The sequence below is a fragment of the Choristoneura fumiferana genome, chromosome 15, assembly GCF_025370935.1.
Source record: "Choristoneura fumiferana chromosome 15, NRCan_CFum_1, whole genome shotgun sequence".
In the NCBI taxonomy this organism is placed as follows: Eukaryota; Metazoa; Arthropoda; class Insecta; order Lepidoptera; family Tortricidae; genus Choristoneura; species Choristoneura fumiferana.
The window spans coordinates 637,667-709,755 of record NC_133486.1 but is presented as its reverse complement, the minus strand read 5'-3'; the positions used below and the strand labels follow the sequence as shown (position 1 = coordinate 709,755).

General features: G+C 38.0%; 3 protein-coding genes across 3 annotated transcripts; 1 reads left to right on the top strand and 2 right to left on the bottom strand.

Moving 5' to 3' along the window:
• Nucleotides 1-17,542: 17,542 nt before the first annotated feature.
• LOC141435631 (uncharacterized) lies at nt 17,543-19,910 on the bottom strand. Its single transcript, XM_074098369.1, has 2 exons — nt 19,272-19,910; nt 17,543-18,150 (listed from the first exon to the last, which is right to left on the bottom strand). Exon 1 carries the CDS (start codon nt 19,772-19,774, stop codon nt 19,313-19,315), a length of 462 nt encoding a protein of 153 aa, XP_073954470.1. The 5' UTR covers nt 19,775-19,910; the 3' UTR covers nt 17,543-18,150; nt 19,272-19,312.
• A 13,524-nt stretch (nt 19,911-33,434) lies between these two features.
• LOC141435521 (uncharacterized) lies at nt 33,435-35,645 on the top strand. Its single transcript, XM_074098219.1, has one exon. The coding sequence runs from the start codon at nt 33,841-33,843 to the stop codon at nt 35,617-35,619; it is 1,779 nt and encodes a 592-aa protein (XP_073954320.1). The 5' UTR covers nt 33,435-33,840; the 3' UTR covers nt 35,620-35,645.
• Nucleotides 35,646-62,804: 27,159 nt separating this feature from the next.
• Nucleotides 62,805-69,624, bottom strand: LOC141435520 (carboxypeptidase B-like). The gene is made up of 5 exons (XM_074098218.1): nt 69,543-69,624; nt 66,366-66,575; nt 65,273-65,378; nt 64,478-64,789; nt 62,805-63,432 (listed from the first exon to the last, which is right to left on the bottom strand). Exons 1-5 carry the CDS (start codon nt 69,605-69,607, stop codon nt 62,836-62,838), a joined length of 1,290 nt encoding a protein of 429 aa, XP_073954319.1. The 5' UTR covers nt 69,608-69,624; the 3' UTR covers nt 62,805-62,835.
• Between the last annotated feature and the right edge of the window lie 2,465 nt (nt 69,625-72,089).

Sequence of the window (72,089 nt, the reverse complement as noted above, 5' to 3'; positions counted from 1 at the left end):
TGCTGCTATATTCATTTCATAATTTATATTAAGACCTTCTGTTCTATCGAACTCACTTGGTGGTCCGTATGTCCGTGTGGCTCTTTTTACCCGACTGCCCGAATGAGGTTTGTTTTTCTAAAGACCCCACGAATACCTACCCCTAGAAGTACTAAAAGTATTAGATAAATATAACGTACCCAACTTAGAAAAGTTTCAAAATCCCCGACATTGTCAATTCAAAGTTCAAATATCTTAGAAATGATTGAAACGATTTTGATGAAACAGCTATGAACTACCCGCAAGGAAATTTTCTTTCGGCTAAAAAACTGCATTGAAATCAGTCCATTCGTTTGAGAGCTAGGATGCCATAAACATACAGACACTGGCTTTCGAACTTATAATAATATCGGAGGTTGAAAATGTACTACGAGTATAATATGTTTATTTTGAAATATTAGGGTTTTGTTAACATTATTATGGAACGCTGTATCGTTATGAGATTCTTCGTAAGCTTCCGGCATTTTGTAATTACATGCGTATTATTAATTAAAAAGTGACTAAAACATTTTTAATTTTCCCAATTGATGCTACGCTGTACAAAATACTTATATTATTACACACGCAAAAGACCGGTCAAGAGCGAGGCGGACTCACGTAATGGTAGTTCCGTAAAATATATAATACACTAGCGTTTACCCGCGGCTTCGCACGCGTAAATCATTAGATACAGCAGTTGAATGGAAATTCCGGTATTTTATTAAATTCTCGTGGGAATTCCCTAATTTTACATCGTGGTTTTCATTTATAACAACCATGCCAAATTTCATGACTCTAAACCCAGCGGTTGTTATTTCGAGATTTTATCCCCATCCCGTGGGACTATCAGGATAAAAAGTAGCCTATGTGTTATTCCAGATGTCCAGCTATATACGTACCAAATTTCATGACTCTAAGCCCAGCAGTTGTTATTTCGAGATTTTATCCCTATCCCGTGGGACTATCAGGATAAAAAGTAGCCTATGTGTTATTCCAGATGTCCAACTATATACGTACCAAATTTCATGACTCTAAGCCCAGCAGTTGTTATTTCGAGATTTTATCCCTATCCCGTGGTACTATCAGGATAAAAAGTAGCCTATGTGTTATTCCAGATGTCCAGCGCTCTACATACCAAATTTCAATAAAACGAAGCCCAGCGGTTGTTATTTCAAGATTTTATCCCTATCCCGTGGGAATATCGAGATAAAAAGTAGCTTATGTGTTATTCCAGATGTCCAGCGATCTACATACCAAATTTCATGACTCTAAACCAAGATTTTTATCTCTATCTTGTGGGAATATCGGGATAAAAAGTATCCAGGTTATAAAGTAACTTTTGCCAAATTTCATCCAAATCCGTCCAGCCGTGTCAGCGTGAAGAAGTAACAAACATACTCACTCACTGACAAACTCACTCACACACAAACTTTTCACATTTATAATATTACTTAGTAGGATTTGTGTTTCGTCATGACATGAAAAACAAGGTTAGTGTTTTTTCATGTTTTTTTTTAAATATGTTTATTAAACATTTGTTATTGTCATTTTTTTGTGAACTGACGCGTGTTAAACTCATATTCAACAGTTGTCTTAGTTTTTTGGTAACAAAGGGGGGCATTTAAAATCCTGCTAATATTTATAAACGCCAAAGTTTCAGAGGATGGATGGATAAATAGATGTATGTTTCTTACTCCTTCATGCTCAAACGTGTGGACGGATTTAAATGAAATTCGGTATGATAGCTATGCGTCTGGAATAACGCATAGGCTACTTTTTATCCCGATACTCTTGAAGGATCGGGATAAAATCTTGAAATTTCTACTGCGGTGCTTAGAGTCAAGAAACTTGACGCGGGTTTTTTGTATGCGCTACGTTAATGAAAACCACGATGAAAATTTTGGAAATTCCCAATTATTTTTTTAATTCTGAAATTTTAATTCTACTGCTACCTAGATCTACATCCTATGGTCACGAGGGGTGGTAATTGACTTGCGAGATTCGACCCACACATACTAATTCAGCAATCTTAATAAAAGCTTGTAAAATACCAGCATTTCCTCAGCGTAATTAGTCCAACAGTAAAACGTTTTGTTAATTAGGGAAGATATTAATTAAAGCGATGTAATAAATTAATTAGCAGCGACAGGCTGTCTGCTGCATGCTGCGACAAATGCAAGCTCGACTGTTGTCAAGGAAACGCCTGCCACATTGTTTAACGTTCGCAATCGCAATCGCATCCGCCATCTCTTTTTACGGCCATGTTCTTCCGTTTGACAGATATGGGTGATTGTTATTGCGACTATGGGCGCATTAGATAATTACAAGCTTTTATTTAGTTTCACCTGTCCCGTTGTCTGTCTGTAATCAAATCTTGCAAGTTAAATTAGACCAAATTTTACTAAGTAGTTGGATTGGCTTGAATTTCGGTATATTTATGTAAGTTGCGTGACAATACAACAATCTGGTAGTGAAATCCTGGTAGTCCGGCCAGGATCGTCTCTCGTTCGCGCGACTTCGTCTGCGTAGAATTCGTTTATCGCTATCCCGCTGGAACTATGCAATTTTCCGGGATAAAAACTATCCTATCTCCTTCTCAGGGACTCAAACTATCTGTATACCGAGTTTCATCTAAATCGGTGAAGCAGTTTAGACGTGATGAGGTAACAAACAAACTTACAGATTATCGCATGTACAGTCAATTGAATCATGACCCAGGGTGGTACCAGTCATGTTGACATCTTATACTTTAGTCTAGGAAATCATAGTGAAATTGATTATCAAAAGGTTCCACCCTGTGTCATGATTCAATTTGTTCTACTGTACAATATTAGTGGGAAGTGGGATTCATAATGACAGAGTGCACTAATTTGAAACTTAGCTACTTAAACTAAGGATACTGATCAGGCTGATCTGCTCTAATTAGCATATTTAAACACAACTAATCGTCCGTTAACTGGTGTTTACTGGTATTATAGTCAATTAAATTTAACTGAGCACCTGTTAACCTCGCTCGCTTGACGCGTCATTTATTATTACGCAATTAAGGGCGATCTATGGGTCAGATACCTACGAGTATTAATTTAATATCCGTTATTTTCAGAACTGTAATTAACTGTTAACTAACAACTAAACAGCTTAAATAACACTCACAACAACAACAACAACACAACACACGGTAACAACTTAAATTAATTAATATCTGTTATTTTCAGAACTTAAATTAATGGGTACCTATATGTATAATAAAGTATCTTTGCTGAGAATTTATAAAAATATATAAAATTCTAAGTTACTCATTATATAACCAACAATAAAAAACATTAAATTAAAAATAAATAAAAAACCGACTGCCTTAAAAACTAAAAGGAAGAAAGTAAGTCTAGTGGTCTAGAACTCTGTTAAGAAGCTCATTTAAGGTCAACAGTCGGGACCCATTACCAAGATTTTTGAGATGGTTACGATTTGAATTATTTTCTTCCTTTTGATATTTCTGTGATAACTGTGATAGCGAGAGGGACGGTACGATACGAACTTCGAGTTTCTAGTTTCGTAGTAGCTCTGCTGAATATGTTCCTATTATCGTCATGGTCATAGCATAATACGGTGTAGTGAGTAGAGACCTTAAGGATCCGTTTCTACCAGAAATGTGCTGTGCGAGTATAGGAAATTGAAGCGTTTCCATTGGATCATGAAAAACCGGCCAGGAGCGTGTCGGATACGCCCGAAATAGGGTTCCGTTGCCATTACGAAAAAAATAAGTATTATTTTTCTAATTCGTATTTTATACGGAATCTTCCATAGTTTAGGTATATTTTATACCTTAGGCTACTATTTACTCTTAAACTACTAATAATTCTCAAGCAAACTAGCCGTTATAGTTTTCCTTGAAAGTTTGATATACTTACTACAATCCTGATTTTTTTCCAATTTTTCCACCCACCGGTTTAGATTTTAGAGAGGGAAGGACGCCCGATTTTAATGAAAATTTGCACTTTAAATCACTGAATCGAAAAGTTTTAAAAGACCTATCCAACGATACCCAACACTATAGGGTTGGATGACGAAAAAAAAAATCACCCCCACTTTACGTCTATGGAGGTACTGTACTAACTCGTTTTGATTCGATTTGCACATAGTTGAATATTTGCATAACAATCACTGAATCGACAAGTTTAAAATACTTGTATCGAGCTGCCAACGTCTATGGATTGGAATACAAAAAAATCCTAAAGACGTCTTGTTAATTCAAAAACATTATTTTTAATTTTTCATTGTCCACTACAGTACCCTAAATAACATTTATTTTTAATTTTTGCGCAAAATTACAGCTTTCGAGCATTGGTAGTCCCTGAGCAAAGCCGCGGACGGACAGACAAACAGACAGACATGGCGAAACTATAAGGGTTCCGTTTTTGCCATTTTGGCTCCGGAACCCTAAAAGCGCATTCCTCGCAACACATCCTCACACATCTCTGGTGGAAACGCAGCCTAACCGTAAACCATCAAACGGGGCTTCCTAATTTTCCGTCCCCAATATTTTTACACATATAATAAGTAATAACCAGCTTAATTACATTTGATATATTACCGGGATAGCACTCGTTTAATAGTACGTGAGTAATAGCCCAGCCAAATGAACCGATTAGACCCCTGGGACGTACAGCTGAACGCTTCTTGATACTTGTTTTAGCTTAATAACAAGTCCCTGATTAATTCTGACTGACAGGCTGATATGCAAATACCCTGCAACTAGGAACTTCAAATTTTTCATCATCAGAGCAACATAACTATGCTCCCAGATGTGAGGCTAGCACGTGTGAACGGTTGTGTTGCTTTGATGATGAACTCTGATTGAGTTCGAAACGCGTTAGCGTGGTGCAGTGGTGATAATTGGGTTTGTGTGATGTGTGTGTGTGTGTGTGTGGTATCGTACTGTCCCTCTCGCTCTCGTATTAAATAGTAAGTGTCAGAGGGACCGCACGACACGAACTTCGAGTTCCGAGTTTCGTAGTAGCCCTGCTGAGACGCCCTGTATAGTTCACTCCCATTCAAGTATCAACTGCAGTCGCTCCTAGTATACGAAACAGCAACCTTGCAATGGGTCGCATTTGGTGTGACATGCTGCAGATGTATAATTAATATTGTTACATGACAGCCGTATTGCGTGCGACAAACTGGTGCGTCCAGAAGCTATGAATATCATGCAATATTATTGACACCAATTGACCTAGTCCCAAACTAAGCAAAGATTGTACTATGAATACAAGGCAATGGATAAACATACTTATACAGTGTGTGACCCAGAACCGGGGATAATATTAAAAACAGCTTATAGGTCACCGGTTATTGGATCAAAACTTAACTTTTTTTTTCCTAAATATTTGAGGAGGGCTCCCATACAACGAACTTGATTTTCCCCCGTTTTTTTTCTAATGTCTAATGTTGTATAGATATTGGTATACCTAGTGCCATCCACGAAGACGCATGATTTTGTCAAAATTAGACGTTAATGACAGTGTAATGTAATAAGAACCACGGCACGCGTCATCGTGAATGACTACCTATACGGAACCCTTCGTGCGCGAGTCTGTCTCGCAATTGGCCAGTTTTTAATTTTTATTCAATGTATTTAAAGGCAGTGGTATTTTTGATTTGTTTTATACTTACCTGTACTTCAGCGTGAAAGATTCAAAACTACACGTACACCCACACACAAACTTTCATATATATACCGGGTGTGGCCTGTAATATGAGAAAATAATTAAAACATAGATCATACTTGTCAAACTGAACAACATTAGTTCAACGATTTTTAGAAATAGTTACTTTTTAATTGATATACACTTTTAAGTTTATTCGAAGAAGCAATGTAAAGCAAAATGCTTGATGTTTGTAGCGTGACAGGCGACGTCAGTTGTGTTCTAGGATGGCGTACATTGAGAGCGGTATTTAATTTGTATGAAAAAAGGAAGATTCAAAGACTCCTTTATTTTTAAAAGTCGCTGAACTAATGTTGTTCGGTTTGACGAGGAGGATCGTTGTTTAATTTTTTTGCTCGTATTACAGGCCACACCCGGTATATACTTGCCCGCAACTTCGTCTACAAAGAATTTGATAGTCGCCATTCTACTTATAGAAATTTTACATTTTCCTAGAACAAAAAGTATCCTACTTAATCCTATTATCCCACTAATGTTATAAATGCGAAAGTTTGTAAGTCTGTTTGTTTGTTAGTTTATCACGTCTAAACCGCTGAACTGATTTCGATGAAATTCGGTATACAGATACTTTGAGACCCGGGGAAGGACATAGGATAGTTTTTATCCCGGAAAGTTACATAGTTCCCGCGGTATAGCGATGAATTTATTCTACGCGGACGTACCGTAAACTGCTTCAACTTTGCCCTCTGGCCCCAACATTGCCTGATTCAATTTAGAGTCGATAACTAGCACCCTTCTAGGTTTTTAAACTTTTATCCTCCGTAATAATAATTCCCGTGTAGATAAAAGTTTAAAACCTATAAGAGTGCTAAGTTATCGACTCTAAATTGAATCAGGCAATGTTGGGGCCAGAGGGCAAAGTTGAAGCAGTTCACGGTAGTCGCGGGCTACAGCTAGTTTGTGATATTAGTAGGATTACTACGACTATTTTTCCCACCACTGTCGTTTAATACACAATGCCCGCTTATTGGATTAAAACAGTGCCATTAACACAGCATAAAGTGCTGTTAAAGCTTTAGTAATCGCTAATCCACCAGTGACATAATCACGCGTACGCCAAGCACGTGTTTAATCCGATAAATGACCAATTTAGGCAGTTTGGTGATTTTGTGCTCGGAACACAAAATGGCTGCTGTTGTGTCCATTAAGCGGGTACAGTTGGAGCTTGGACTTGGCACTGAGAGTACTGGGACTAAGCTGGACCAATCCCAGGCATGGATTAAACTACAAGCTGTAACGGGTTTAAATAAATTTAGTTTAAATCAATTTAAAAAAGAACACGTTTTTTTTTTTTTTATAAAAAACATGATTTACTTGAGTTTTTTCATTTTTGTTAGGTTTTGCGATCATTGCCCAAATTTTTTCTTGTATAAACTTTTTTATTTAGGCAGAATTGTTGTAAAGTGCTGGCAAAATTCGATGTTCTTTCAATATGTTCTCCTTCCCAATGTATTTTACCATGTGTATCGAATGGTGTAAATAAATTTCTCTCTCCCTCTCTTTTGCACAGACGTGAAGTCTTTGATTTTGTTAATTTGAAATTCCGATAGATGTCGCTGTAAATGCTGAATCGCGCTGGCGAGATGCTCCTGGACAGTATGAAAAGGCTGTCAAATTTGGTTCTAATTTGCCAAACAACAGTGCGAGTTACGTCTGATAGTGGCACTTCACTTGGCATATTCACCGAAATATTTGCGTGTGTAAAAGAGATGAACTATATCATTTGTAGCGTGAGCGATGGAGATGCCAATAGCGCAAGTCAAACACAACGCCATGAGAAAGCGGTTGAACATGAACAGCTATAACTTTATTGATTGTTCCTATTTTCTAAATTTGACATAGATATTGGAATTTTATTAAATTATAAGTATTGTTATTAAATTTGATTGTAATTTGACATTGTAAATAAAATTTTTGGCTGACTTTTTATTGTAACTTTACTACCTACTATTGCATAGTATTTATTTTCTATATACATTTGACGATCTTTTTGTGCATCTCTTATTTTTACCTGTCACGTGGTTAATTTTTTTTTCAGTAGGTAATATACCAAGTGGCGAGTTGTCGTTCATTGTGGCGTTCTATGGGGGAGGTCTTTGTTCAGCAGTGGACATCTTCCGGCTGATGGTGATGATGATGATGATGAATAAACCTAGTGCGGGAGAGGCCTATATCCCTAGTGAGGGATAACAGGAACACATTATCAGCATCATCTATGTCCAACAACAGTGGATGGCTGATATGATGATGATAATGATCTATATAGGTATTCCTCTATGTTTGAACTCAAGGGTTTTAGAATGACTGCCATTCCGCTTATAACTTGACACGTTTCCGTCCAAAGTGAATATAGCTAGTGAATGCTAAGCCAAGCCTCGGACGTTGACGCTAAGACCGCGGCGGCTTCTCCACTGAAATATTTAGATACAGTCCACCAAATAAGTGCTTTTACCATTTTTTATGACAACTTCATTTTCAAGCTTCAAGCGGTAGCAGCAACGGCATCTTGAAGACGTTATCAGTGCCCTCTTATGGCATATGGTGAAGAAGGCTACAGGTGTCACTATTTGATAGTTATCTTTGAAGCTTTTTAAAATTCTGAAATAAAATGAAATTGTGCAAGGTCCGCCCGGATTGCTACCACCATCTTGGTGGCTAATCCTGCCGTGAAGCAGCAGTGCTTGCACTGTTGAGTTTAGTATCCCATCTTAGGCCTCTAGGTTGGCAACGCATCTGCAATACCCCTGGTGTTGCAGATCTTTATGTGCGGTGGTGATCTCTTACCATCAGGTGACCCACTTGCTCGTTTGCCATCCAGTCGAATAAAAAAAAAGATTATTTGTATAATATAATACCTTTAAACGAGCAATTCTTGTGAGTGCATATATTGTTAAGATTGGTTTTTTGGAATCTTTTTGTATTTTTTATTTCAATTCCAAATTTTTACTTTTACGGTCATCCCGTAAAACCTCGCTGCTTAAGTGACTAAGTAAGAAACACAAGCTGAGATATGAGGTGCATAGGGAAATTCGTGTCGGTACCGTTGACCATCAGTGGTGTAGCGGTATAGCACGCGGTACGGATTACCGAGGACCTGGGTTCGATTCCCAGTGATGGTCTTATTTTTCTGTTTTTTCTGTGCATCTATATTTCAGTTTGTATTTTCAATTTTGCATATATTGTATATAATCAGAATCTCGGAAACTCTTAACTAAGAATAGTTCGAAAACCCCGACACAGACAAGACATTTCAAAGTTCAATATCTCAAAAAGCTAAAGTAAGTATCCCATCAAAGACGTGAATTAAATGTGAAATGAGAGGCAGGTTCAATATTATAAAATATAGGTAGAGTCATTGACGATGACGCGTGCCGTGATTCTTATTACAATGTCATTAATGGCTAATTTTGAGAAAATCACGCGTCTTCGTGGATAGCACTAGGTATTTTAATGACTGTAACTTGGTGAGAGCTTAGGTAAAGGGGTTCTACGTATATATGCCTTGATTATTGACTTCAAGGACAAAAGAAGGGTGAAGGGGGAAGGGGAATGGGTGCTAATTTCAATGATCAGTCCTGAAATCCATACTTCCATACTAATATACTAATAATATTATAAATATAAAAGTGTGTGTGTTTGTATGTTTGTGTGTATGTTTGTCCGTCTTTCACGTCGAAACGGAGCAACGGATCGACGTGATTTTTAGCATATAGATAGTTTATGGGCCAGAGAGTGACATAGGCTACTTTTTATCCCGGAAAAATGCACAGTTCCCGAGGGAGCAGCGCGCGATAACCGAATTCCACGCAAAAAGCAAAAGCAAAACGCGGGCAAAAGCTAGTTTATTTATAACAAAATGTAAAATACTTTATAACAACTTAAAATATCATAACTTAGGATAATATGGTTAAAGAACTTTATTTCTCAAAGAAATTTACATTTCACTTATTGAGAAAATGCTTAAACATACAGTTTCAGCGAGCACCGAAAAATACACCAAGTTAAACTAACATGCAACTTTTAAAACTTAAATTCTATCTAATATATTGAATAATCTAATATATTGAAGCCTAAGGTCGGACTGGGCTAGTTCTCATATACGAATTATTATTAAGTACCTACTCAAACAGTCATGGAAGAGCCCTATGTTAGAGGGCTAGTTCTACCACCAAGCCTAATTTTCGGAGGAATAAAGTAAGAACTTACAACTTTAGAATTTGCGAAGCTTTATTGGTCGCTTGTGACTCTTCTGTTGTTGCAGGTGTCCATGGGCGACGGTAATCGCTTACCATAAGGGGATCCGTTTGCTCGTTTGCCCCCTATTCTATAATAAAAACTACCAAAAATTAGGAATTGTGTGTGACAGCTTTAAGTCCAATTAATTAATGACCCATCTCATAAACATGCTGGTATATTTCACAAACCTTTTCGTTAGTAACTGTACCACATGTTTCCGACTCACACACACACACACACACGCACGCACGCACGCACGCACACACACAAACATCACGCCTGTATGCCCAAATGGGGTAGGCAGAGCACACGAAACGTTACCGCTTCGGAGCCACTTTTAGCAATTTTAAGTTTGACAAAAACGGTACAATAGTGACAGGTTGCTAGCCTGTCGCCTACGGTATACCTTAATCTATATCTTCAGTCGCCTCTTACGACATCCACGGAAGAAATAAACGACACTTAAAAGTTTCGAAGCCAATTAGCTGTGACAGACGGGGAGACAGACACGTGAGTGGTCCTTAATGTTTCCGTTTTTTAACTTTTGAAGCATCCATAAAAATAATTGGCAACCATCATAGTTAAAGCGATTATTTTTCAGTAAGAAATGTTTACCAAAATTTAATTATGGTTGGTTTTTAAATTACTGGCACTTGAGGTATCCCATCTGAGGCCTCTAGGTAGGCAACGCTTCTGCAATACCCCTGGTGTTGCAGGTGTTTACGCGCGGTGATGATCTCTTACCATCAGGAGACCCACTTGCTCGTTAACCATCCAGTTGAATAAAAAAAAACGTAACGGGGGCATTTTTCAATTTCAGTTTGTCTGAGGTGTTCAGTTATTTAATTAACACCGTGTAATACATCTCTTCATTTTGAAGTATCGGCACGCAAAAGCGAAAGTAACTCGGAGATCCTCTGAAATCCAAAGTATCCGGTAAACCCAAGTTAGTTGAACCCATCAAGGCATACCTTTGCTCCAATGACCAGTTTTGATCAAAGTCCCTTCACAATAGTAAATTCTAAAGCATCGGTCCGTGATATTGTAAACAGAAATTAAATAGGCTTAATAAAAATTCAATGGTCTTCGAATTTCGATGAGAGCCTACTGTTTAGAGTACTTGGAATCAGACCCTATACTGCGAAGTGCTAAATTCTAACTTCGTATCTTAATATTATTTAATACGAGAGGAATATTCGTAGTAGGCCCCCAGAATCTTTTTCTTTCGTGTAGGACGAGGGTGGAAAGAGATGGTAAACTTGAGCTAGACATTACGGCCTCTGGAATTCGAATTAAACTCCTTTACAAGAGGTTTGATTGACAATTTAGTACTATTGTTTCGAGTTTATAAAGTAGTTGTAGTGACAATAAACAATCAGCTAAAATAATAGGAAATCGTGAAGATACCCGTACACATTGAAGGGGGAAAGGACACCTTAACGCTGTTAGTTAAAATTTGTATGAAAGTTTTACGTTGTGACCCTAAAACTATATCTTTTCTTGTATTATAAATGCGAAAGTATGTCTATCTGTGTGCTGTTTCTTCACGCTTAAACCTCTGAAGATGTGAAAATAGCTTTAGACGCTGGGAAGGACCTTAGGATGGTTTTATACCGGAAAATTGCATTGTTCCCGCGATAGCGATAAACTAATTTTTACCTATATCCCGCGGGAACTACGCAATTTTCCGAGATTAAAGCTATTCTATATGTTTCCTTGGATCTCAAACTCTCAAACTACATTCGTACCAAATTTCATCGAAATGGTTCAGCAATTCAAAGACTTGACTTCAAACACTGCGGTAATTTAGACGAAAAGACACTGCGAAGCTTTCCGAACGCTGCCCAGCCGAGTCGCAGTGATGGCCGATGGGGTCAGAAGGTTCTCGATTGGCGTCCGCGGACCGGGAGACGAGCTGTCGGTAGGCCCCCAACAAGATGGAGCGACGACCTGGTTAAGATCGCGAGATCGCGTTGGATGCAGAAATCACAAGACCTGTCTGAGTGGAGAGCCTTGGGGGAGGCCTTTGTCCAGCAGTGGACGTCTTTCGGCTGACATGATGATGGATGATGATGGTTCAGCAATTTAAACGTAAAAAGGTAACCGTGAAATCGTAGCTCAGGTGGAAACAAAATAGTCTCTGCCAATCCCTTTTTTGAGAAAGAGGTATGATTGTATGTATGTAATATTACAATACCTACAATACACACCACAAATAAGCTTACACAAAGACAAAATGCAGGGTAGGCAGGCGGTCTCTTCTATGTAACCACTAGCTTTTGCCCGCGGCTTCGCTTCCCTCGGGAACTGTGCATTTTTCGGGATTTCGCAGGTGGTAGGACCTTCTGCAAGGTCCGCCCGGATTGCTACCACCATCTTGCTTGCTAATCCTGCCGTGAAGCAGCAGTGCTTGCACTGTTGTGTTTCGGCGTGGAGAGTAAGACAGCCGGTGAAATTACTGGCACTTGAGGTATCCCATCTTAGGCCTCTAGGTTGGCAACGCATCTGCAATCCCCCTGGTATTGCAGATGTTTATGGGTGGTGATGATCTTTTACCATCAGGAGACCCACTTGCTCGTTTGCCATCCAGTGGAATAAAAAAAAAAAAAATATTAAAGTAGGCTATGTCACTCCCTGACCCATAAACTATCCCCATGCCAACAAATCACGTCGATCTGTCTTTCCATTTCGACGTGACAGACGGCAAGCATACAAACACACACACTTTTGCATTTATTGTAGTAGTGTGGATTTAGTAATACATATTAGTAAATATTATACATAGTAAGAATTTTGTTTTAAGTCAAGACCAAACGTACTTAGCTCAAGATATAAGATCCTTCCCCTCAAATATGGAGGGTTATATTACCCTGAAATGTCGTTAGAACAAGTAATAAAGGTAATTTACACTCTGTTGCCGTTATGAGCTGACAGATATACAATAAATCTTTTAACCCACGCCTTAAATAATTATAACCGTGTCGGCGATATGCTAATGAGTGCTGTAGATGTAAGTAACGGTTTAGTTATATTGGGGACACAGCGATGTTAAGGATGGTTAACGCTAAAGACTGTGAAATTCGTTGATGCCGTGAAGATAGAGGTAGTAAGTGGTCTAAAAAGCAACTTCGTGCTAACCTGTTTGTGTTGGAAACTTGAAATACCTCATATGTTAAAATCGGTCCAGCCGTTTAGGCTGCAGCGTGGGCCAAAGAAATGGACATACATACCCACATACATACATACATACACACATACATACATACATACATACGCTCGAAAAACATAACCCTCCTTCGGGCAGTCGGGTAAAAAAAGGTTAGGTAGGTTAGTTACATAGGTTAGAATCGCATCATGACGCGAAACGCAGTTACGTGAAATAGGAGCGCGAAGCTCAATCGATTTTCGATCATGGAATTGGAATTGACGAACGGAGATCAGCAAAAAGATGACATCGCATCTGAAAGCAAACACAAGCGATACTATGAAGTTTCTGAATATTAACAATTATGAATCATAGAAAAAAATGCAATGCTTACTTGTTGCGTGCGACAGAGTAGTATGTATAGCATTTTTTTTTTCAATGTTGACATTAACAATAATCAGGAACTTCATAGTTGTGCAATGTGTCAGGATTGACTTCTTAGCGCCCGGGCACTATAGTCTGTGAATTCCACCGACCCATAGGCAATGACCGAGTCCATGTAGTTCTCTGTTTAGTTCATGTATCTAAAACTAGGTGGCGCTAGGTTCGCCACATACAATGTTCTTCAGTTTTGATATGAAGTAAATCCTGAGACATTGCAAAACTATGAAGTTTTATAATATTGTTACTTGTTGCGTTCGACAGAATAGTAAGTATAGCATTTTTTTTAAATGGTTGACATTAACAATAATCAGGAACTTCATAGTTGTGCAATGTGTCAGGATTGACTTCTTAGCGCCCGGGCACTATAGTCTGTGAATTCCACCGACCCGCAGGCAATGACCGAGTCCATGTAGTTCTCTGTTTAGTTCATGTATCTAAAACTAGGTGGCGCTAGGTTCGCCACATACAATGTTCTTCAGTTTTGATATGAAGTAAATCCTGAGACATTGCAAAACTATGAAGTTTCTTAATATTAACAATATGAATCATATACAAAAATGCAATGGTTACTTGTTGCGTGCGACAGAATAGTAAGTATAGCATTTTTTTTTCAATGGTTGACATTGACAATAATCAGGAACTTCATAGTTGTGCAATGTGTCAGGATTGACTTCTTAGCGCCCGGGCACTATAGTCTGTGAATTCCACCGACCCGCAGGCAATGACCGTTTAGTTCATGTATCTAAAACTAGGTGGCGCTAGGTTCGCCACACACAATGTTCTCCAGTTTTAGTACATCTCTGTGTCGCTGTTAATAGTATGTTGACTCGCGTTATCAGCGGCTCGCACGCAGTACAGTTATAACATGGCGCCCGTTATGAGCTTGTACTAGGATTTTTGAGCATCCTACTTAGGAAATAGGTTGTTGCTAGAGAATAGTTGGCGCTTTATAGGTAAAAAGCCTTAAGCAGATGACCTGTTGTATGTAGTAGTGCAGTTGATTTGGGACTTAAGTCATTTTTCGAATATGGAACGTCGACTCACTTATGACATCGTCGACATACTATCTATACTAGTTTGAGTTCTGAGTGTGAGAAAAATTTTGGCGAAAATATAAATGCGAAAGTTTGTAAGTCTGCCTGTTTGTTACACCATCACGTCTAAACTGATGAACCGATTTAGATGAAATTTGGTATACATACAGTTTATAACTTTTATCCCGGAATATTGCGTAGTTCCCGCGGGATAGCGATAAACGAATTCTACGCAGACGGAGTCGCGGGCAACAGGCTAGTACTTTATAAAGTTAGTAAATTGTATAGATAACATATTAGACTGAATCAATAAGGGTGATACCTTTCAGGTAAATTAAGTTCTCAGACAACATAGGCTATTAATTGAAAACTAAAGCCTCTACGATAATTATTTTGGTTAAGACCAAACAGGGGCTTAAGGCTGTGGCCAAATCGGAAGCGACTCGCTTAAAAATTACTTCGTGACTAGAAGGCAGCGTTTCTTTAAGCATGTCTCCAGCTATATTTTTTTTATTCAACTGGATGACAAACGAGCTAGTGGGTCTCCTGATGGTAAGAGATCACCACCGCCCATGAACATCTGCAACACCAGAGGTATTGCAAATGCGTTGCCAACCTAGAGGTCTAAGATGGGATACCTCAAGTGCCAGCAATTTCACCGGCTGTCTTACACTCCACGCCGAAACACAACAGTGCAAGCACTGCTGCTTCAAGGCAGGATTAGCGAGCAAGATGGTGGTAGCAATCCGGGCGGACCTTGTACAAGGTCCTACCACCTGCAAAAGTTATGGATGTTCTGCTAAATCTGAATATTTGCACAACGTGGGAAAACTACCTTTCAGGAAGCAAAGTTCACATTACATGTATTTGCAATGAGTTTTAGTCAGGAACCCATTTTACGAGTAGGTACCTTAGCCACCTTTCTGCTCTCTTAGGGGCTTTAACACATATAAAATACACATAAATTACATACAAAAAATAAAATAATGAGATGAATGAATGGAAATAAATAATTTAGGAAAAATATTTTCGGCATAATTCCAGGGTCATCTCTCTCAGATGTGAGCAAATATTATTTTAATAGGGCCCATAATTGACATAATTTTTAAGGCTAGCCAGTTTTATGTAACTTTTATCTTTAATCTATACATTTTTATTTACTTTACTATGCTAGCTTTTATATGGTAATTGTAATTACATATTTCGTTGTGAAAAAAAAAACTTTCTGACAACTTTCCTACGGTGCATTCTTCTTGGCAGCGGACGTTCTTTTCGAAAACGCTGGCAGTTAAAAAAGTGACCTGTAAGAAAGCCCTTTGCGGCCTTCTTACAAAATAAAAGTTTGAATGTAGATTTTGATTTTAAGTAAGCGCTTATAAAAACGCTAGTCGCTAAGCGCACCGCTTTCTGTGTGACCCTAGCTTAACAGTTTATTCTCAAAACTTCATTAACAACAAGAATTTTGTCGCTCCCTCAGGATTGGATTTTAAGAGCGTCTAATGTATTAAATAAATAACATAGCCTAGGCCTAACATTTTCAATTAAATCTAAATTATTATAACAAAGTTTAATTAATATCACGGATGGATGAATTCTTGGTCCCATGATGATTTATTAGGATATCTTATATTAAATAGTTGAATGATTATAATAGTAGGATAATTAAAATTGTGATTTAAGATATAAACATCGTGTTATTTTTGATTTCCGTCAACTTTAAGGGGACAATCTACAGGCCAAATGAAGTTAATTTAATTTCTCTAAGACACTAGTGGCCTAACTCTTACTGTTTGAAAGATAATCAAGAGTTAAGATAATTACTTATTAGCAGTAAAACAGCGTAATGGCGTCCTTAATTTAGGACGTTTTTTCAAAGTCCGTAACTAATCTGTTTTTAACTCACACATATTACCAAAATAATGTTAAATATGTGGATTTTTTTGATGCCTCTCTTATGTGTTACGTCAATGTCACTTGACAAGATTGTTTATTTTACAATTTAAGTATTAACAATGACTGTGTAGCTATTAGATGCATAAAAAAAGTTAATTACCGTTGGTTCATATCAATGAACTGAGCCGTCTGCCGAAGTTAACGGAAACAAAAAAAACACGGCGTTTATATCTTAGAATACTTCTTTTTGTTTTTATGTGTATATTTAATAAAATATTATTTTAAATACATAGTTAAGATAGGTATATTTCTATTATATTTTAGAGAATAGAGAATTTTAAGAAAATATTATATTTTAGTCCATCAGTTAGATTGACATAAAACACATAAAATATTGTAATTAGGCTGCCATGGCTTACACTACCATAATTTCAAAAATATTTGAACACTCAATCTTTTTGAGCGCCTAGACAGCTGTCTAGCCTTGTTTGTGACTGGGGGGCTACTACGAAATCCGAAAATTGAAGTCGTATCGCGTCCCTCTCACTCTCGTATTAAATAATATTAGCGTCAGCGGGACGGCAAGATACGAAGTTCGAATTTTGCTTTTCGAATTTTTTTGTTTTTCGAATTTGGCCTGTATAGCCAAACCATTCTAATAAAGTACGATCTGTTTAACCTTTCTGTATTTGCTGGGAGTCTCCGCTGCCCTATTTATTTATCGAAGCAGACCACTGTGACATTTATTGTAAAACAGTTCTAACGTAATTCGAGTCGTTTGGCTTTTATTATCGCACTTAGAAAACGTATCAACTCAAAATCAAAACTGTACGTATGTATGTAAACTCTATAATGTACAAAAATAAATAAACAAATACAATTGAAGGTTAACTTATCCCTTTAAAGGATCTCTAACATTCTATCTTTGAATAGATGAGAGGACCATTCAGAACTGTAATAAAAAACTTCGTAAGGTCTAAATTAAAATGATACATTATTTTGAGTTAATATGCTTTCCATTTAGGTGTAAGGTAGAGTAAGAAACAAAGTATGGTTTGATGTTTTTATTCAAGATATATTACTGACGATATACACCTGCGTTGATGACAGTTTAAATTGTCAATTGCTGATCTTAATTCAGATTGTTGTGACATGTATCATTGATCTTCCAATTGGCCGTATCCGTAGCTAGTATCTCGATGCCATTTGATTAATTACCTACAGTCCGGTCTTGGTCCGTCAACTCAAATATCAGGAATTGATATATTCCTCAGGGCACATTCCTAGGGCCCTCATTGTTCCTGTCTATTATTAAACGTGCAGGTTGAAAACTACACATTTCCAACAAGTATCGTCGACTTTCAAATAATTGTTCTTCATGAAAAAATTTACAGAGTAAATTATAAAAAGTCTCGTTTTCTTGTAAACATTTATTAATCCCAGTTTATATTTTCTTCAACAGCTTGGTACACAAATACCTACTTACGCTATCTATAACGTTGTAGGTAATTCGGTCTTGTTTCAGAAGCCTTTAATTTCCTTTTGTATCAAATGGAAACCATTTCGTTTCTTCCACGTTCTTGTTATTTCAAACTCCTTGTCAAGGGAATTTGGCTTTTAACGTCACACATTTGCTATCAGTTTGAAGCATAATACGCTAAAACATAAACATAAAATAGGTTGAAAGTTTAGATAATGAAGCTAAATATTTACTGTGATAAGTAATCAATATAGGTAAAAAGAGAAAATTATTGATAAAACAAAGTATATTGCGCTAGCTATAAGAATCTTTGCCTATAAATAATCAATGTTATGTGAAATAGAGACAATGTGAAATGTAATAAAGCACAATAAAAATACCTTTACTTATAAGGAGATTTTGTATAAAACAATGTTATAGGAAATAACCAACCGGCACACAATTATCTTTGGATACTTAATAAGTTATTATGAAATTATTATGAATGTAAAAAACGTAAAAATATACAAAACCTGCGCGTGAAAATTATTATAATTTACAAATAGTAGCTAAAAGATAATTTTTATTGTGTTTTATCGAACAAATATAATATTATAAGGTGAGATTAAGGTGGGTGTAAGATTCAAAATTCAAATTCAAAAAGTTATTTACTTTGAACTAAATAAACGGAGATAATTATTAATTGGACTATTCAGACACTAATTAAATAAATATAAATAGGTAGTTATAGATGTGATAAAATAAATATTAAATATAAAGAAGAGGTCTCAAAATAAATATTTCGACGGTTAAGAACCAATATCGTCTATCTACCATCTTTTAGCATGATAGTTAGGTGTTATTGATTCTTAACTGTCGATTTATAATCATCATTATGTAACGATTATCCTCAGCGGGAATCGAACCCACTACATTTGTTACAGTCAGCATCGTCAACAAGTTTCAACCTTGTCACTTTAATCATTAATAAGGCGCCTGTAAGAATGGACACCGGTATAAACGTGACAGGGTACTAAATTTGCTAATAGATGATCACTGTAAATAAGAATGTAGGAAAAAAGTCAAAAGTAGTAACACCCTTTTGTATAGTCATATTATGAAAGTGAATTTCATTTGATGTTACGCGGCTGTTTTCTGAAAAAAAAAAACAATATAACAACAACGACAAGCTGACCTAAATCTGCGTCAGGTATGTGTTTAAAGTGACAATATACAAAAGGGCTTAGTAACTTTTGCTGCTATGCGAATTGATGATTTAGATAAATAATGGAGCTAAAAAACTACAAGAATGTACATACTTTGCTTCAAACAGAATTGCATCGTGGGTCGTTCTCAACTATTACTCTTTCAATAACAAAGGCTTGGGTTCCTTTGTCCTTCTTATTATCATCTTTCCTGCAGCAGCATCCTTTTTCCTTCCTTCCACCCTTCCTTCCACATCCAGGGCTACCAGGTCTCTCCCACGGTCCTCTTCCATGGAAATGTCCGAACGGTCCCCGTCTGAATCCATCCTCCATTGGGCCATGTCTGCCAGGGCCATCTTCACATCCACGTCTGCAGTTACTTTCCTCCGCTGGGCCATGTCTGCGAGGTCCATCACAACGACGGCCGCCTTCCATGGACCAGGGTCCGAAACGCATGCCGAAATGGGGCCCGAAACCAGGGTGTCCCCACGGTCCGAATCCGTGGTGATGACCGAATTTGCCGTGGCCGTGTTTGTGGCCGTGGTGTCCATGGTGGCCGAACGGGCCGTGTCTGTGGTGTCCGTGACCGCCGAATGGGCCGTGTTCGTGGTGTCCATGCCCGTGTCGCATCGGGCCGAAGTATTCACATTCGAAGTGGCTCATCGTGATGTTTTTATCAACAACGATTCGTATATCTTTTAAATATATGTAGGTTTTGTATAGATGTGTTTGATAACACGTCTAAAGGTAGTATGCCGGTCTGTGCCGCACGCTTCCCTTTTATATGGGCGCTTACAATATTATGGCGCAATATTGGAAAATATGGTGAAATTTCTAACAATATAGTGAAATTGTCTCCTAAATTGTGAAATCATGGTGAAATAGCTCTTTTATGGAGAAACGGGTAATTTTATTTTTTTACTGTAAAATAAACAGAACAAAAATCGTAAATAAAGTGTCATTGAAGTACAGAATATCGTAATGATTGAAAAGGAAAACTATAGACACCTACTGTAGGTTCTATGATGTGCCAGGAATCCAATTGGTTTTTTTTTGGTTTTTGTTTGTATACATCGCATCTAAAAATAGTTTTGTACCGTTTACCTGAGAATGGCCTTGTAAAGTTCATTGTTAGGTCACGCGAGGTGGACTGAGCCTTACACATTGAATAGAACTAACTGCACATTAGATAGAACTAGCTGTTGCCCGTGACTCCGTTCGCGTAGAACTCGTTTATCGCTATTCAGCGAGAACTATGCAATTTTCCGGGATAAAAACTACAATACAATACAATACAATTACTCTTTATTGTACACCAGAAATATTAAGCGATACAGAAAACAGGTAGGTACACAGAGAAAATGTACTACCTATGTACCTACCATATTAAATATATTGACCCGGATAACTCACGTCGGAGCAACGCGACTCAGCGGCTGCTGCAACGCGCAGAAGACGAAGGGCTACGGATTAGTCCGAAACATGTCGAGCTAAACACAATTTAAGACGTGAGTTATCCGGGTCAATATATTTAATATGAGTGAGTCTCACGGTAGTTTAATGTTCAAAATATGAACCTACCCTATATAGTACTACCTACCCGTACCCCGGGACTAAAAGTATTTGTACAATGAATCGTCTAAATCGGTTCAGAACAAACAAACAAACAGATTTACAAACTTTCGCATTTATAATATTAGTAGAATTATAAGTTTAGCCAATGAATGGCATGGTATTTTACTTTCTACTAGCCGTTACCCGCGACTCCGTCTGCGCAGAATTCGTTTATCGCTATCCCGCGGGAACTATGCAATTTTCCGGTATAAAAACTATCCTATGTCCTTCTCTGGGACCTAAACTATCTGTATACCGAATTTCATCTGAATCGGCTCAGTGGTTTTGATGTGATGAAGTAACAAATAAACAAACAAACAAACAGTACAAACTTTCGCATTTATAATATAGTGGGATTGATTGACTCTCCAACTAGCACTAAATAGGCCCTGCCCTGTCGTTTTCCAATGAGCGATGGCATGGGATAGCAATGTACGGTCAAAGTTTATGCGGGATAGGTGCGGGATTAGACAACACTATCGTACCTATGGGATCTATTTATATGGGCTAGATATCACGAAATGTAGAGGTCCGCAAAGAGCACTTCTTCCGCGGCGCCGAACTTAGAAATGACAATTTCGATGATTTGTCAACTTTCCTAAGCTGTGTGGCATCTATTTACACTTCACCCTACTCATATTTTAATACTTAGCTTTACAAACTGAGCTAGCTAAACAAATAGAAGGCTTTTTTGCCTTTTAAACGACTCGTGCCTTATATCGCGCGACATTTTTCCTCTAGTTTTTGTTAGTTTTGTGAGAATAGACTTTACGAGAACTATTCCTAAGGTGAAAATACAATGATAAGAGTAAATAGGCACGTATTGCTCTTAATTAGTTTAGGTATATTGATTATATTAATCCCTGTATGAAGGTTCGCACGAAATGGCTTCTCATCAACTTTGCAATAGAATTTTATGTAGGTGTGTGAGTATTATTTACCAACTACGCAGCAATAAAACAGTTAAAGGTAAGTAATACTAGTGTTACCCACGGCTTCGCATGCGTCAGTCATTAGATCTAGCAGTTCAATTGAAATACCGATAATCTTACTAAATCCCCGTGGGAATTTCCAAAAAAAAACCTTTTTTTTTATCGACGTTGCATTTAACCACAAAAATGCAAAATTACATGACTATACCCAGCGGATGCTATTTCGAGATTTTATCTCGATCCCGTAAGAATATCGGGATGAAAAGTATCCGAAGTGTTATTCGAGATGTCCAGTTATCTTCATACCAAATTTCATCCAAATCCGCCCAACTCTTTTTGCGTGAAGAAGTAACAAACGTGCACACACACACACATACAAAGTTCTGCATGTAATATAGTAGGTTGATGATGTTTCTTTGTGCTAACAGCCACACGTATTCTTAAGTACAAACTTATGCATAAAGACTATAAGTACGACCTAAAAACCGGCCCAGAGCGTGTCGCCACGCCAAGATAGGGTTCCGTAGCCATTACGAAAAATCGAGTAGGATTTCGGATTGTGTACGGAATACAATACCATACAATACAAATATTCTTTATGCACACCACAAATCAGTACAAAGAATCTCAATCGTAATCCAAGCTTAGGTATTTTTTTTTTTTTTTTTTTTTTTAACTATAATTATACATTTATAGAAATAAACAAAGTAACAGTTTTAATTTTTAAGGGAAAATTTATTTAAGAATATAAACTTATAGAAAATACAATCATATACCTAAGAGCTAAATACTACTAAATAATAAATCTACTAGCTAACTTAGATAATATTTTTATATTATAAAAAAAGACCGCCTCGAATCGTTCCTGGCGCAAAGGTGCCCAACACGCTTGCCGCGTTCCCGCGTTGAACGGCGATAGATAGCCTTTGCATCAAGAACGACTCGGAGCGAGAGTCTAATCCCCGGTCCCGCAGCCGGCGTCCTACCTCTTTAAAAAACAACTTAGCCTCCGAGCACCAACAACCGGTCGTCTCCACCGCAAGCGCAACAAATATGTAATTGGCGAGGGCTGAATATTTCTCGCGCTTCCTAAGGGCCGCTGATTCCGCAGCAGCTCCCGCGGTCCTCGTAGTTCGACCCAGGTGCGAGGCTGCAAAAGTGCTGACGCAGGTAGCGTCCCAGAGAAGGCACTTTCCCTTTGCCATGGCACCAAGGTCATCCCATCAGGCCTTTTACCATCTGACCGACTAAGACCTGGTGGCTCCAGCACGCACGGGACGTTAGCTGAAACCAGGGCCCTTCTTATTATTTCATTGAGCGCGTGATGGCGCGGAAATCTTCCCACACAACGACAACAACTCAATGCATGATGACCGTTGCTCTCAACCATAGTGCCGCAGATGCATATATGAGGTTCGCAAACATCACAGCCCAGGCGAAGAGCAACAGCCACCCGCAAGGAGTCGTCGTCGAGGAGCGTTCCTATGTGAGGAGAAGGAAGTGCGTGTAACCAAGCCCCAGATTCCGGCCTGGATATGGCAACTAGCCTGGCTCTATCCACGCCTGCAGCCCTCTCCAATAGGCAATCGGAAATCCGCTTCACCCCCACCTCGTCCCACGAGCGCTGGAGGTGTACCGTTTCCGGCACTGATGAAGTAGGGTTGAGAGACGACCAAGCTGCTCGTGCATCGGAAGCATAAGGTATAGTGGCTTTATAATCGTTTGAGGGTAAAATTTGCGTTACAAGGTCGACAACGCCAGCCGACGACGCCAGGAAAGCCGGCAGACACACGTCTCTCACGCGCCTTATGCCTAGCCCCCCGTTCCGAATGGGGAGAGAAGCAAGGTCCCATTGATCGGCATTAAGTGAGACATTCAGCAAACACTCAACCGTCTCTTTCAGCACAGAGTCAAATGAATCAATGTGCATGATGCTAAGCCAAGTAGGAACCGTGCGCAAAAAATAGGTCAACTTTGGTACCGCAAAGCATACACGCAACAAAAGCAAAGCCACGTGCGCCGGAAGATTCTTTAGTCTTTCTCTGGCAGTCAGAAAAAGCTGCCTCCTCACCTCAAAGGCATCAGGGATAGCTGTTGGGAAAATAGGAGACCCCAATAGACTGAAATTTTGGTTTGTTAACTCTTTTAGGCCAGGAAGAAAACCATCAAATAAGTGAAAGGAAGCTCGAGATGCGGTACTGCAGGGGAAGAATTCACATTTACTTGTATTTATCTCTAGCCCTAGTTCTTGCAAACGTGGAAGGAGAGTGAGTAAGTCTTGTTGTACGGTCTCTGGCTTTCCCCCGAGAGTACCATCATCTAGGTACCAGATATTTAAAGGCGACTGAAGATCCGAAATAGTTTTATGTATGGCAAGACTAAATACTAAAGGGCCAAGAGGATCTCCTTGCTGCGCGCCAACCTGAGAAAGTATAGGGTATTCGTTAAAGAAAAGATTGGACGGGGACGAGTAAACTTGAAAAAGGAAAGGATAGAGTGATGGCACCGTCTCTTTGACTTCACGTAATAAAACGTCGCGTTCGATAGAATTAAATGCATTCTTAATATCTAGCTTAACGATAACGCAGTCCGCGTTCCTCTCGTCTAAAGAGAATGCTCGAGTCGCATGTATAGCAGCCTCACAGCCTTGACGCGTACCAAAACCTAGCTGGTAAGGTTGCAGGTAAGAGGCCACTTCCTCCCTCACAGCACGGCATCCAAGTTTAGCTGTTAAACGACGAAATGTGCTACCGACAGCGATAGGTCTCAAACCTCCATCCTTCTTCGACAGCGCACACAAAGAAGCACCGTACATATAGGGACATACCGCAACATTCAACTTGCCACTGAGCAGGAAGTTGCACAGTTTAGTCAGGCGTTCGAGCAGTCGTACACCATTATCACCAGCTGATCCAGAAGTAAGCTCCTTTAAATGCACAGGCCGTATACCATCCAATCCAGCAGCAGAACCGCTATTAAAAGAGCTTATTGCTTGTGCGACGTCCTCCACTCTTACTTCATAAGCCGAAACTGAATTGTCCGGCTCAGGCGGAAATACAAGAGGCCGAGAAGGGGGCGGGTGCTTCGACTTCAAGGCAGCAAGAGTTTCAGGGTTCGACGGTGCTACTCCATCACTTGACATAAGGACCCTGACGGCCCCCCTTAAGTCCCCTCGAAAACCTTGGCCTGTATTATCCTGAGAACTGAAGAAGACCCGTGATGTGCTACTTCAGTTTGTTCTTGGCCCAAAGAATCAAGTGGTGTCCCAGTTGCGTCAATATTGCGTTTTACCTTAGTCGTGAGGTTACCCGAACCTGACCCTTCTGGTGCCCTAAGAGCTGAATACGCAAAAGACAGCAAAGCGGTCCACTCAGCTGCACCATTGACATCAATACATCTATCGATGAGCTCTCCCAACTTGCACGCCGCAAGGCTTCGTGCTCCCTTAGGTATGTGGGGTAACACACGGACTGTTCGTTTCATAGTGGCCAGATCATCTAAATTCGATACACTTGATAACACCCGTTGTGATGCCGATCCAGAACCAGACTGTTTGGACCCTGAGGGACGCGTACGGGGCACATCTTTATGCATGCGCCCTATGTGCACAGTAAGTCCATGGGCAGAAAAGGTGCGCGATGAATTCGGGCAATGTTGACATGAGGACAAAAGCGAGGAGTCACTCATACTGAATTTTATAATAATTTTAATCAAAAATAAATTCAAAAATATTAAAATAATTTTGTTGACATGTTTTGACAGCTGACATCTTCTAAATACTTTCTTATAGAAATATATTAGGTATATTTTATTTACCTTAGGCTGCTATTTACTCTTAAACTATAATAATTCTCAAGCAATCTTAGCCGTTATAATTTTCCTTGTATTTACATCCTGAATTTTTTCAAATTTTTCCGCTCAACAGTTTAGATTTTAGAGTTTTTTAAATAACTAAAAACAAATATTTTCAGTTTGAATTATCACATCTGGGGAGTTCCCATTGTATACGCATCTGTGGTTAGAATGATTTCGCAATGATTTATGAGTCATTGACATCCTGTACCTACATACAGTCAATCAATACCTATGTCAGTAAGAATGTTCTATCCTATTTTATTTTCATCAACATTATCATCATGCCTATCCCAGACGACCGGATGGCCTAGTGGTTAGAGAACCTGACTATGAAGCTTGAGGTTCCCGGTTCGATTCCCGGCCGGGGCAGATATTTGTATGAATAATACGAATGTTTGTTCGCGGGTCTTGGATGTTCAATATGTATTTAAGTATGTATTTATCTATATAAGTATGTTTATCCATTCCCTAGTATCCATAGTACAAGCTTTGCTTAGTTTGGGACTAGGTCAATTGATGTGAAGTGTCCCATGATATTTATTTATTATTATTTATTTACGTCTACTGTTAGTCACAGCAGCTCCTCATAATGAGAGCACTTGGGCCGTAGTTCCCACGCGGGCTCAGTGCGGATTGGGAACTTCACACACACCCCACACACCATTAAATTGCTTCACACTTTGTGCAGGTTTCCTCACGATGTTTTCCTTCACCGCAAATTTCATAGGTCAAATCACTAGGCCACTGTAAATGCGAAAATTTGTGAGTATGTATTAATTATTCTTCCACGCTAAAGTACGAAGTTGAATAAAATTTGGTACGTGGATAGTTAATTAGGTGTCTGTAACATCACATTGGCTACTTTTTAAATAAATAAATTTGTTTATTTCAGGTAAAAACCCATAGCAAATTACAAAATTACAAGATAAATCAATTATAAAAAGTACATAAATTATGATATTGTTACAAACAGCATTCCATTGCCACAATTATATTTATATCTAAGTAATACTCCAAAAGCAGGCGTACCAGGGGCCACACATGATGGGTTTACATACATCGCATATCGCCCCAATAAAAGAGGGGTGAAGTTTGACCGCTATGTGTGTCTGTATGTCGGTGTGTTTTTCTGTCTGTCCGTGGCATCGTAGCTCTAAAACGGGTGAACCGATTTGAATGCGGATTTTTTATTTGAAAGCAGGGTTTCCAGCGATGGTTCTTAGTCATTTTTATTAAAATCAGTTCAGCCGTTTTTGAGATATTGAACCTTGAAGTGACAATGTCGGGGGTTTTCAAGTTTTTGTTGCTTAGGTCAGGTTATAAGCGAGATGGGTTACCAATTCTTATTACTCATATTGCATAATATTTCTTCCGTGATTACTAATAAATATGTGCCTATAACCATGAGAGTTATTTTACTTTCAAAAATTTAACCATTATTGCATGAATTGCATCAGATATTAAAGTCTGTTGATAAATAAATATTGTCGATAAGATTGCGCGTGTAGTACGGCTATTATAACATAACATGAATCACTGACGGATTTTAAAATTACAGCCTGTGTTCAGTAACAGTTGAATTGATCAAAGAATGGGTTAATATCAGTTCGTCTAAGTAGCAACTGCTCTAAGAAGCAACTGGTCTAAGAAGCAACTGGTCTAAGTAGCAAGTGGTCTAAAAAGCAACTGGTCCTAACCAGTTTTTGTAGAAAACTTGAAAAAACATAGTAGGTTAGGTTAGGTTAGAGTTGTGTCAAGGCACGAAGCGCCTCAGCCACGCGGAATAGGAGCTCCGCGTTAAGACTACTGGTAGTCTAGGACATTTCCCGCACAAAAAAAGTTAGGGACTAATGTAGTCTCTAGGACGCGTGACGGGTTAAATACAAAAGGGCCACAAATAAAAATATATATTTTTCTATTGTAATAATTGCACGGCGATGGAAAAAAACTTTTTTTTTAGATTAGTGGCCCTTTTGTACTTAAGCAACAATATAATAGACGCGCTTGCATTTTCAACGCACCCTCCACCTTCTGAACGCAGTGTAAGCAGGCAGCGATGCGGTTGTTGGTAACGCCGATAGCACGACTACCCCTGCTCCCGGGTATTGTTCACACTTACCGGATTATCCGGGATGAGGCAACCTGTAAGGTTGATTGTATACCGAGTTTAGGTTCACTTTACGCCAAGCCTGACTATGAAGCCGTGGTGGCCTAGTGGTTTGACCTATGGCCTCTCGAGCAGAGGATCCTGGGTTCGAATCCGGCCTCACAACAACGAGTTTTTCAACGTTCATTTATTTTCAACTAGCCGTTACCCGCGACTCCGTCTGCGTAGAATTTGATTTTCACTATCCCGCAGGAACAATGCAATTTTCCGGGATAAAAACTATCCTATGGCCTTCCCAGGGACTCTGTCTATCTGTATACCGAGTTTCATCTAAATACACACACACACACACAATTTGTTCAGAACCCTTAGTTGGTGATTCCGAATCGCACTTGGATTCACCATCGTTTGCCCGAATTTCAAATGCCGTAATTTATAGTTTTCCATAATTTTCATTTCCTCTTCTTCTTTGTCTTGAGAGTTATACTCTTGTCGGTGGAGTATCTTCCCCAAATCCCTCCTTTGAGCCATCCTTTTGACCTCTTGATACGACGCGACGCCGACTTTCTCCCTTATTATTCTTCTTTTTTTTATTTTCATTTATCATAAAGTATTTTATTTCTGAAACAGTATTTTTCTCAGAATCACTTTTAATATTAAACTAGCCTAATCTACTGCATTCCGTAAGATGACATTTCAAAAACTCCTGAAAACAGCGCGATTAAAAAAAATGGGACGCAAATTGTCAACTCGCCCACTTGATCGTTTTCGTTTCGTTTTTTCCATGAGAGAAAACAAAAAAAACAAACAATTGAAGCTCACCAGCTTTTTTATATTTTCAAGTGAATTCTCTTCTGTTACTGCTTCTAGCTGCCAGGACCTAAGCTGAAGAAGTTAAGAAGTTAGTGTGTAAGGTCCATTTTACTACCAGAAATAAAAACATAAACCTCAAAGTAATAAAACTGAGAATATATAATTTTCAACAGAAACTGACACCCGAAACGTGGGTCCTGCCAAATTAAAATGAGCCGTGTGTTGTTGACATAAGAGTTCTTTTGGTGTTTGCAAGGAGCGTCACGTAGTTACGTAGTTCGTTACTTCCGGATATAGTCTTTGGGAAGTCACAGGATACGGAATATAATGTAGGGTGACCAAAAAGCAAAAAAAAAAAAAATAGTCGCCATGGTTGAGGTGCTAACAAATTAGGTACCAAAATGTTTAAGAGCTGGTAGGTACTCGTATCTAGGAGTAGACTTAAGTAAAAAATATTCAAAAGTTTATGCTACTTTTTGAAGATAATTAGAGAACCAACTTTGCTGCGTAAAACACCTTGTTAATGAGATAATTAACAGTCACTAATTAAATCTTCTTTGATCATTTTGTCTGTCACGAGTACCTGGCCACTTTACTTAGATAAATAAATGTCAATGTCACATAATGCCTAGAAATAGTTTTCCCCCCAATCGTTAACGTTTATGACAAACGATGGATTCACCTGACAGGTAGTGTTAAATATTTTGTCAATCAAATGGCACAGGCTGATTGATTACGTTTGGGCGGAAGGACAATTAAATTTAACAAAATGAATAAATTCTATTCATTTAAATTTTATGCGTGTAGAGTGACAGGATGTTCAAAAAAAAATTGTTTTATTCTCTTCATATCCACTCTAAGAGCTATATGCCTTTATCGTACTGGAGATTTCTGGATGAGCCGAAACAGAGGCGAGCGCGTAACGAGTTACGTGCGTATAGCGCCGAAGACGCCTTATATTGTACGAGAGTGTACAATATGGCGTTTTAGGAATTTCTCTGCCACGCACATGAGTGTGAACTTAACATGTCCAAAGTATAAAACTTAGTGATAGGACAGTCCCGCGCAATCCCCTGTCCTTGGTCATCCTAGTTTCCGGTCAGCACTCTCGTCGCGCTGATGCGCAACGTGTGGACACCGCAACGACCCGCGTACAGTCGGTAGCTTCTATTTTACATTTCCTTTAAAAAATACTGACATTTGGGAATTTCACCTACGAGTACTTCAAAAAACCTGCGCGTTACGAAGTCCCGTAGTGGCATAGAGTTAAAATGGTTGTTGAAAGTCAGTAACAAAAAAAACAAAGATTTTATTTAGGAAAACTGTAGGTGCTTGTATGGATTAAGTGATTAAGGTATAATTGTGTAAGACAGTTTTTTGACGATTACTCCGAAATTATCTTCGGTTTTCATGGACGCAAGCAGGATTATAGGGGGGTGCATTGTATCTTGCAGCTGACAGACTGGTGCTCATCGGTTGAGGATTTGTAGCCTTCATGGCAACTTTCTTGGGAAAATAGTCTGGTAATTTCCCTTTCCACTAAGCCGCAGTGCTGGAGTTCGAGTTCGTATTTGGAAATAGAAAAGCTTGCTACCTACTCTCACATCTGATTCCTTAGTCGTCTTTTATGACACCCACGGAAAAATATAGGTCATCATCATCTCAGCCGTAGGACGTCCACTGTTGGACATACGCCTCCCCCCCAGACCTCCAGTTGCTTCAGTTGGAAGCGACCTGCGTCCACCGTAAACCTGCGTCTTTAACCAGGCATTGTACGAGGAAATTTTACATTTTATAGAACCTGAAAAAGAAGATTGACAATTTGATCCTGTATGCGTTTATTTTAAAACATTAAAGTCGTCTATCGACCCATGCTTCTTAGAAATTCTACTCAAGATAAAAATCCTTTTCTTTTATCGGCCGGTTGTAGCGTTCTGTCTTACCGTTATCTGAAGGTCAAAGACACCAATAGGCAACGTTATTACCGCAAATATGCAATTTCCTCATTGTTAAAAGGCAATTTATCCCAATTCCCGTAATAATAACGGTCTCCAGTTACAAGCGAACGGTTCCGAGTGGCCGGGAATCAATAATAATAATTTCAATCAACCCAGCGAGAGGATAGAATTATGCGATATCCTCTGATATTGGTCTCGGCTCAAGACTTAAGAAATTAACATCAGTGATTTTTTTTTGTGCTTGCACTAAGTAACTTTAACCTTAGCCAAAAGTCAAACCAGAGACCAATTCCCTTTGTTTTGACAACTGATTACCTATATTCACTACGTACAGTCAAGGTCATAAATATGTGGTTAGTGGCATAAAGGTGTATAGATATTTATGAGGTCGTCGTAACGTACATATATACGCTACGCACAACGCTACGTACTCTATGGCTGTACCTATAGATATTTAATTATTTATGCCCTAGACTGTACATCAGAATTGAATTAACATAGTGATTAAATTAGGTATTAGGTTAGTTAATTTAATGACTATTTAGGTTTTATACCTGAATATTCAATAACAGAAAATCTTAGACACCCCATAGCCTTTTTTTTCGTATGTATTGCTAAGTTACTTAGTAGCTCTAGTACTTAATTTCTAATTTACACTCGTAATAGCACATAACAGGTTGCGCATCGCCGATTTTAGAAGAAAATGAAACTAACAGAAAATCAATTATATAAATAGTATAAAACATCGCAAACTCATTTAATGTGTGTATGCTTTATTCGTAACTTTTAGACTGGGCATAGAAAAAAGGGATTAAAAAAACCAGACGTTTTAAAGTACAGCCGAGTTCACAGATACCTTAACACTTTAGCAACTTGTCACTGTATGACTTTTAACAATTTTATACTCGTACAATAAAAATCGAGAAAAATAGAGAGTATTATATATTTAAACTGACTAACCCTCTTCTAACTTAGACCGACCCTCGGAATTATTAAAGAATTTGAATGACTGCTTCCCTCAAATCAAATTCATCGGAAATCCCTCAAAATCCTTCAGGAATTGGTTCTCAAGTTATTGGGTGTTCAGGGGTAATGGATATTCGATGAACGCATTGTCGGTTTTGCTGGTTTGGCTGAGGATTGCCGCGGATTCCTTGGGGAGACGGATTTGTATATAATGTTTAAAGCTGGGCAGTTAAGTGATGTTGGCTGCTCAGCAGTTTATTATTTGGAAACAGAAGATAAACAGGCGCCAATGGTATTACGTTATCGCACAATGTTTTTGTTTGGTAGTCAGTCAATTAATGTTTCGTAAGCTGCTGACGCTACTGTAAGGAAGTTTGCTTGGTAAGTATTGTTTCGTGTTTAATATTCTGAAAAAAAAAAGTTTTCTGCAAAGATTTTGAGTTACTACAAGGCAATGCTAGTCTATTTGAAACGGCTCATCTTGAACTTGTTACCTCCCACTGCAGATCATATATAGGCATCCTCTCAGAATAAGAGGTATTCCCATGCGGACCCAGTTCGGATTGGGAACTTCACACGCACCATTGAATTTCTTTGCAGGTATGTGCAGTATATTCCTCGCGTTGATTTCTGATCACCGAGCTCATGGTAAATTTCACACGTAATTCGGCAAATAAATTCCAAAAACTCACATTAAATTACAAATTATCTATCAGTGTTTTTGTCATTGGTCATTTTGAATATATCCAAAACATTTACAGCTCGGCGTTTTATACGCCAACGTGTATTCACTATTTTTATTCAGTTAGTGTAGCCAGCGTGACAGACAGACAGACAGATCGCAGCGGTTCGCAATAAAACTGTCAACCGTTCCCACAATCGGGAAATTAAAACCGTGAAAGCGTGAGTAATGTGTTAAATATGCGACGATATAGGGATTTTAATGTTAATGTAGTACAGTCACCAGCATTAATATCTGCCACAGCGGAGCGTGCAAAAATATCTGACACGTCCTTCCGGCCCTAGAAATAGAGTCGTATCAGATATTTATGCACGCTTGTTGCGTCAGATATTGGTGCTGGTGACTGTACCGTCGAACCTAGCCAACACTTTGCGCTATGTATGTCATCATCATCCAGCTGGAAGGCTTTACTGCTGAACAAAGGCCTCCCCCTTAGAACATCACAATGAATGACAACTCGCCACTTGTTTGTATAGTCAACGTCATAAATATCATTTCTGTACCTTGCCGCTTTCAGTCGTTACACAATTTCGTATGGCTTTTCAAACATGACCTTAAAGTGACAAGGTACAAAAGTGATCACTTATTTATGACGTTGACTGTATACTGTTTAACCGCAACGCTCACGATACCATCAGTCCATATAGGCCTGCCAACGCTTCGTCATCCGGTTCGTGGTCGCCACTACAGGACTTTACTCCCACAACTGTTATCTGTTCTTCGAGCAGTGGCCCACCCATTGCCACTTCAACTTGCGAGCTATGTCGATGACTTTAGTTCTCCGGCGAATTTCCGTATTCCAGATTAGATCGAGCAAAGAAACTCCGACCATGGCTCTTTCCATAGCTCGTTGCGTGACTCTGAGCTTCTCAAAATTCTTGTACAGTCCCCATACTTACCCATACCATAATAATCCATACTTACCGCCGTTACAGGGGGGTACCCTTTCTCTGCAGCTGACTGTACATAATCATCTCACATTACCAGCACTGCACTGATAGGGACCAAATTATTTCCTAAGTTAATTAGGTGGCGCTTTGCTGGTCGCTGCGCTGCTGCGGCATGCTCGCTTCGCTTGCTCCGCTCGCGCGTTGTAGTCGCAATGAGGGCTATCGCGTGTAAATTCACCGCTATAGGCGCTAGTGTAGCGTGAGGTCACCGAAATGTCAAATCTCATAGATTTTGGCTGAGCTACGCGGGATTTTTTATAATTAGAATAATTTTGTGAATATTTTGCATTACCTGAAATTAACTATGGCAATTGTGCGTTACGGGGCAATGAATGTAGGATGAGTGGAAAGGAGTGTAATCATGACGTATGAAGAGTGTAAGAGATAGCATGAGATGTGAGTGTATGTGAGTGACAGAGGAAGAATGAATAAGCAGCAGGTGTATTTTGAGTTTAAATGTAGAACGGGGGGAATTGCTAAGCGACGAAAAGACGAAAGACGTGATTTGATTTAGTTATTTTGAAAATTTATAATTATATTTTATTTTACTATAAAAAGTGCCTTTTCTTCAATTTTTACGATCCTACAATTTTGGGGGCTCGTCCGGGATCGATCAAAAAATAATTGAAGAAAATAATCGGCAAATTTTATACGACGGAAGAACGAACTGAGACATACGACGTGACTAAGAACTAAGAAGACGTGAAGACGAATTTATTTTCAATTTAAAGACGACAATTTTAACCATGTCATCATCGGGACGGCAACGGGATTGTGAAGACAATTTCGAGGAATGTTACAATGGCGGCGGTTCGAATTTGCATTTGACAGAAGGTCTGATAAAGAAATTTACGGGGCAAGATGAGACCTACAGCGCGGAAAGATGGGCAGAAGAAATTGACGACAACGCTGAAATATTCGGTTGGACCCCAGTGCAACAGCTTCTGATGGCGAGACGTTCTTTGGCAGGTACGGCATTACTGTGGTTCCGATCGGAACGTACCTTCAAAACATGGGCGGAATTAAAGGTCGCTATTATCAAAGAATTTCCCGACAAGATTGACCAAAAGACGATCCACGAAATCATGAGTACCAGACACCGGAAAAGCAATGAGTCATGTCTCGATTATCTTTTGATCATGAAGGAACTTGGTAAGAGAGGCAAGATGGCAGATTATGTCGCTATAAAATATATTGTGGAAGGCATAAAAGACGACGAACTTAATAAAATCATGCTGTATGGCGTTACGACGTATTCTGACCTAAAAGAAAAGTTGAAAATTTACGAACAGTTGAAGCAAAATACATTACGGGTGAATAAAGAAATCAGATCGAAACGTGAAGACAGCACAAATCAGCGTGTTTCAAGATGTTACAGCTGTGGAGAGATGGATCATGCATCAGCCGAATGTCCGCATAAGGAAAAGGGCTTAAAGTGTTTTAAGTGCAACGACTTCGGCCATATCGCACCGAATTGCAAGATGTCATTGAAGGAGACAGCCGGAACTTCAGGCGGTAACAGCATCGCAAAGACAGCGACAAAAGGCGGTGTTGGCAGTATTGAGAAAAATTGGCACAACACTAGCGGCGCACCGAAAAAATCTTTTTACGGTTGCACTAATTGCAGTCACTGCCCTAGTAAGATGACAGATTGTTGTTTGACAACGGATGTCACAACAAAACCGGCGGATATTATGAATGTGAGTAGTAATCGAAGTTTTTCAGTTAAAAAACCGACAAAAGAAATAAAAGTATTCTATGCGACTGTGCAGGCTTTAATAGATTCGGGAAGCGACTTAAATTTGATATCCGAAGACTGTTATCACACGTTAGGCACGCCCCAATTGTACAAAAGTGAAATAATTCTGACGGGGTTTGGTGCCAACGAAGTGAAATGTTATGGGCAACTAAAATTTGGATTGGAGATCGACGGACAATGGTACGATGATGTTCTATTTCATGTTGTTCCGAAAGATGCTATGCCTTACTCTATGATTCTGGGTCAGGAATTTTTACAACACTGTGTCGTGTTGATGAAAAACAATGATGTAACGCTAAAGCCAATCTGCAACGTCAAACGATTGACCCCAAGGAAGGAGATTGAGAAGGAGACCTACATAACCAAAATTGAGGCATTGGAAGAAGAAAAGAGAATTTTACAGGAAGAGATTAAGAAATTAAAAGAGGAACAACAAGCGTTTACTTCAGCTAAGAAAAGTGCAAAGAATGAATTAAAAGAAGATCATGAAATTTACGAGTTATTAGACCAGAAAATTAAAGAAAGTAACATGTTGAACCGAGAAGATTACAGAAAGACTACCAAGAAAGATAACAGAAAGCATTGCCATAGAAGAAAAGAGAGCACTACATACAACGAGAATGACTTGGTGGAGGTCACACGTACTCAGTCTCAAGCAGGCATAAATCGTAAGTCCGAATACTTAGATCCATACCAGATGCCAAAACCAAAAAAGAAGTTGATGACTATAGGTACTCAGAACATCTCAATTTCACATAGTACCTGACATGATTGATATGACTAGGAGGTAGAATTTACTTTACTGCAGATTTTATTGTTTAATTTAGTGTTTTATTGTTCTCTGTTGTAGTCAGATGTTTTAAGTTGTTTTGTTTTACAGTTGAATTTTAAGTTATTTTGTTGATGTAGAGGGAAGATAATAGAGTTAATTAAGTTAGTTTCAGAGCTTTATGTTGTGTAGTCTGAGGGCAGACTAAATGCAGGAGGGCCGACTGTAGGATGAGTGGAAAGGAGTGTAATCATGACGTATGAAGAGTGTAAGAGATAGCATGAGATGTGAGTGTATGTGAGTGACAGAGGAAGAATGAATAAGCAGCAGGTGTATTTTGAGTTTAAATGTAGAACGGGGGGAATTGCTAAGCGACGAAAAGACGAAAGACGTGATTTGATTTAGTTATTTTGAAAATTTATAATTATATTTTATTTTACTATAAAAAGTGCCTTTTCTTCATTTTTTACGATCCTACATGAATGTCTGTGTTTTGAGACAGTTTTTTCTTTCGGGAACTTTTGTCCTCCCTTTTTTTCCGAAAAAAACGGGACTACGCAACACTGTGGTTGCTCGATATTTTTATGGTACGGTTTTAAGGTGTATTAAATATGAATTTTAATCTACACTTTGTTTTCACACCCGGAATAACAGACGTTGAAAGCCAACTTAAAAACCTCACGCAACAGTGGCGCCATCTAGAAAGACAAAAAACGAAAGCCCTCATTGAACCTAACAGTCCTTTTGGCTTCGCTCGTCGTCGTACTTAATTTTCCGAAGCATAAATTGATAGAAGAAATGACCGATTATACCTATTACTGATACCTTTTTAAAGTAGAAAATATTTGACAAAGTATAAGTTATTACAAAGTCTTTGCATTGCTGTTGAAAAATCATTAGATTCTGACCATCCCATTGCCATGTTGTGAATATATTCATCCTTAATCTCATCCAGTGACAGGCAGTTAGCATCGAGGGTTAACTGACGAGGGTAACCACGCGTAAGCAGTTCTTAGGGTTGCCACAAGTCTTCGTAGCCTTAGGGTTTTTTTTTACAGTGGGATCATTTTACTCTTTCACTTAACGTAGATACAAATTTACTTAAATTTTATCATAATCTGTAATAAGTCATAAGGGACTCCACATTCCTGTAAAATTAAACGTGCAACTCTTGTAGTTTTGTTTACATGCTTTTATTTAGCTTGCCCTGTTTGTTGTTATGTATTATTTTTTGTTTGGGTCAAACCTTAAAAGGTCATTTTGATCTACTTCCTGTGGTGGGATCGATAAAATGTAGTATACTCGTACATATGAAGGTACTGATACTAAGCTCGTACAGTCAAGGGCATAAATATATATACGTTACCAAGATGTCAAAAATATTTATACACCTTTGTGCCACTGACCATAAGTTCGATATATCATATATTTGACGCTATGGCTGTATAAATATTTATGCCTTCGACTGTACATTAACAAAAAGAACTTGTACTTATTAAAAGTTTAATTATTAACATTATACTTATTTATGATTACTATCTTTCTGCTTTTACTTTACTTCAAGTTATGTTATGTTTCATGCGGCACATTCTTCTGGGCAGATGGCCTTTTTGACAGCGCTGACAGTTTTAAAAAGAAGCTATCTAGATTGAAAAGGCGTCAACTCAAAGTAATACAGCAAGTGTGTAGGTCTAAATTAAAATGGTGCATTATCTTGATCTGATACCACTTTAGATGTTGGTATGCGATATGTAAAAGTGCCCTTTGCATCCTGCTTACAAAATAAACGTATTGATTTTGATTGTTTCAATGTAATGCCATTTGTACACTTTTTCTTGCAGATCTATTTCTTGCTTCAGTCCATTGTAAAGGTTGCCCGAAAGAGATCGCTCTGAAGCAAGAAGGCCGTCTATTGTTTACCTTTCAAAATCTCTATGTACCTGTGTTTTCTGTACTGCTTACTAGGTGTTGGTGTTCAATAAAGAGTCATTGAATTGTACTTCGGCGTTTGTACCAGATTTAAATTGCCTATTTTAAATACCATTATGGTGCCAGCCCTAACAATGTGAGATCCTGGCGTACGCAGCCAACTTGTGTACTGGATCGGGGTTATGTTGTTAAAACGATTACTGCCCCATCTACCGCGGGAAATGTGCAGCTGATCAAAAAACAAACACAGGCAACTCAGGCTGTGTACAGTCAGCACCAAAGATATGAATACAGCCAAAGTGTAAAAAATTGTATACACGACACGACCTTAATGTTCAGGCAATAAAGTCCTGTATGACATATTTTTGGCACTTCAAACGTATACATTTTTGTTGCTGACTGTACAGAGTGTGTATAGTAGTCGATTTCGGTGTCGTTTTTACCCGACTCCCCGAAGGAGGGTTATGTTTTTTACAACAAACATTTCTAAAGACTATTTTCACATAGGGTAAACTAATCAGTTATTGGCATCCAAAAAAAAAAAATGTTATTAGGTACCAATAAATATTTAAGTAGGTACTACTGTTTTTTACGAGTTAATAAGGTATGTTAGCAGATTTTATTTAGAACTTACATAAAGTAGGAAAAGTAAAGTGTAGTTAACAAAAGAACTATCATGCAAAAACTATTGTGATTGGTCACGGGTTCCAGTAATTGCTCAATGCGCGGCACCAAAACCGCTAAAACTAAATACAACCATTAAAAACCCAATAAAACACACGTATAATTTTATTTATTTATTTATTTGTCAATTCAAAATTACAGCATTACAGTAAAATCAATGCGCTGTAAAATTCAAAATTATACAAAAGAACACAAAAAAGACACAAAATACATAACGAAAAAAAGTTATTTAGAAATCCTAAAGCGACGGAAAACCACGCCTTCCGGCCAGAATTCGGAGTGCAAGAACATCTGCTGGTGTTTAGCCGGCACTTCCACATCCACACAATACAACACACATACACACACACACACACACATCACATCCATGAAATGATAATAGAATATTAAATTAAATCGTTGAAAACAAGCAGTTACATAAGTCCTTAAAAAACTTGCTGAAACTAGTTTGGAATTTTAATACTTACTTAAAACACTTGTTTGAATCGTACTATGCCCAAATAAACATTTAATCGTAATGACAACCTTGAATAGGGAAGTTCTTAAAAAATGCAAGAAGCTATTATTCCCGTTTGCAAACCAAAGCCAAACAGAAACAACCTCTCATCCTAAACGCATATACCTTCTTCGTTCTGTCGTAGGCAAAAAATCTCAAAGACCAAACCTCAGCGTCTCAAAGAAAGCGTCGCCCGACGTAGATTTATGACGTCATCTGGGACGAGTTTAAACAGCGTCTCAGGACCCGTTCGGATTCACTTCCTGCGAGCCCGTTATAAATGTGGCACGCCGTACGTGCCGAGAATGGAGGCTAAACTACTCCCTACCTTAAAATAGTCGACTGCAACCACAGAATTAAAAATACGGGGAATACAATGAGGGCTATCGTTTTTTATCTCGCTAGATGGCGCACTGTTGCGTGAGGTTTTTAAGTATGGCTTTCAAAGTCTGTTATTACAGGCGTGAAAACAAAGTTTAGATTAAAATCATATTTAATACACCTTAAAACCGTACCATAAAAATATCGAGCATGCCACAGTGTTGCATATAGTCCCCGTTCTGTTCGGAAAAAAGGGAGGACAAAGGTTTCCGAAAGACAAAACTGTCTCAAAACACAGACATTTATTGCCCCGGAACGCATATTTGCCATAATTAATTTCAGATATTGCAAATTATTCTAATTATAAATAAACCCGCGTAGCGCACCCAAAAACAATGAGATTTGACATTTCGGAGACCTCACGCTACACTAGCGCCTCTAGTGGCGAATTCATACGCGATAGCCCTCATTGCGTACGGACAATATGCCCACTCAAATGGCCCTGAAGAAAAATTTGGATTATTTTGCTCGAGTGTGGAGCATGATTCGTGAATTAAGTCATCGCAAGTATCGCACTCCAGCAAGATGGACGGACGATTTTGTGCGAGTGGCTGGGAAGGACTGGATGCGGAAAACTCACGACCGCACAGAATGGTCTAAAATGGAAGAGACCTTTACTCAGCATTGGGTAGATCAAGGTTGAAGAAGAAGAAGAAGAAGAAGTATCGCACTGGACCCATTTGGTAATCAAATCAGTATGACTAGTGCCATGACGACAGCATTTACATAATAATATCCTCGATTCTCCGACTAATTCCACATTTTCGGCAACGTTTTGGATATCAAGATCTTTTGAGTGCCGGCCTAAAAATTGACTGTATGCGGGTCGTTTTTTCTTGCTCCATTTTTCTTCATCCTGATTATTGGTGACGGTTTTTGTAAGCCTTTTATTAGGAATTTTGTTTATGACTTCATGTGTTATTGCTTTGGTGTCTGAAATCAATTTTCGAATCAATTGCGAATCCAAAATAGTTTTCCGCTGAAGCATTACTTGTTCTCTTATTCTTTAGCAAATTGCTCCAAAGCGGTAAAAACGGCATATATTTTATGACAAACATGTTGAACATATTTGGATCGTAATTTGGGTCTATGATAGGTATTATTTGACTTCGTTTTCTCCAATAGGCTGATGTATTTTCCATTTTTTCCAACATCTTAATAACTTCTTTTCACCTTTATGGCAAAACTTAATATTTTTTTTCAACGCCAAAAATGTGATATTGCCCTTATTTATTATATGTAAGGCGTGGTTAACCGTAAAGCTGTCGATGTATAGTTTGGCCATTTATTCATTACAGTTCCATACAGTCCATTCTTGTTACATGATAACCCCTGTCAACAAGTTTATAGTACGTCACGTCATTCACCAAACTGTTAGGAAAAACATCAATCCCCGTGTGGCTGTCGCAGTCTGAGATTGCGGATTCTTGGGGCGCTTCTGAGTTGAGAACATCTTGCACTTGACAATATGCGCACTCAAATGGCCCTGAATAAAAATTTGGATTATCTTGCTCGAGTGTTGAGCATGATTCGTGAATGAAGTCGTCGCAAATACTTGCGATACCGCACTGGACCCATTTGGTAATCAAATCAGTATAACTAGTGCCATGACTACAGTATTTACATGTCGTCGATTCTCCGACTCTCCGATTCTTCTCCGATTCTCCGCATTTTCAGCTACGTTTTGGACATCAAGATCTTTTAAGTGCCGGCCTAAAAATTGACTGTATACTGGTCGGTTTGTCGCGATACGGAGCGACAGTTGATGAAGAAAGTCGTAGTAAAAGAAGTCGTAGTAGAAGATGATCATCAAAGATGTTTATTTAAGGTAAGATAGAAGGCACCTGTAACAATGCATACAAAAACGAACTTAATATAAAAAGTAATAAATTTGGAAGTTGTAAAATAAGCTAAAAGAGTTATGAATGTTGTAAGACTTACAATTGTGCCTTCAAGGTCCCTTATATGGTTGAGTAAAACTGATTGTAAATGTGAGATAAAACTGGTTATAAAAACAATGTAATTCACTGCACTGTGAGAACTGTTACCATTAGTGATCGAATAGGTATTAATGTCAAAATAATAAGATATTTTAGCGTCTTTATACGAGTAGTACGGCTGCTGAGCTGAGAATGAATTTTGACATAAAAACAAACTGCTGAATATGATAGTACAGTGGATATTCGAAAATTGAAATTTTGAATTGAATTTTTAAAACGAACCGGAGCATGAAATGAGTAAGAGGTAAAAAATCAACAAGGCTTGATCAGCCTTGTTACAGGTTTTTCTTGCTCCATGTTTCTTCATCCTGATTATTGGTGACGGTTTTCGTAAGCCTTTTATTAGGAATTTTGTTTATGACTTCATGTGTTATTGCAAAAAAAATCCTTCTTACCCTAAAAAAAATTCTTTTAAAACAAATTGAAAGAAATTGTTGGAACCATTATCCCACGGTTTTTTCGTTGTCCTGATATTATCTCTGGTATTATCACGTATAATCCTAACTCATATAGTCCCGTATGTCCTGTATCTCATATAGTAGATTATTCCGAGAAGAAAGTCCGCGGCCAGGGGCGTGAAATGTGAAATGCGTTACGTCAGACGCGAGATGCAACTGCAGTATCACCGGACATTATTTAACGCGCGATAGCTCTGGACACACGGTTACTACAGACAGACAACCTTACCACAAAACCTTTAGATGATTGATTGGTTCAGGTGTTACTCTAGACTGTCTGTTAACCGCCAACGGTCTTAGTAGCAGTCAGAAAATACGTTTTTGAGTGACATCTACTACCAAAAAAATAATTGTATGATTTAAATTCGGGTTTTATTCCGCGTACCTTGATTTTGGAGAAGCTCGATATTTCGGCACAGTGCATGCGCCACGATCACGAGACGACTGAAGAATTGCGGGTATGCTGGTATAACTGTCGCCAGCATACCCGCAATTCTCCAGTACGCAAGGTACTTGGAACAAAACCCGAACTTAAGTCATAAAATTAGTAATGACCGCGACAGTCTAAAAAAATAATAATTAAAGAAACCAAAAACGCGACAGCCTTAAAAAATAACAAACACACACACACAAACATAACGCCTGTATTCCCAAATGGGGTAGGCAGAGCACACGAAACGTTACCGCTTCGGAGCCACTTTTAGCAATTTTAGGTTTTAAATTAAAAAAAAAGAAAAAAAAACAATTCTAATAATCTAGACTAGAACTCTAACAATAATAATAATCAGAATCTGTTTATTTCTTAGAACATGGTACAAAAGATGGTCAAAGTACAATAAGTAAGTGCATCATACCGTCGTCATATTTTGCTTCTATTGGGGTATAAATGTTAGAATTTAAGTAACTTATTCCAAATCGTACCCAGCTCGCATTTAGAATGGGCTAATTATTATCCTACATTTGATACGCATATTATTGCTAAATAAAATATAAACCCTCCCCTGCAAATTTTGTTTTGCGGACGCCATTTTGAATACTATACCCTATGCTACTCCGATAGTTATGACAAATCTAATGATACCTTTGGGCTACAAAAAGAGCCAGCTGGGCTACTACGAAACTCGAAGTTCGTGTCGTGCGGTCCCTTTGACACTTATACTATTTAATACGAGAGCGAGAGGGAAACGACGGTCTGAAAACCAGACTAATTTTGGATTTACTGTAAAATTAGATTTTTTGTTGCTTTAAAACAAATAAATAGTTAGTTGATTGAGTTGGCGAACAAATAGCGACTTATACTTAATTATAATATTTATTAATTAATCAATTTACATTATTTTGTACAATTAAGTGTCGCTATTGCCATTGCAACTCTATTCTATTCTCTAATTGTGTTTGGACAGCTCATAAAAAGTACGTCAGTTGATTGGCGGTGTCAAACATCCCTATTGTATGTTATTCTACGAATTCTGTTCGGACGAAGTCGCGGCTGAATCTAACCTACTACAATTACCTACTTGTAACATGTACAACATACTATCGAACCGTGTTGTAAAGTCAAATTACACGCCATGTAATCTCATGTACAAGCCAGTAATTTAATGTGATGCCGTCGGAAGCGCCTGTAGGGACTTCGCTGTGCTGTTCAAATCAGCGAACGCAGCTGCATAATCAAGTTTGACATATTAAATAATATTGTAACGGATAAGTCACGTCTTAAATCGGGTTTAGCTCGACGTTTCGGGCTAATTCGTAGCCCTTCTTCCTAGGAGCAACGTGACTCGGCGGCTGCCGCAACACGCGCACTGCGCGCCACCGCTCTGCTCGCGCGACTTCCCGACGAAACCGACACCGGCGCACAACTACCCGGATTTTTACCGTCATTTTTATTCCGACTGGCAAATGTAGGGTAGCACACAACACTAACAACATCACTCTGTAAAGGCACGCTCATACCAACCGATGACGAAGCACGAGTAACTCGGGGGTATAGACCAACCATAATTTTTTTTGACGGCTTTTGAAGTCCTATAATTCTGATATTACACATTTATATGAAAATCTGAAAAACCACAGGCATAGATAATTACGTCTAGTCCATACTTGCAAAATGTCATCTATTTCTGTTTCCTAGTTTTCAAATGAGACCGGGACTACGTTTGTATGGAGAATGGAATGAAGAGACTTCTCTTAATCGGCATAATTTCTATATCCCTCAATTCAAGGACCACAGATTTCATGCGTTAACTGAATATTAGCGAACGCAATTGTACTACTGAACCCAAAGCTAGTAATACCGAGTTCTGTTTAAATAAGATTCACATTACCATACTAATTAGGAATCCGTCGTTTAATATGCAAAGTGTGAGATACGTATACGCAGCGTTGTTGTAGAAATTAAACTTTCTTGTTACTTATGTAAATTTCTTTGAAAAACACTAACGCGATCTCAAATGGGATTGTTCACGGTAGTTCCTTTGGCTGTTCCTTTCAAAAGAACTTTGCGGTTTTTTCGCACTAGTTCCTTCACAAGAGATGAAAGAAGAACTGCGTTTATTTTTTCGCCTTTGCACCTTTTGCAGTAGCACCTTCAGTTCCTGCAAAGGAACAAGGGCGAAAAAATGAACGCAGTTCTTCCTTCATCTCTGGTGTAGGAACTAATGCGAAAAAAAAACGCAACACTTCCTTCGAAGGAATAGCCAAAGGAACTACCGCGAATACTTAATCCCAAATTAGTTCTCCTTTATATAAGAAAATAAATGTAAGAGTATACTTACACCGTGTTATCATGATTTCCGATTACTTCGATATAGGCGGCTCAGTTCATTGATAGAGAAACGTGGTAATTAACTTTTTGGCTAAATCTAAAAATAGTTCATTACTGCAGAGGCCATGAAGTAAGGGATTGATGGACGAGTTTGGGTTAGACATTTTGGGATAAAACAAGTCCAGCAATCACCGTTCTGGCCGAGGATTGTATAGTGCTTTTCTCAAACAATGTAAGGAAATATTAATTTTAAAATAAGTACTAGGAAATCAGGTAAATAAAAGTTAATTTTCTGCCTTTAATATTTTTCAAACTGCCATTTGAACAAGCTATTCGAGCACTATGGTTAAACGCACAGAAATATAGTACCATGGACTTTTTCTTATTTTAATGTCGTAACTATGCTAACAGAGTCTATTAGTGGTAGGCTGTTTGGCATTTTTCCTTTTTCAGTTTAATCTTAGTAAGCATTTACAAAGTTATAGCAGCGCACAATAATGGATTTTTATACATTCCCTATTGGCCTTGAGTCAAGAAGTAATGTAGGGAACAATAAATGATAAACTTCATGTCTTCATTTCGTGACATTAACTCATACACATTTTCTCGGGCATGTTTTTTATACATAATATAGGTAGCTTCACAGTCATTGTAAAGGTAAATTTGTATAAATATGAGTGACATTAAAAGAACTGACTTCTTAAACCTTTTTTGCTAAATAAATTAAAAACACTTTGGTTACGGACTTTAAAACAATGACATAATAAATTCAGAGCAATAACACTGTTTCTCTGCGCATAATTAATTATCTTAATTCTTGATTACCTATCTGTTTAAAAGTACGCCCACTACTCACTAGTGCCTTGGAAAAATTACCTTCATTTGCCCTGTTATTGTTCCCATACAATTAACGGTAATAAAAAAAATAACACGTTGCATACGGTCGCCGTTGCCAACAGGCACTCTTCGTACAATAAAGCGTTTAAACGTGCCAGGGAACTCAGTGCTCTTGTCGTATGAGAGCTGTAGGAATGACTTTAGCATTTTCACATTAGATACCTCAGTCGCCTCCTACGACACCCACGGGAACAGACGGGTCCGTGCTATTCTGAGCAACAAAATGGTACGAAAAACACATACCTAGTTCTACAATCTACATAAAGTACAAAAGGAGCTGAAAGGGTTTCGGAATGACATATCTACTCCGTCTACTCGTACCTACATGAATAACTTTTGTTCCTATAATCTCACGATATCAGGGTGGTATATGAAACGCTAAGCCAAGTCATTTACCACGATGTAAATTTTAGTAAGCATCAATATTGTTTTTTACAGCTATTGCGGAATGCAGCGTCGATACAAACTGTGACACCGTGATGCGGTTTAACGACCATAAATAAGTTAGTAAATAATAATAAAAATTCCGGAATATTAATTCATCAGAAAGAATGGTTAACAAAATGTACGATAATTATAAAACTTGCACCAGTCTATGTGTGATTTCATTCATTATTCATTTTACTATTGGTAGTCATAACCGGATACTGAAAATCAGGTTGTACAGTGAAAAATAACCTTAAATTTGTCGGAAGATTGAAATCCGATTCGACAAGGCGGATCGGTCCGCCCCGGGCATTGGCAAAGTTACAAATTATATGCCAAGCGTGAAATTTATTAGCTGTAAGTATGAAATGAGATTAGAATTGCCTCGGGCCTATTCTTGAGTCCATTCTTTAAATCAAAGGGGCTTTTGTGTTTTTAAACAGTGACTTTGAAGCTACGAAGATACCTACTTAGGTGAAATTTAGACAGATAATTTAACTTCATTATACAAACTTTTTATTGCAATGTATGTTCGCGTCAAATCTTGCAAATTAATTTTGACCCACTTCCAGTAGCCGGATTGACTTGAAATTTGGCATACCTATTTAATATGATATAGGTACTTTGGTTGGCTATTACTTAGAATATATATAACACATCAAAAACCCGAGCTTAAACTTTCTTTTTTTCACACAAATATCAGCCCCGACCGGGGATCAAACCTAGGACCTCAAGCTATAATCAGATTGCCTAACCACTACTAACCAGTCGTCCGGAAACAAAACTCAAACGTACAAACGTCAAAGGCCTTTGAAACCGTGTCGCTACTTAGTTACTTGACGAGAACAAGTCGAGTACGACTAGGTAGCACTTGACCGATTTTTGCCAGGCGAGGCAAGTAACAAAGTGAGGCATTGCCAACTCATTAGAGCTCGACTGCATGCCAACTGGGAGCTAAGGTAGACGAATCCCAGTCATTTCGGCCTCTCAAGTAGATCGTGGGTTCAAATCCGGACTCGCATCTCTGACTTTTTCGAAATTTATGAGCGGTCATTTGAAATTTATAAAGAGCTTTACGGTGCGTTTCCAGCAATGATGTGCGAGGATCTGATGCAAAGAATATGTTTTTCATGAACCAATAGAAACGCTTCATTTATCTACTCGTATCCTCGCACAGCACATCTCTGGTGGAAACAGCTGATCAGAGCGAGGCGAGGTAAATGATGCATTTCTATTGGTTCATGAAAAACATATTCCCCGCATAACTGGCATTGATCACTTTTTTACAATGTGGTCTAATTCTAAAACCATTTCGAGGAATACGTTTATTGAATCATTTTATAACATTTTTGTAAAAAAATACTAATTGATCGTATATAACTAAACCGCGCCTGAGTCGCGCGAGCAGAGCGGCGGCGCGCAGTGCGCGTGTTGCAGCAGCCGCTGAGTCGCGTTGCTCCGAAGACGGAAGGGCTACGGATTAGCCCGAAACATGTCGAGCTAAACTCGATTTAAGACGTGAGTTATCCGGGTTATTATATGTAATATAACTAAACCGCCTAATTCTAACACTGCCGGGTGACAGAAGACACTACATTTTTTTAAATAATTGTGATGGGCAACGAAAAACGTAGTTTTTAACGCCGTGGCAACTATGGTTAGTTATAATTCCGGTAACTTCTAAATAGGGTAAAAAATAAATAAAACGCCACTTAAACCAAAATCCTTCAAATAATTGTCTTAAATTCGCCTATTTTATGAAAAAAAAATATGACTTAACTAGATAATGACCTACTCAGAAAATGACTTTTCTAGAACATGACCGACCAAGAAAATGATTTGCCTAGAACATGACCTACTCCGAAAATGACTTACCTAGAACATGGCCTACCAAGAAAATGACTTACCTAGAACATGACCTACCAAGAAAATGACTTACCTAGAACATGACCTACTTATAAAAGGACTAATCTAGAACATGACCTACTCATAAAAGGGCTAACCTAGAACATGACCTACTCATAAAAGGACTAACCTAGAACATGACCTACTCATAAAATGACTAACCTAGAACATGACCTACGTCAGCCAAAGGAAATTAACATTGTTTTTTGAGACCAATGCCAATTCTGGTGGAAACAGAGCCCTACGATGAAGGAAAACACCGTGAGCACAAACCTACGAAGCGATTCAATGGGATGTGTGAAGTACCCTATCTGAACTGAACCCGCGTGGAGATTACGGCCAAAGCTTCATTCTGGGCAAAAGGCTTGCGCCAAGCAGTGGCGTGTATTATACTCGTAGGCTGGGATGATGATTTCGGAAAACGGTGATAGTTCAAAATAAAATCAATTTTAAATACGTCCTAATTTCAAAGCCAGCAATAAACTTCTGGCAATACAAAACAATACAATACAATGACTCTATTGTACACCAGAAATAGTAAGCGATACAGAAAACAGGTACACAGAGAGAAAACTATTAGAAAACAAAAGCTGAATATAAGCTAAACGATACCCTAACCTAACCAACAAATAGTTGGAAAAGTTGGACATTGTCACTGCAAAGTTCGATATCTCAAAAACGGCTGAACCGATTTTGATAAAACATGTCCGAGAACTATCGCTAGAAAACCTGCTTTTAAATAATAAAAACCGCATTTAAATCGGTTCACCCGTTTAAAAGCTACGGTGCCACAGACAGACACACAGACACACATAGCGGTCAAACTTATAACACCCCTCTTTTTGCGTCGGGGGTTAAAAACTACAAAGTAATAACCTAACCAACATCATCATCATCCCAGCCTATATACGTCGTCTGCTGGGCACAGGCCTCCTCTCAGAACAAGAGGGCTTGGGCTATAGTTCCCACGCGGGCCCAGTGCGGATTGGGAACTTCACACGCACCATTGAATTGCTTCGCAGGTTTGTGCAGGTTTCCTCACGATGTTTTCCTTCACCGCAAAGCTCGTGCTAAACCTAACCAACACAAATTTGAAAACCCCCGACATTGTCACTTCAAAGTTCAATATCTCAAAAACGGCTGAACCGATTTTTGACCATATATGTCTAAAACCTATTGCTAGAGAACCAGCTTTTAAAAAAAAAAACTGCATTCAAATCGGTCTACCTGTTTAAGAGCTACGGTGCCACAGACAGACACACCATAGCGGCCAAACTAATAACACCCCTCTTTTTACGTCGGGGATAAATGTCGTCCAGGTTTTCTGCTACAGGCATTGACTCTAAAACACTGGCCGCATTACCTCTCTAAACTATTTATTCTTAATCTTTGCGAGACGTAAGTGCCAGCCAGCCCTGGAGTCGCCTAAAACAATAAACTATCCTTGTAAAATAATAATGGACAATATAACTCTGACTCCAGCTCTACGGTGTGGAAGGAAATCACTACAATTATCCAAGAAGGACATCACGCAGTTTCACTACCTATCCTCAACCAACTGTCGCGAACACTATATCAAGAGTGTAGCTTCTTAAAAGAAACTGAATAACCAATATCTCAGGAAATAATTTATCTCTTGAGAATAGCCAGATCCTTCGAGTTATTGAAAAACTCCAAACTAATATAACTGAATGTTTGAGAACTTGAAATCCAATTTTTCGATACGAAACGACCCGCTTTGGGTTTTATAATAAGTCCTATTCCGAACTGGACCGAGTTATGAGAGAAAACTAAAAAAGTTAATAACAATCGTAGATGAGATCTTTTGGCTCAGGTTGTTGGATGAATTAGGAGAGGATAAAACGACTTCGATATTTTTAATTAAAATAAATTAATACCTATAAATATCATGGGACACTTGACACCAATTGACCTAGTCCCAAACTAAGCAAAGCTTTTACTATGGATACTAGGCAACGGAGAAACAACGTGCAGCATGGAACATGCTTCTTTAGATAAATACATACCTACTTAAATACATATTATATCGTATTATATAGTAATATCTGACCTAGAACCTCAAGCTTCAGGTTCTCTAACCACTTGGCCATCCGGTCGTCAAAATTGACTAAATATATAGACTTGACTTTACTCATAGCTTTGTACGCATAAACCATTGGAATGAAAAAAAAAGAAAGCAGTTATTCGTGACAACAACGTGGGACAAAAATGAAACAAAAAAAATGCGCGTGTCACAAAATGGTTCCGAATCAGCCAACTGCCAGTCTTGCGAACGGCGCTGATCATCCTTTGGGACCATTAGGTCATCATACAGTGAACAACATCATGTCATCATCAGTGATCATGGAACAAATTTGGTGTAAATCCCCCCTACCTGACCAAGCCCCAAACAACGCAAAGCTTGTAACATGGTTGCTAGACAACGGACATACCTTTATAGATAAGAAAAAAAGATCATTAGATCAGACAGTTTAATTTAAATTCCGGGATTTATCTAAATTCCCACGGGCGGTTGAAATTACGAGATTTTATCCATCATCATCATCATCTCAGCCGTAGGACGTCCACTGTTGGATATAGGCCTCCCCCCATAGACCTCCAGTTGCTTCGGTTGAAAAAAAAAGGCTTGCATCCACCGTGAACCCGCGGCTTTTTTAACCAGGTACGAGATTTTATGCCGATCCTATAAAATTCATTCATTCATTCATTCATCCCAGCCTATATACGTCCCACTGCTGGGCACAGGCCTCCTCTCAGAACAAGAGGGCTTGGGCCATAGTTCCCACGCGGGCCCAGTGCGGATTGGGAACTTCGCACGCACCATTGAATCGCTTCGCAGGTTTGTGCAGGTTTCCTACGATGTTTTCCTTCGCCGCAAAGCTCGTGGTAAATTTCAAATGTAATTCCGCACATGAATTTCGAAAAACTCAGAAAATCCTATAAAATATCAAGATTAAAAGTAATTATGGGACCAAAAATTCCCAAACTACAGTCACAACTCAAAAAATTACGTTTCGTTTGGCCTCACCCTTAAAGCTTCCTTTTGTGTAAGAACAAGAATTTACGACGTGATCCTATAGGTACAGATTTTATCAAAACAGAACTACAACCTATTGTAGTCATTTAAATTAGGTGCATTTTAATTCTGTTTGAAAAAGATTCAGACGGTATTAACCACTCTCTATCACATCCCGAGTACCAGATGTCATATTTACATTAAAAGTTATAAAATTTCTTTTTTTTTTTATGAACAGCCGCTGCCGAGAATATTTTACCTTCTCATAATCAAGCCGACTAGCGAGTTGAGAAAAAGTCGATTATTGGACCGATTTTAATAAAACTTTCGCCGGACTTCGGGGGCAGGGATAGAGACGGAAAAGTAATTTTCTCTCGTGTTTAAGAAACGATTAAAAATAAATGGGGTGTTCGCCATCATCATCATCATCAGCTAAGACGTCCACTGTTGAATAAAGGCCTCCCTTAGAACGCCACGATGATCTTTAGGTTGCCGGTTGAGGTTTTAGGTTCCCGGCAATTTGTATGGGAACACCTTTTTAATGACTAAGTATATTTTACGTCCGATCCCACGTCACCATTCCGTTCCGTTACGTCGTCTCCATTTCTTCCGTGAATGTCGTAAGATGCGACTGAGGATATAGGTTATGGTATACCGTAGGCGACAGGCTAGCTACCTGTCACTATTGTACCGTTTTTGTCAAACTTAAAACCTAAAATTGCTAAAAGTGGCTCCGAAGCGGTAACGTTTCGTGTGCTCTGCCTACCCCATTTGGGAATACAGGCGTGATGTTTTGTGTGTATATTTTAACGACATGTTTCACCACTCGTCGACTAACTTAAAGTGTCAGATAAAAGTAATGCCGTCTTTGTTTATTCGGACAAAACAAACAGAGACGGCATCACTGATATCCGTCACTTAAAGTTAGTCGATAATGAAACTGACCCTTAGTATTATAATACTTGGTCATATGTCATATGCCTATAGCAGTCATGGTCATATCAGATGATGACGTACGGAACCCTAAAAATACTAGAGCAAAGAAACTTCTGCAAGGAAGTAGGTATAAGGAGATAATAATTTGTAGGAGCTATTGGAAAACTTATTGGCAAGTATCGAAGTTATATTGGGAGCGTTTATTTCCGCCGTTCATTTTATCTAGTGAGGTTTAACAGGATAATATAGTTCCAAAGTTAGCTTATACATTAATAGTAAGCTGCTTCTTGCAACTTTCTTTTTACAATTTTTTTTCATTTATTGAATCAGGCGTAACTTTGCACTATAAAAACAATACTTTGCTCAAATGCGACGTTATGGTAGCTAGGTTCGTCTATTTAAAAAAATATTAATGTGCAACTATCACCATCATATTATACTGACATGTTTCGAACTCAACCAGAGTTCATCTTCAGAGCAACAACTGTTCAAACATGCTACCAGACGATAGATTTTTATTCACCTTTATTTACTTGCAATATTCGTTGGTAATTTAATTTGTCTTCAAACTTTTCGTTTCCTCTTGAACTTCGTGAAACTCAGAGCGAGCCTGGGTTTGAACCCACGCTTCTGCTTGAGAGGCAATAGTTCAAACCACTAAGGTCACCAGCTCATTTACCAAGATGGAATCTTTTAATAATCAATCCATCGTTTCCAAAATTCCTTTTCCTTGGCAAAAGAATTGGATGTCAAAACGACATTAGCACCAGAAAGTCCACAGGAGATAAGAACCCTAAAATTTACTGGTATCAAATTTGACTGCTCAGAAGGTCCAAAAGAGCATTCAGGCTAAAATATTTCACTGCAGCTAAATGAAAACGTGTGAAATTGCATTAATAAAGCTCGTAAGAATAAATGCATTTTTATGTAAACGGTCCCGACCCGAGCGAGAAATTTTAATGAAACCAACCCATCTCGGGTGTCAAAGAATTAAATTTACAAAAGGTGTGATAATATTGAAGAAACCTGTCTTCACTTGATCGTAGAATTTACCAACAAAGTCGAATTTCTCAAGATTAAGACAGCAATCATTATCATCATCATCATCATCCCAGCCTATATACGTCCCACTCCTGGGCACAGGCATCCTCACAGAACAACTCCCACGCGCGCCCAGTTCGGATTGGGAATTAACACACACCATTGAATTGCTTCGCAGGTTCGCGCAGGTTTTCTAACGATGTTTTCCTTCACCGTAAAGCTCGTGGTACATTTCAAATGTAATTTCGCACATGAATTTCGAAAAACTCAGAGAGGCGAGCCGGCGTTGGAACCCACGATCCTCTGCTTGAGAGGCCATAGGTCAAACCACTAGGCCAAGACAGCAATAATAGTCCAAAATTAATTATTATTAAGTATTAAGAAAAAACCGGATTAGTGCAAGTTGAACACGCGCACCGAGGGTTCCATACAAATTTGTAGGTGTCTATAAATATTAAATGTAGGCAGAGCCGAGCCTCTCCTCTAAGCAAAACGTACGCAGTGAGAGATAATTTTAAAGGTCATTTTCAGTATTTTATTTATTTATATATTGCATACATGTAACATAAGCTCTTAAAGTTAACATGAACCCTGGTAGGGTATAGCATTTGTTGTTATAATTGTTATTATCTATGTATTTACTATTTTAAAATCTTTTCTTTTTAAACCCCGACGCAAAAAGATGGATTTGATTTGACCGCTATCTGTGTCTGTGTGTGTGTCTCTCTGTTTGTGGCACCGTAGCTCTTAAACGGATGAACCGATTTGAATGCGGTTTTTATTTGAAAGCAGGGTTTCTAGCGATAGTTCTTAGACATGTTTTATCAAAATCGGCTCAGCCGTTTTTGAGATATTGAACTTTGAAGTGACAAAGTCGGGGGTTTTCCAACTTTACTATGGTTAGGTTATTATTGGTTGTGCTTTTAAGAGCTACCATCATACTAAATTTCAAGTTCCTAGGAAAAACCAGATAAAATAAATGGTTCTCTGCCATTTCCCAACTTACGATTCCCAACTGTTTCACTTGCCAAACTGTTTCATTTCCCAACTCTGGTTTTTTATGAAACCATGTTTTTTTCGGAACCTTCATAAAACAACCCTAACCTAACCTACTGTGTTTTATAAAAGCATAAGAAAATAAACTGAGAAAAAAATTTGGTTTCACAGAAAATTGTGAGTTGGGAATTGAAACGGTTGGGAAATGAAACATTTGACTAACAATAATTCTGCGAAAAGGCAGCACCCGAAAAATAAATACCCGGATCTACCTAAAATTAGGTAGATGGGTCAATGAACTTTTTTACCGACACTAATCTGTCCGCGATATTTTTCAAACAATTGCAGATTTTTGTAAGTACTCGTTCTTAAACATGTTTTTTCTGTAATTTAATAGATGGTGTACATAAATACATGCCATCATACGTAAGTTCAACCTATTAAACCGTGAAATATCTTGTTGGAAGTACGATCTTTTGGTAACGCCAGAGACAATTTTGGTAACGCAGGAGACGTTCAAAGTGTCGGTAAAATAGTTAATTGTCCCTGATATGACAACGTGCGTTCGGCGTCGAACTAGCGAGCCTCCAAATGCTTGCGCCTTTTACAAATTGTGAGCAAAATGTTTACTGTGTGAAAAGGTACCTGAATAAAAGTAATGCCGTCTTTGATTATTCGGACAAAACAAACAGAGACGGCATCACTGATATCCGTCACTTAAAGTTAGTCGATTCCTGAACTTTAATTCTGTGGTATAAAAGTACACTGTTGCAGATAATTAACTACGGGTGATTTTAATAGAAAATTAACTGATGCCACGTCATAATGTTGACGCCGGTTTTGTAGTAGTTATAATGGAAGTTATTTCAAACCGATCGACCGACCGCTCGTATTACAATACGAGCAAAAAATTATAACATAGATCGTCCTCGTCAAACTGAATAACATTAGTTCAGCGACTTTTAAAAATAATGGAGTCTTTGATTTTCCTTTTTACATACAAATTAAATACTGCTATCAATGTACGCCATCCTAGAACACTACTGACGTCGCCTGTCACGCTACAAACATCAAGCATTTTGCTTTACATTGCTTCTTCGAACAAACTTAAAAGTGTAATAAAAATAAAAAAATAAAAATTATTTTTAAAAGTCGCTGAACTAATTTTGTTCACTTTGAGGAGAATACAAGCCACACCCGGTATATATTCATCTGTAAAGTAAGAGAGATATAGATATAAATACATACATTATTATGGTCACACGGCGGGTGTGGGCATGGGGAACAGATGGCGGTGGGGCCGAAAAGTTCTCGAATGGAGATCGCTGATTGGCAAGTAAAGTGTAGGACGTCCACCAGCGAGACGAACGGACAACCTGTTTAAAGCCGCGGGTTCACGGTGAATGCAGGCTGCTTCCAACCGAAGCAACTGGAAGTATATGGAGGAGGCCTATGTCCAACAGCTGATGTGATGATGATGATGAAGATGATGACGATTAGTTACGGGATGAAGACTGGTTATCTTTAATGAGTTCCCGATATTTGGACGCAGTTGAAGCATGCACAATAAAGCCGCGGTGACTTAATACACATGGCCACTCAAGCAGAGGATTCTCTCAAGAGGAGGAGAGTGTGGGGTTGTTCATATAGTCTGGTAACCCGCACTCGTTGTCGCGAACTGTCGCGAGAACATCAAAACTGTAAGTAGAGACACATCTTAATAAATTTGTGTGCTAGTAACCCTACTGAGGGATGCTAATGTTGGTACGATTGCAGGAGAATAAAATGAATAGAAGAAATAATCAGCTTGACGAGGAGGGTGAGTTTTTGAAGTGCCTGGAAAGTCCGGCTGAATTTCAACACCTGCAGTTCAGTGAGTAATGCCTCATTGAAAATATGAATGGGCAGTCGGAAGACAAAGCATATAAGTAAAGTTGAATGAAAGCAACCGAAATGGCACAGAATATTGAAACACGAATTGAATGTAAAATTGAGCTCGAAGTGCCAGGCTATTGGTGGCTTGGGATGGACTATAAGGGGAGTTGGGAGGTCCTCCGAAGGAACCTGAGGGTTCCGTTGCTGAAAGGAATGTGAGTACTTTAAAGGTATACATTCCTAGTTGAAAGTAAGATGCTTTGTTTACTGATATACCTGAAATCTAGACTATTCTAGACTAAATACTTTGTCGCTATAAATTTTACTGTGAACCTAGGATTACTCCGCGACACTCGTCCTGTGTGATTCGCCCTTTTGGAAGATAATTATGAACATAAACCACATCTCCAATGCAGGTCGACTATTTCATTTGGACGTTTCCCTGAATGTTTCGCACTGCGGACCAATTTTGCAGAACTGAATTTTCAGTCAATAACTCAGGAGAAAAGATTTTCGCAACACCAGGGCTACAAAAGAGCTCAAACACAGAAATACCTGAACAACCAAATACGAAATATCTGATATAGCTTAGCAATAAGCAGCGGGGGCACTAGATGGATAAATCGCTCGTCAGACGGTTGTAGTAATTACAGGTCAAGCATATTTTAATATATGGCATACAATAAGATACAGAAAAAAATCCTAGATAACAGTTTTAAATTTTGTTTTACGTAGATATAGAAAATTGTAAGATTTCAGTCATTAAATTTGTGTTTTAATTTTTTGAGTGAGTTAAAACATTACACAACACAAAATTGTCAAAGGTGCGTTAAAAAAAATTATAGTATATAATTATTGTTTTTGTAGGACTTTTTATGTCTAAAAGAAAAACGCGCACAATTATTTTATCTGTATATATTTTTTGACGATTCGATTGATTAACAGTCAATAACGTGAATTCTTTAAAAATTATTTGTGTGATTGTTTGATTTCTATACTTTTTTCATATGCGGTGGCACAGAGTAGGTTAGAAAAAGAAAAAACGGTCGCGGCTTTTGCGAAATTTATTAAAATCTGTCTACCGTGTAGTGTAGGCACTTATTCTAGAAATATAACAATAACAGCATTGTTTCACATTGCAACTATTTCCATCTCCATTTCAATGCTTCAAAAGTCCTTACCGAGGACACGTTTTTGCCGCAAAGCAAACTAACTTCCACCCTACTATTCTGTGCTTCAGCAAAATATTCGCAGAAAGGAAATAGAACTGTCCTGTCAATCGATTCCTTCCGGGATTCACGGAAACGATTCCCCGGAGCCGAAGCAGCCGTGTGTACTGTTTTTAAATAGAATCCGTGATGGATTTGTGGTAATAAACTGCGGCAAAAATAACTGGTGTAAAGCCTCATTTACATAGACTGCGTATCCACTAGGGATGTGCGAGGACGCGTTGCGAGGAATAAGTTTTACTTTACATGAACCAATAGAAACGCTTCAGATATCCTCGCTCCGCTGAGCTGTTTCCACTAGAGTTGTGCCAAGTCTCTCCGTTATACCGTTGTACCGCTGCGTCGCTACAACCTCATCGCCTCCCCGTGATGATGGAGTATCTGGTGGCAGATTTCCCCCGGGCAAAAAAAGAGTCTTGTGGAAACGCAGATGATGCAAGAAACCTTGTTTGGCAACCTTCATTTCGCAACTTTTCATTTCGCAACTGCTTAAAATTTCTGAAACTGCAAATAATTCAGGATTTTTATAAAACGAACCTAACCTAACTTAAAGGGAACACGATATCCCTGAAATAAATCCTGGAATATTTACAGTTTTAGAGTTTACGAAATGAAAAGTTGCGAAATGAATCAGGTTGCCAAACGTTACTTGCGAAAAGAATGGATACCACCGGATGCATTGGCAGGCCTCCCACTAGGTGGAATGACGTCATCGCGTGATTGCAGGCAACCGGTGGATAAGGCCTCCCCTTAGAACACCACAATAAACTTGTTCAACAGTGGAAATCTTCCAGCTGATGCTGATGATGATGTAAAATAAATTAGATGACAAGATTTCCAATGGTAAGTATATTGGTGAGTAGATTTTTTTTGTTAAAAACTTCATTTTGAATGCAAACTTTTTTTGTGGACTGTACATTTTAATGAATTTGCTTGTATTGTCATTCTAACCCTACATTTCTGTACCAAATTTCAAGTCAATGCTGGACCACCAGAATTGTATTAATTTAAAGTCTATCAGACCACTGTACTTACATACATACATACATAAACTGCAAGTTAAATGAAAGCTTGTAAAAGCTAAATAACACAGTGTGTAGGATTGTTAACTAAAAATTGAAAATACTTCAATTTAAAAATTTAAAAGTCAAGTTAACAATTTTTAAACCCCTTTGAAAAGCTTTTACGTGAAACATCGTTTGCATAACCGCTTGGAAACTGAACTTTTACAATTTAAAATGTTACTTTATGTTTTATTCATTCAAAATCTTCAGTTAACCACTTCTTTAAGTGCAATATTAGAACTTGGATTTCAGTAGACCTTTAGCATCCAACTTTGACGTATGTTAGTATCCTTTGAGATCTCAGTTGTGATCAAAGTTTCTGTAAAAAAATAGTCTTAAGCGAAATAACTTAGAGAACTTTTTAACCGAATTTTAAGTGATGTAAGACAACAGATCACGATGTAATTTTTGGACATAATAAGTACTTAACCCAACTAACAAAAAGTTGGAAAACCCCCGACTTTGTCAAAGTTAAAAGTCTCAAAAACGGCTAAACCGATTTCGATGAAACATGTCTATGAACCATCGCTAGAAAACCTTTTTTAAATAAAGAAACGCATTCAAATCGGTCCATCCGTTTAAGAGCTACGGTGCCATGGATAGACACGCATAGCGGTCAACCTTACAATAGTCGTTGGATGAACATTTAAGGTCTGTTTCACCACTCATGGATATATTATTTGACAGATAAATGTGATGCCATCTTCGTACTACTCGGACAAAACAAACAGAGACGGCATCACAGATATCTTTATTTTTTTTTATATTCGACTGGATGGCAAACGAGCAAGTGGGTCTCCTGATGGTAAGAGATCACCACCGCCCATAGACGTCATCCATCCATGTCGCTAATGGACGTCCTATGCTGCACTTGCCGATTCTTTGTTTCCATTAGAGAATTTTTCGGCCATCTATTCTCCGTGCTATAAGGCCTGCCTCTTGCCACTGTATGAGTTAGTTCATTTGGCTATGTCGGTGACACTGGTTCTTCTAAGTACTTAGTTCTGATAGAAAAACCCATCACCATAGCTCGAGCAACTTTGAGTAAAGTCTAGTTACCAATAAATGACACCCGAATACAGGCCCTATCCAAAAATCCTTCCTTGCCTTTCCGGACTGCACATTTTAATGTACTCAGTTAAATGAACGCAGTATTGCAGTCCATTCCCTTGATTGGAGAGCCTTATGATCAGAGATTCATATCTCAAAGGATTTCGGCAAAGCTCGGCTGGCTTCGGGTTATTTCGTAATAACTGGAATGAACCTGTATTTTAAGGTAAAATTACATTTTAGGTACCTAGCATAGCGGATTTTTTAAAGGTAAATTTAATTACTGACACTGTGAGATGTAGGTGTATACACGCGAGTCTGTCTTTGCATAACTTTGAATTCAAATCGTCGGGGATACTGCAATACCAGTAATTCGCATTTTTCATAAGGTATAAATTTTCACTGTCAGAACAGTACAATGGCAGTACTGTTAGTGCAGTGAAAATTATACCTCATGGAAAGTGCTAGTTACGCGGGTTTGCAGTATCCTCGACGAAATTGATTTTAGTTTTCACGCACGTGAACTTGTGAATCAATCATTTATTTTTGTTTCTTTTCATTTTTAACCCCCAAATTCAGTCACAATATCTTTAATCAGTGTAAACTATAACAAGCACTTACGAATGTCAAAAAAACCATCGGTCGAAAATAACATTTGTTGAGAAAAATACGACAAGAGACTCAACGAGTCTTGTATCGTCTAAGTATATAGATAGGTACATCTTTAACAGAGTAGATTCGCTATTTGAAATAAGTGATCGCCAATGCAGCTCGGAGGTATTTCCAAGCATCCCTAAGCTATAATTATTAATTTTATAATTAATACGCCTTCGATATTAACGTCTTCTTGACAATAGATTTGAAAGTTATATCTGTTTGATTGATTGATGAGTGGTATATAAGTTCAACATAATGTGTCTGCCTATGGCATCTTAGCTCCTAACCAGATTAACCAATTTTGTTAATATTTTGTTATTATTACGGCGAAGAAAAACATCGTCAGGTAACCTGCACAAACTAGCGAAGCAATTCAGTGGTGTGTGTGAAATTCCCAATCCGCACTGGTCCCGTGTGGGAACTACGCTCAAGCCCTCTCGTTTTGAGAGTAGGTCTGTACCCACCAGTGGGATGTAATTCTCTAAAAATCTTAAGTATCTAACAGTTTCAGTTCAAAAGATACAGCCCTGAGATGGAAAGTCAAACATCGATATCCTGGTCCTTTGACATCTGTAAACTTGTGATAGTTTCCCATACAAATTTAGCAGAGCACTGTGACCCAAATAACCCTTTTTATCTCGATGCATTCGGGTAAATGGCATTTTAACGATGTTTGCTACAAAAACGCACGGTCACGCAGACCCTACGACCAGAATAATAATGTTATTAGGTTACTCTTTTCTTTACTATTCTCCAGGGAGATTGGAGAATTTGTAGTTAAAATAAATGATGGGCGATTATTCAAGCGTTTCAACTGCCGCATTTTTATGGTCACATTTTTTTCGTTTTCGATTATTTGTTACACTGAAAACAAAATTTGCTAACAGTAACAATAGTAGATTGTGCAACATGAACATAAAACGAGCCATTTTACCCGAGACGTTCATATAGCCACCAGTAGATAGACTCGTCGAAGGGAAAATGGGTTTAATGCTCGAGTTTTACACTGTTTTCACCTCGATTGAGAGGAAATTAAATAGCAACAGTGGCAACAATTGTTCACTTACTATGTACCTTTTATCTTTCATGCATTGCTATATAATTGTAAATTTCTAGTTTTGCTGATTTATTTTGATTGATTTTTAGTTTAATGTAAAAAAATATACAGAAACTTTTTTGTTTGTGGCTGTTGACACCTGGTTAAGTTGGTCTTAGACGAAGATTTTTCTTTATGCACTAGAGCATAAAAAGTAATTTTATGTTGCCTAGATCCAGCATAAACACGAACTTTACGAGCATGAGAAGTGGAAAAAATTGTTGCTTGTAACATTTGTTTGTATGTTTTTTTTTATGTATGTTCACCGATTACTCAGTCAATTGTGAACTGATTTTAAAAAATATTTTTTTAACCGAAAGAGTATTCTTCTGAGGTGGTCCCATGGTCACCAAGTCAAGATCTGATGATGGGATCCTAGGGAAATTGAAGGCAAACCTCAAATTTTATAGGCACACCTATGGCAATTTTGGCATTTTTAGCATTAACATGAGCATTTACATTCAGAAAGTATCATTTCGTAACCTGGACCTGATGAAGAAGACCGTGATGACCAATGGAACTCATCAAAGCTAAGTAATGCTCGCTCGTCTGTAAACGATCATGATTAATATACCAAGATATATACTAAGAAGAAGCTTTAACTTAATGATTCTTTCGAACTGATCTGATGCTGAAGCCAGAAGGTAGGCAACGGAACTCTGTTATAAAACAAAGCAGCTAAGTGTGTTTGGGCTTAATGGAATCGTTGTGAGATGTACTTTGGCTACGAATCACTAAAAAGTGAGAAATAAGGATTTTTTTTAACAAAAAAGTAAAACTGACTCCAAAAAAATAAAAAAATAACATAAAATGGAACCGACTACAGAACCCTTGAAAATGTTTTTCTAGGTACGTACTAGCTCGAAGTCAGTGACTCAGTACGACCCAGCAGGAGGGATTGAAACCCATAGTATGTAAAAGTCCCTACTCCAGCTGGGCTCGTGCTGTCGGACCGACATGAGTCATCGTACTCCTGCTGGCTCGTGCTGAGGCACCGACTTCGAGCTAGTACGTACCTAGAAAAATATTCTCAAGGGTTTTGTAGTCAGTTCCATTTTTAATTTTTTTGGAGTCGGTTTTACTTTTTTGATATTTTTTTTTTACAAAAAAGTGTCCATAATAATGAGGCGGTTGAAACTCTCGAATAAACTCCCCGCGCGGACTTAATGCGCCTAAAGCCTCCACACTGTATAGTATACACAAATCACACTACCTCTATCATCTGGTAGCATGGTGAACGATTGTGTTGCTCTGAAGATGAGCTCTGGTTGAGTTCGAAACGCGTCAGTGTAGTGTGGTGGTGATAATAGATGGGTTTTTGAATTTCATTTCTTTTCATTTGTGCGTGTTCTTACAGTGTGGAAGTGGAGGAACATCTTGCATAAACGAAACTATCATACATAAGGTCTCGGGTGAGCAAAGTAATTGGTGCAGGTCACTTTATGTGCTTCTTACTAAACTTATTTACTGCACTCCGAGAACAATACCGTTACCATAGCAACTTATTATCGCAGCAACATAAATAAACCACCCGTAGCTTTAATTACCAAAGTTTCTCCGGATTTACATACTCTCAAGTCGGGTGCATGTAAACTTTCAATTTTAATTGGAATTTTCTCATCGCCGCGAAACTTGGAAATGCGGGATCAATTTCCAATTCTGAGTGTTCTATTCGCGTTTGCCAGGATGCTAGGGGATGTGAGAGTATCGATAGCATTTTATCGATGGTAATTACCGTTTAATAAAAACGCGCTTTAATTTAACCGGGTGGTTTCTAGGTATACCTAATTTCAATGAAACCAGTCCAGCTGTTTAGCATGAGAGTAACTAACAATCACGTGCGCGGTTCTCTGCCTTTTCGGCGAAATATTATTCCCAAATGTTTCATTTGGCATACTGTTTAATTCCCCAACTCACGAACTTTCATAAAACAAAGATAACCTAACCTATTGTGTTCTACAACAGCATAAAAAATACGATGAGAAAAATCTTTGGTTTCGGAGAAATTTCATAGTTTGGAAATGAAACAGTTGAAAAATAAAACGTTTGGCAAACAATAATTCTGCGAAAAGGCATACACACGTGCGCACGCATACACACACACACACACACACACACACACACACACACACACACACACACACACACACACACGAACACACACCAAGAAATAATAATAATGCTTTTCATGGAAACGTTTTACACAAATCTAAATAAATCTACTCTATCAAACTCGACGATGAAAATAAAACACACAGTTGCAAAAAATAAAAAATAAAATTTAATTTATCAACGTCTAAACAACTCCCCAGCTCTTCTGGTGCCCACAACGATACCAGCCCAGGTCTCGCGGCACACCTGCTCAATGTAGATGGGGTCCAAATGGAACCCTTGGAACCCACCGGCCAGACCAGGTAATTCATAAGTATACGACAATGGCACCCCAATCAAGTGAGCGTAGTCTTCCGACGCACCAGAAGCAGGGTAGTTGAGGACCAAGACGGCATTACCAACGATGTAGTTAGGGAAGTTGGGAAGGGACAAAGCATCGATGGCTGTGGCCATGTTGACTCCGACTGTGTGGAGGGCAAAGGCGTTGTGGGATAGGGAACCATCGTGGCCCCATGGGTAAAGGATCATGCTTCCGTAGCTATGCATGGTTAAGTACAAAGCCATACGGTGGAGGTATTTGTCGAGTACGTCGCGGACGGCACGGGTTTCGGGTTCGGAGAACGCTCTGTTTCCAGGGTAGGTATCGGAACAAGGGTTGCTGGACACGCCGACGGTGTTCCAGAAGTAATCGTAGTTCCTGTTGCCGTCGACTCCGGGGCAGAAGGTGCTCCAAGCGTGGGAGTCAGTAGAACGAGTCTTGCGCCAGAAACGGTCCTGGATTAAGATAATTAAGACATGGATTAGATTAGAAGACACAATAATATTGTATAAGTTTAAAGAGGAAATTTTATTGCTATCGATGTCACGTATGAAGATGAATGTCATGACGTCATACTACGAAAGTTAGCAAATCATTCTCAATCGGTAGCTAGTAATTTAATCTTTTTATGTTCCAAAACGTGTAAGTACTTGAAGGTAGTTTATCATTATCAGCTAAAATATGCTAAATATTGCACGTTCTCTTGTACTTATTGATAAAACTTAAAACTGAAATGACTTTTCGAGTATTGACAAGAAAGAACTTAGAATTCAATTGATAAGAAGTTAATGAAGTACGAAATAAAGATTTAACTAGTGATCTCTAAAATACAGACTAACTGAGACATGGATGCACAGAAAAACCAGAAAGAGACCAGCACTGGGAATCGAACCCGGGTCCTCAGGATTCCGTGCGGCGTGCTATAACCCCTACACCACTGCTGGACAGGAATTTAAACACGAACTTTTCCTATTTTTCCTTTTTTTGCTTAAGTAGCAAAGTAGAAATAAGCAACCTGAGATATGTATGCATAGGAAAAATTCGTATCTAGATTCCTGTCCAGCAGTGGTGTAGGGGTTATAGCACGCAGCACGGAATTCTGAGGACCTGGGTACGATTCCCAGTGCTGGTCTCTTTTTCTGGTTTTTCTGTGCGTCCATGTCTCAGTTAATTTCTATTTTCGATATGGTTTCACGGGATACCCGTAACAGTAACAAATTTGGAGTTGAAATAAAAAATTCAAAAAGACTCCAAAAAAACAATCATAATGTAACTAGTGATCTGCCAGTGATTCATCTGAAAAATTGTACTCAAATTCCTTCGTTCACAGCTTAACTGAATATTTTCTTCAACATAGGAAATAGTTATCTTGGTTTAAATTATCCTTTTAGATTATTCTATCATTCCTTATCTGTTCTTTCATGTTAATAAAGACAATGAAATTTGGTTTACTTATTTTGGTAAATTCATAAATTTTTAATGTCATTCGGGAATACTTACAGGACCAAAGGTGTAAGCATATCCATCAGGGTTCACCACAGGCATAAGTATCCAATCGAAATTGTTGAGTAGATCAGGTTCAGTAACATCTTCAGTCAGTTTATGAATCATCCAGGTCACTGATGGAGGGGAGATCCATTCCCTGGCGTGAATACCACCGTCAATGAAGATAACGGGCTTGTCCTCGTCTTCGAAGTTGGTGGTGGAAATCTTCAGGTATCTGAGAGGACGGCCTTCGAAGGAGTTGCCGTGGGTGACAAGGGTAACCGTGCTGGGGAAGCGGGCAGCGATGTCGTCGAGATAAGCATAGATCTGAAAGAAAAATGAATGTTAGATAATAGCTTATCGTGGTCATTCATTATACAATACAATAAAATACAAGGAACCCTTGTACAACACAAATAGTAAGCGATACAAGAAAAGAGCAAAAATTATAAGGTAAGTAAAAAGCGTCATTCGCACTTCAATGCCACCTCTTCCAGGCAATATTTTTCAACAGAAAGGAGTAAGGACTAGATTACACCAGGTGGTGCAATTTACAACAGCAGATTACAAAATTAAAGCAAAGTATTTCAGCATGTGATGTAGTACGATTATTTGACTGTAGGTACATGACAGAAAACCGGGTGCGGGAAACCGGTGGATGCAAGTGGCGAGCTGTTGTTCATTGTGGCGTTCTAAGGGGGAAGCCTTTGTTTAGCAGAGGACGTCTTCCGGCTGATGATGATGATGATGATGACATGACAGAAAAAATATAGCCATTTTATTTATAATCTGGAATAAATTTTGACGTACAGCATCCAAAGTCTGGTAGTTGTCGTAAGGTAGGCTGCGTTTGCCGGTCCTGAGGAAAGCCTCAGCATTCTTGGCGGCAATACGTTGGTCATCGTAGTCCAGAGAACTGAAAGTAAATGAAGTTAACTGTAAATTGTTTTATGAAGAATAAAGTGTTTTATGAAGTTTATGAAGAAAAATGAGGCTTTAGTTAAAAAAAATCTGACGAAAGGGTCAAAGGCTTATGTGAAGATGCTGTTCAATGAAGTATGTATGTATGTAAACTCTTTATTGTACAAAAGAAAATTAACAAAAAGAAGAAGAAAGAAGCAGAAGAATTTTTAGAGGTATAGTTGAGAAATTGTTAAAGTCAGAGATGCAGGAAGAATGGTACTTAATATCAGGTGACAAGCATGTCGAGGAGTGTGTATTGCTGCATAAATGACGTGTAAAATTGCCAGTTTTTAGTCCAAACACTTTGGGTTGTGCGTTGATATGTCGTTCAGTCTCCTTGACTGAGTCAGTTTCTTTTATAGAAACTCCGCAAAGGAATCATTGGACATCTTTTCAAAATAACTAAACGAGCAGTGGACAGAAACTAAAGATAGGCCACCTAAACCAAACCCAATAACATCCGCTAACCTTTACTTGAAACTAAATTAATTCTATAATCCCTTTATAACTCTATCAATCAACACGAATATTTTCAAAGAATAAATACATAAAAATACCTACTAATTAAGCTACTTAGTTATAAATTGTTCGGATAAAATTTTAATCTCAACAATTTATTGCTTTAATTAAACCGCATGCGTATTAGAGCTTACCGCTATACGTAGATGGATTATCTTATCTCTAATTTGGTTCTGCTATGAGTAATAAGCATTAAATGATAATGTAACTTTTTTAAATGTTTTTAAATTTTAGAGATCAATATCATTATGAAAGAGAACAATTTCGCTGTTTCTTATTACCAGTGTCCGATTCGCAGCCGCCATGTCACACACAATCTTTATTATCCTTTGTTTTGTCTATTTATAATAATATTGTTGTGTCTTGTGTTGTTGTTGTTGTTTCTTTCAAATGTGGAGCTGAAAATGTCAAAAATACTTACGTCTTGACATCTTCGGCATGCACTCTGTACTTGATGTCCAGACTTTCCAACGTACTCAGGAACCCGGACTGCTGCTGAGGAGGCACCAGAACCACACCTTCACGGGAGACGAGAGGATGGCTCAGCACATCCACTTGGTACTGCTCAGTCAGTGGTGCCAGAGCTTTCAGCTGATCAGCGGAAGCTGGTCCTACAAAATAGGACTTCCATCTACAGACAAAACATAAACATTATGGGTAGTGCCACGAGAGTAGAAGTGAATGATTTCACATACGCTAAGTACACGTTACACTACCCACGATTAGCTACGTGAAGTACTCATTGCATAAAAAGATAATGAATGAAATGAATGAGTGAACGTCAAAATCCCGCTGTCATTACATCACACGTTCTTGTTGACTTCAACCTCAAAGACCATACACCATAAGACCATATTACTTGATAGATAGATAAAAAACTTTATTCACAAACATGCCATGACAATTGTATGAAAACAAAGGATTCAAGTTTTTACATATATATATAAATTAAGTTGTCACGGCACAGCCGTGAAAAGGCGCCGACTCAGCATGTGCTGCGACATTGCTGTCACAGCAATTATATTATATGGTGTCAGAACAGAACCAGTAGGAGCACGCAGTGACGCACTCAATTTTTACTCTAAGTACTATAATATAATTTAAGGTTTAAATAACAAACATAACAGATATTCTTTGAGTACAGGTAGCTAATGCAAACAAAAACAAAGATTGAAATCAACTAATCTCTGGTATTTTAACTAACTGCGTCCATACCTTCCGGTACCGGTCCAAATTTAGAGCTACATCCTTTCATGGATATACATTGTAATCACTATGCGTCTTCGAGTAGCTACGTCATAGAGTGGACGCTTGATTGTATTGTAATAACATATTTGCACACTAGTCTCTAGCCGCAGCTCTGCCTACAAGACTCAATAGATCTACTCGTAGACCCACTTGCTCGTTTGCCATCCAGTAGAATTAAAAAAAAGCATTTGAATTTAAATTTACGGGATTTTCCTAACTTCCAATTAGAATTAGTACCCTCGCTGTACATTTAAACTGTGTTAATAATGTTGTGAAACACCCACAGAAATTTGAGATACACGATAAAATAAGAGCATGTAGATGACTCGAAGAAAATATTTTATTATCCGTTGCACTCAATACTATGAGTATTATACCTATTAGACTTCCCGCTGACTTAAACTTCATAAATAGAGTTAAATTGCTTAAACAACGACTCAGGGTTAATTTTAACCCGACTAAAGAAAGGTATACCTCACATATACATAATTATACATATGTTTTTCGCGCGTATCTTGTTTAAACTATTTTTTTTTGGTTTTATTCCAAAGCAATGTAAAATTGTTATGGAAACAAATTGAATTGAATTGAAATTTTAATCCCTAAAGTTTCACTACGGTCTTCATTTACATTTTATGACGAAAATTTGTGTAAAAAATTTAAATTTGATGTTAATAGACTACAAATTGCGATTTCAAAAATTTAAATGTGTTCATTTCAATTTAGTAGTAATAATGGAAGTAAGTAGTAATGTGGTATTCCAGAAATCTAGTCATCGTCACCACACTTCATTCAAATACATTCAGCCGTCTTAATGTGAAAGAGTAAAAAACAAATAAACACAAACTTTCGCATTTATTTATGATATTTTATTAGTAGAATACAACCCTATCAAATAGATATGACTATTAGCAATATAGTAAATGATAGATAAGGTGTTATTAAAGCAATCAGTCCAAGCATGTAATAAAAATAATAAATCAGAAACCAATATGAAACAGGTCAAATGATTAATTGTTTGAGAAAAAGAAATTGATTCATCATTTATAAACAACAATGCTAAGAGATGATGGTAAGTCGGTTTTTTCATTGATAAAATGAGTAAGCGAGAACACATGAAGCTGGATAACATAATATAAACTTATCAAAATTCACTGAAGTATATGGAGTCATCGATTTCCTAATTTGCTTAGGTACAAATTAGTGATAACTAAATGCCATTTTTAACTTTCGTGATTTTCATTCATATTTACGACTACTAACACACTTGGGACCTACCATGCTAGTCAAACGAGTAATAATTATAAGCGTGATAAGTCCGGATTGTGCTGAAATTCATCAATTAACTGGGCTAACTATTATATTTGATCCTACTCAATAATAATCAATCTCAAGATAGAGAATTAATGAAAGAAAAGAAGGTAATAATGTCTAAGACGTTGGATTCGTATTTTTTCTTTTGTCAATCAAACAAAATATTACAGAGATGAAGCGTGTCAAAGCTTGGGAGTGGAAGGGGGGGGGCGGGGCGTGACGTCACGCTGTGTTAAAAAGCATGGAACGGTGTGCTTTAACGGAGAGGAATTTTAACTAGCTATATCTTTATATCGAAAATACAAACTGAAATATAGATGCATAGAAAAACCAGAAAAGTAAGACCAGTGCTGGGAATCGAACCCAGGTCCTCGGCATTCCGTACCACGTGCTATACCACTACACCACCACTGGACAGTGATACAGCCACGAATTTTTCCTATGCACCACATATCTCAGCTTGTTTGTTTTCTTATTTAGTACAGCATAGATGTCGCTAGTGTATAAGAATAATAATAGCGAAAACAAACAAGCTGAATATTTTTTAATTATTTGCTTGCTATCTTTTAATTATTTGCTTATATTACAGGCCACACCCGGTATTATTTGGGCCATTCACTTAAAAGTTGTACCCAAACTTTTTTTCTGGGATTGTGAAATTGTTATGTTATATTTAGTCGGAATCAGGAGTACTATCGATTTTAATAGGTGAAAAAAGTGTCCAAAAATGTTGTACTCTATTCTGTTACCTTTTTTATATACACTTCTATGAGAGTAACGGAACGGAATTACAAAAAATACATGCAAATTTTGGGACACTTTTTTCACCTATTAAAATCGATAGTACTCCTGATTCCGAGTAGATATAACATAAAAATTTCAAAATCCCAGAAGAAAATTTAAGAGAGTGGTCCATTTATGAAAGATGTATGCGATCTTGCCTTCGGCTTTACTACGGAAATATCTGACGCTACGCCACTAGCTCCAAAGAAAATAAAAAAAACGAGAAAAATAAAATGCACTCATACAAACTCACCCCTGATACTTCTCGTGCTTGGCATAAGCCACAGCGAGCAATAGAACCACCACTAAGACCCTCATGACGCCGAATACTGTACCTACACCAATATCATCTATATATTCACATATCAAATGCGATAACCCGCAAGATATAGATAAGAATCAATGTAATCTCAATTTTAAGGCGACATTGTACTTTACGTAGAAAATGCCCCAGAAATTTGATAAAACAAATGAATTAGATATGGATGAGATGGTTTACTAATGTTTCGGCGAATAACGTTTGGCAACCTGTTTCATTTCGCAACTTTTCATTTCCCAACTGTTTAATATTTCTGAAACTGTAAATATTTCAGGATTTTTATAAAACTAACCTAACCTAACCTAAAGGGTTCTACACGATGGCCCTGAAATAAATCCTGAAATATTTACAGTTTTAGAGTTTGCGAAATGAAAAGTTGCGAAATGAAACAGGTTGCCAAACGTTACGTTGCGAAAAGGCAGTACTCGGGATGGGTTAGAAAGAGAAGTTTGTGTTCTCTGACGTAGTAGCACGTAACACTAACCAGATGTTAAAAACAATGTATGTTTATTTAATTTTGCCTCTCATTTATTTATTTATTTATTTAACAAGAGAAACCGACGTACAGTCGATCAAATTGAATCAGGAACCTTTGTGCTGCTAATGTCATGTTGACATCTCATACTTTTGTCAAGGAAATCATAGTGAAATTAATTATTAAAAGGTTCCATCCTGGGTCATAATTCAATTTGTTCGACTGTACAAGGATAAATTTAACCGGTTAATTAACAGACAAGATAGGATAGTGTGAGAGGTCTAAACAAAAAAACAAAACATTTAAATACTTTATAAAGTGATCTTACTGTCAAGTACACCCGCAGCTCAACATTAGTGTTACATTAGCGTTGTTAGTTATTAAAAATACATAATTTTTTAAATGAGTATGCTTTTTTGGCGGTTAAAATTATTTTTCCGTTTATTTAACAATAACTAGAACAGGTATGTTTCGTGGTTTTTCCACTTAAAAGCCGAAAAATATAACCCGTAACAGACGGTCATAAAATTGGATTTACCGCTTTCATAATAACTGATATAATAGTCCGAGCGCCAGCGGTGATTTCGGGTCATGTTTTCTAGGCACACTATATGTTAACACGACGCAAGTAATTTGGGTTATTAATAATGCATGTCTGCTATATCTAAAGGTTTTCGATCATCTCTAGATATGTACTTAACAAAGTTGACCTCTGACCTTTAAATAAGTTTTAATTGTTTATAATTAGTTATAAAAGAGTACCGCAAATTGAGGACTAAATTCCATTTTTGACAAAATAACGAATCAAAATTCATTTATCATCTCTTTTATCTATATGAAATGAAAGGTCAGATGTCAATTTGGTTTCCAACGTCTATTTTGACCTGAGCATCTTTTCAAAAATGACCGCATTCCGATTTACTGATGTCTTTTAATGAAGTGGTGAAAAAAAAATCTCGTGCCTAGATGACCTGCCATAAAATGGCCGTTGCTCACATCTATAGATATCGCTAGATCTGAGGCAATAAATTTACAATGATAATTATAAGCTAAGGAATGGACGTATTAGAAGGTATTTGGGCGAACCAAACTGGTTCAAGTAGGTACGAAAAGGTATGCAAGTAAGTACGTGAAAAATTAGCAGGGACACTGTGATTGGCTGAATGAAATTAGCTAACGTTGAAATGGAATCATAAATACAGATTTTTTTCGTTTTACATCCACAAAGGGTTAGAAGCGTGATGAGTTTTAAATTGTCGTTCTTTCATCTTAGACTATTGTGCAAAATACACGTTTAATTTGTAGTTGATATTTACTCATAAGTATAAGCTGTTTTGCTATTTTGCTTTGAACATACAATTTTTTGATTTGATCAGTTTAAATCATCAATCACTGAGAGGTTTTTGTGTGATTAGATACTCGTTATTGTTGAAAAAGCTGAAAACCGACTCGAGTAGGCCTATTTAAAAAAAATTGGTATACTTCCACTGCCATGTCTTTATATATTGGACGCATGTTTGTTCGTATACCAGTATGGTCATTTGTTTAGGTAAGTTTACGGTCGCAATATTGAAAATAAATTATATGTTCCGTTGCCACACTTGTTGCTAAAAATAGTTATGTAATTTAATAAACTGCCAGAAGTAATTAAAGATTTACCATTTGCAAAATTCAAAAGAAGTCTTAAAAAATGGCTTGCTGAGAAAAGTTTTTACAGTATACAGGAATTTTTAGATTACACTTAGTTTAAGCTTTTCTTACTGTTAATTTCACAAGCCTTTCAAGGTAGATTTTAGTGAAACCTACATTGTTGTTCCAAATTCTTATTATACCTAAAATTTGTGTGAAATAAATTTTATTCTATTCTATTCTAAAAAGAGATACATTAGTAAAATTGTCGTGAACATTAATTCCGTCCCTAGTTCCAGTTCAGCTTATACGTATTATGAACTAATAAGTTTGTTTCCTTCAAAATTATAAACGAGGCCCATGGCTAAAGTCCTTTC

What these genes read in the sequence shown, in the direction of transcription:
- LOC141435521 (XM_074098219.1), top strand. Translation starts at nt 33,841, where the DNA reads ATGTCATCATCGGGACGGCAACGGGATTGTGAAGACAATTTCGAGGAA.
- LOC141435631 (XM_074098369.1), bottom strand. Translation starts at nt 19,774, where the DNA reads ATGGACACCACGAACACGGCCCATTCGGCGGTCACGGACACCACAGAC.
- LOC141435520 (XM_074098218.1), bottom strand. Translation starts at nt 69,607, where the DNA reads ATGAGGGTCTTAGTGGTGGTTCTATTGCTCGCTGTGGCTTATGCCAAG. An exon ending in CATGCCGAAGATGTCAAGAC is followed by an intron (nt 65,379 to 66,365) that starts GTAAGTATTTTT and finishes ATTTACTTTCAG; the next exon opens with TTCTCTGGACTACGATGACC. An exon ending in ACTACCAGACTTTGGATGCT is followed by an intron (nt 64,790 to 65,272) that starts GTACGTCAAAAT and finishes TTTTTCTTTCAG; the next exon opens with ATCTATGCTTATCTCGACGA.